Source organism: Patella vulgata, chromosome 3 (assembly GCF_932274485.2).
Source record: "Patella vulgata chromosome 3, xgPatVulg1.2, whole genome shotgun sequence".
Classification (NCBI taxonomy): domain Eukaryota; kingdom Metazoa; phylum Mollusca; class Gastropoda; family Patellidae; genus Patella; species Patella vulgata.
The window spans coordinates 56,524,293-56,578,084 of NC_065881.2; the positions used below are offsets into that span (position 1 = coordinate 56,524,293).

The following is a 53,792-nucleotide window of genomic DNA, read 5'->3' on the forward strand; positions in this document are numbered from 1 at the left end:
TCGATATAAGAGTAGGCCGTAGTGCCGCTGTCCGGGCAAAATTTCCCTCATAGCACACTGTATGGCGTATGCCCGTCTTCATTTGTCCAGGTTAGGAGCAGAACAGTAGGACGGTAAACTCCATTTAATTTCATTATTATATTGATAATGAAATCAACGTGAGTATGGAGTTGGTGGGAGTATAAACTTAATGAATGATTTTTAATTAAGGACATGAAAATAACGAATGATAATAATGAGAGCATGACATGAATGTGCCGATTCTGTATCATTTGCGTCATGAATAGGTGGGCGAATTATCTCTTAAAATTGGACGAATAGTCCCAGTTGTACGTGTTAGCTACGAAACGTCTCCACGCCATTCCGTGATCCACATTGATAACAATAACAGGAGTAGGACGAGAACGAATGAAACAGGACGGTGTCTTAATCTGTTGCCTCTTAGTTTTATTGTGTTATCAATTTTAGATTATTGTTGTGAGATAGCGGTTTTTATTGTGGATTTCAATATATTATCATTATGGAATTGAGAACAGTCTACAAACTGAATTGAAGGTTGGTAAATGATAATGATAATTAGAATATTTTATAGGTCAGATTATATTACGGAGAATTGACAATCACAATGGACATTTAAAGTAGCTAAGTCTCTAACTCAGTATCATCCAAATCTTCGACATTGAAAACACGAATTAGTTGTCAATTTAAACCAACATTGATGTTGTGATCTTACCGGGAAAAGGTGGCCTTCTCTGATATCCAATTTAAGTAGCTAAGTCTCTAACTCAATTATCATCCAAAACCTTCGACAATGAAAACACGAATTATTTGTCAATTTTAATCAACATTGGTGTTGTGATCTTACCGGAAAAAGATGGGCTTCTGATATCCAATATTTAAGACAAAATAAACATCTTACGATTGGTACACGAATCGTGTACCATAATGCATTTCAGCACAAATTGTAACAAGCGACTCGAAGAATGAGGTTAGACATATATTAATATTCCACACGTCTTGTCAAATGGTGACCCCATATTCTTATCTGGAGAGCATGCGCAATAAATACTATCGGTGTAGACTGGAATAACCAGACGTTAGAGATTGCCACTGGATTGAGACTTCTGGCGTATTTCGCCAAACATAACTTCTTTGAAATTAGAGTAAAAACAGAAACGATTGAATGTAAATCAATTTATTTACATTCATATTACATTATACGTTGCTACCCATTTGTGTCAATTTGTAAGTCCCAAATATTAGCGATTTAGCTCCTTTAAGACCAAATAAACATTTTACAATTGGTACACGAATCGTGTACCATAATGCGTTTCAGCGTTATTTTTAATAAGGGACTCGAAAAACGAGGCTAGGCATATTCCACAAGTCATGTCAAACGGTGACGCTATATTCTTATCTGGAGAGCATGCCCAATAAATACTATCGGCGTAGACTGGAATAACCAGACGCTAGAGATTGAAATTCAATTGAGAATACTGGCGTATTTCGCCGAATCTAACTGATTAGAAATTACAGTAAAAACAGAAATGATTGAATGTAAATGAATTTATATACATTCATATTACATTATTGTATGCGTTGCGACCCATTTGTGTCAATTTCTAGGTCCCAAATATTAGCGACTTAGCTCCTTTAAGATAAGTCTAAGACTAAGAGTAAGAAATAGGTCTCTACTCGGCTCTGGACTATGTATCTACTTAGTAGTAGTAGACACAAATTAAATGTGGATAATATTTGCTTCTTCATCTGCAGCATGTGCACTTTCTACACTGACGTATGTAACTGGATCAGTTGTCAACATCTGCGATGCTGAAACCAATCCAATGCCACTGCTCTGTCAAAAAAAACGTTATGTTCTCTATTAATTCAATTTCCAAAACACCCAGACACATTTAAAGACATAACCGGTACCTACATATTACTTCAAACTTCAACTTGGAAAATTAATAAAGGCTATTTTTATGTAGCCATTTTCATAGTCATGTTGAAAGTTGAATATCTTAATCTATAGGCTAAGAGTAATAGGCAACATCCGCAAAGTCTGGGCTAAAGCATTTGTTGAGTTTATAATCAGCCATTCAATCTAAATGTGGGTCCAGCCAATTTGTTAGCGTGCGCATTACATACACGTACAAGGTCTGTCATTTAGTCAAGCGGTATTGTTTTTATTCCTCCATTGTATGTGACAAGGAGTAGGGTTGCATGTCCAACCTGCAGTTTCATCCCACTGCTAAAGACCTCTACCACAAGTGAATTATTGAAATAAAATTGAACAATATTAGTCCCAAGATGGCCTGGTTTGTGTCAAGTTGACGTTAAACCCCATTTCTCTCTCTTCCTCAACAATCTAACCAATGTAACGGATAGTATTAGTAGTCAATGTATGTTGTGCAATTGTTTAGCTGTTATATGTACATAGTGCATAATACAATCATATTATTATTGAGACGCTAATGTTAGTACATTGTAAGTTTTAATTTAAGCAGATTTTTGTGGGTTATCCTCAAGGGGCTGATCATTCATGAAATCTTTCTCTTATCAAAACTTTCATGGTTCATCAGGATGTTCCGATATGGTTTCCCCTTGTCAGTGGTGCAGGATGGAGGGCCTGACAAGGCCAGCTGTCTAGTCGTTCGGATGTGACGAGAAACCCAGGTCCCGTGTATACATGTACATTGGCGTGCACGTAAAAAATTTCTTGGCAGTTAGAACTCAATATAAGAGTAGGCGATAATGCTGCTGCCCAGGCAAAATTACCCTCATAGCACACTGCATGGCATATGCCCATCTTCTTTAGCCCAGTATAGGAGCAAAACAGTAGGACATTAAATTCCATTTCATTTCTATTATCATGTAACTTTAATATAATTATCCTATTAAGTATTATCATGTGTGATATGCCTCTTGGAAAAATAAATAGATAAAATGGGTTTGCAAAGTTGATTACAGCTATATGGTAAAAACATAAAGAAACTCTTTGTTTATACATGTACAGTAGTAACACCCTTGCGTCTATTTTACTCTACAAGATACAAAATGTACTAGATCGTCCGAGTTATAATTATTCTGTTAATACTGGTAAAAATTAATCTAACCTTCTTTCTATCAGTATCACCAAAGAGTTTTGAAGATGTAATGAATTAAAATGAAGAAAGAGTACCCTATCAATTACATGAATCAACAGGTTGCTTCAAGTCTAAGCTTATTTATCTGATTTACACATACATACACAGTTGATAAACAAAAGATCATTACTTAGGATACCGGTACCCAAAATATGGTCTACGTCAAAAAGTCTTTAAGGAGCTATTTTTAAACCTCTAACTCAATATTTTTCATATACATGTATAATAATACCGGTATATATATTCAAAATTGAAAACACTACTGGTATTTAGAATTCAATGTTGGTCCATTTCACTCAAGATTGATCTTGTCAAGAAACCCGATCCTAATATTCAATATTTTTTTTAAGACACAATTAAACAAGCATTATGTACGAGCTAAATCTGCCTATTGCAGGTCTTTCTTTGGGCCTTAAATGTTCTGTAAAGTATTAATTAGACACAATTAACATGACAAGACCATAATCAACTCTTGATACCATCGAATGGGTCTGATTTTAGATAGATTAGAACAAATCGGAAATTTATTGATTTAATTTAAAATGGAGAAGCGAGACTAAAGACTTGAATGACCCGTATTACATATTGATATAGCTCAAAATAAAGTAATTTGAATGAAATTTTCAGTATCAAAATCTTACATACTCTACATGTAAATTGTAATGCCCTTTTATTTTAACATTTCAAAACCAATATATGAGTCGTATATTCTATGGTTCTGGGCACCTTTATTATAAACAAAGTAAAACATATTCTACGTACAAGACCATGTAGAAGTAAAATTTAGTAATGGCTGATTCTGTGTAGAATGGACTAGGTAGGCGTAAATGACTGTCGTTTAATTTGGACAGTTCATGTATTTCACCGAACAAAATCGATTAGAAATTACAATTATTCTTTTAAAATTGATTATAAATCACTTTATACATTCATAATACTTATGGGATTTTAGACACATTTTCGTCTATTTTAAGTTGTAATAATAATACTAAAAATAGTAAATTTTCTACATTCTACAAAATCGATTAGAAATTACAATTATTCTTTTAAAATTGATTATAAATCACTTTATACATTCATAATACTTATGGGATTTTAGACACATTTTCGTCTATTTTAAGTTGTAATTCTCTTCACATAATAATACTAAAAATAGTAAATTTTCTACATTCTGCATGCACCGGTTTGGACCTTATAATGTACTGGTACATGTGTACATTTAGACAAAGACCTTATTAATTATTAAGTAATTAAGAAAATTATTTTAACCATACTACATGTATGTACAGTCTAAAATATACCATTTTTATACGCCGACATTTTCATGTGGACGTATTATGCCATCGCCCCTGTCCTTCCGGACGTCCGTCCATCCACAATTTGTTTGTGGACACGCTAGAGGTCACAATTCTTATTTGATTTTGACGAAACTTGAAATATAGCTTTATCTCCAAAAGATCTCGGCTGCTTTCGATATTTTCGCGCATATCGGACCATAGCTTCCTGAATTATGGCCCCTGATTGTACGAAAAATCGCGTTTTAAGCTTGTGGACCCTATAGAAGTCTTAATTTGTATCCGATTTAAAAACCCCTATTATTATATCACCGTTACACCCTAAGGACGACTGAGTTCGAATTTTGTCAAAATTGGCCCAAAATTGACAGACAAAATGGCCGCCGTTCGTTCTCAAATAGTGTAAGAATATGGTATATCAAGGTTGTGGACCCTATAGACGTCACAATTTTTATCCGATTTTGTTGAAACTTGAAATGTAAGTTTATAACCCAAAGATCTCGGTTTCTTTTGATATTTGCGCATATCGGACCCTAACTTCCTGAATTATGGCCCCTGATTGTACAAAAAATCACGTTTTTAGCTTGTGGACCCTATAGAGGTCATAATTTTTATCCGATTTAAAAAACTGTATTATTATATCACTGTTACACCCTAAGGACGACTGAATTCGAATTTCATGAAAATAAACCCAAAATTGACAAACAAAATGGCCACCGTTCTTTCTCAAACAGCATAAAAAAATAGGGTAAATCAGGATTGTGGACCCTATAGAGGTCACAATTTTTATCCGATTTTGTTGAAACTTGAAATGTAAGTTTATAACACAAAGATCTCAGTTCCTTTCGATATTCGCGCATATGGAATTGTAATTTCCTGAATTATGGCCCTTAATAGTAGGAAAAATCTCTTTTTTATTAGCTTGTTCTCTATCCATCACTCGAAAATGTGGGCGTATCCTGCCTCAGGCTGCCTGGCAGCCGCTGGTTCAAATTTGTTGTGACTAGTATTGAAAATGGTACAGAACATAACCATTGATGTTTTATTGAGATATTAATTTGTTGAATTATTATATGAGGAATCATTTGGGATAGACAGAGCTACATGTAATATTGTTTAAGTCAATTGTCATACACTAAATGTAAGCTTACAGATTTTTCTTTTGTCAATTCAAAGGGGGGTTGGATGGCCGAATGGTTAGCATGTGCGCACTGTATCACGAGGCCTTTCATTGAGTCAACTGGCGTGGTTTTGAATCCCCGGTGTACGTGACAAGGAGTAGGGTTGCCTGTCCAACCTCATGGGTTTTCTCCGGGTCCCACGGTTTCCTCCCACTGCTAAAGACCCAATCGCGCAAGCGAATTATTGAAATAAAATTAAACCATAATAGTCCCGAAATGACCTAGTCTGTATCAAGTAGGTGTTAAACCCCATTTCTCTCTCTCTCTCTCTTGTCAATTCAAATCCATAAAGTCAGCGAGTTAAATCACAAATCTTGTTATGTCTTCAAGTTTACATTTGTTTACATGTACCTCAGCACATGTACACCCTAATGTTACTGTACTGATATTGATACAAACTATAATTATAAGTTATTACAAATTTTTTCAGTCAATTTGTTAAGAATCCATATTTGAAACAACCACATATTGTCTGTATTAACTATTATCTTACAATTTCAAATGTTAAGCATGATAGAAAGAGTTTAAACTGAGAATCAAATTAAATATTTATATTTTTCTTCACATTGTTGTGAGAGTTCATTATCCAATTCCTTGACCTGTCTGCTCTATGTTAGAAATATACGGAATGACCTGAGCAATTTTATTCTCGTTCTCAACATCTTTCAAATGAATATAAGATTAATTTTTTTGTGTCTACGATAATTTGACAAAATTAATATCTCAAGTTTAGGTACAATATGTGTGTTAAGGGCTCCTTAACATATTTAAAGAGGCAAATACATGTAGCGCTTCCAAACTGGGTGCGAAACAAAAAAGGTTGAGAAACACTAGTCTACAAATGTGGGTATACCGGTAATTAAAATATAAAAGTGAATTAGATAAATTTGTTTGTATTAAGTACATGTATTATTGTTGATACTTGGTAAATTTCTCTCCCAAATATAATCATAAGCAAGGCGTTATTTAGGTTACATATGTATTTGTTCATGTCATTTCACTGAAATTAATTCTGAATTCCAGTGCTGACCTCTTGCAGAACAGAAACTAAATACATGTAGGTCATATTCAAACCTCTAGTTTATTGAACTTTAGTGTATAGCAGTGTCTGTTAAATTAAAGTTGAATTCCAAATTAGATCAAATATTCTGTTTGAAACAGTGAGCATAAGATACATGTACAGATGTAGATACATTACATGTACCATTTACAATAATGTGCTGGAATTAAATTAACCAAGAATGGCTTCCATGCTAATTTGAAGACAGCAAGAGTAACTTAGCTCAAAAACATTATCAATTTGGAGTAAAATTATGAAGGTTTCTGCTCACGGATTCAAGCAGTATGAGACCTTAATTTGAATAATTGTTTAGAAGGTAGGAAGAATTGATGCGAAGTCGTAATTGGCTTTAGCAGACACTTTTATCACACACTGGGTGACTTGAATACATAAAACTCATGGCCACTACAGCCTTACATAAAGCGTTATTTTTGTAAAGTGCTACATTATTGGTTACATTAGAGATATTTCTGTTACTAAGGTGATTTAATCATTGATTGCGCTTATTTTGGTAGACATGATGTACCCAACATACATGTATCCTAATTTAGTAAATTATCTAGTATTTAATAGATATTAACTTTCTTTTCATCTACAATTGCTTTCAACGTTTAAAGAGCCATGGAAGTATCATACATGTAGATGATACACTGACTGAATAAGCTTAGATCAAAAAATATTCTTATTTCAATTTGTGTCATTAGATCCGAAAAGGTCATATCCAAGGTCAAAGTTCGGACACCGTCTTGGCAAGGCATGCAGATCCAAATGTCTGCCAGTGGGACTCTTTTTATAAAAGACTTGCAGGGTATCCCTTTCTAAATATGCAGTTTTATCGATAATAATGAATTGATCTGGCTCAAATAAATTTTAGAATACATTAGATAGGTTAGTACAATCCAAAGACTAAAAAAATGGAAATCAGCAGTATCGGGTTCATATTGCTGAAGAGATGAGTTTTCATGGTCAAAAATTAGCTATCTTTATACACAACTTGGAATCACTGGTTTATTATAAATATAGCGCAACATTTCAATAAGTACATGTACATAGGCGTATAGGGAAATTTTTGACTAGGGGGGCGGTGGTGGTTGGTGCCCAAAAAATGTAGGTACTTTCTTAGTATGTTACATAATAATAATAAATTCGCTGTTAAATTGGACACATTCAAGAACGCAATATTATTTTAACAACTTTTACAAAGTACAATTGTGTGCCCAAATTTTCCCAGCCCCCCAGCTCGTACGCCTATGTACATGTATCATGTATTCTCTTATCATTTACAAGCACAAATGATATGTACATAGTAGTTAACAATTTTGTGAAAATAAGCTTGAATAATTTTTACATCTTTCCATTCCATAGAAAGAATCCTATGTATTAAATCAGGTGATTGGGTATTTTTTCTACAAAAAGGGATAGGCTTGCTTGGTGTTCAAAATTTTATAAAATTTTGTGCCTAGTTAACTCTTTTGAAAACTTATTTCTTGAAACAGTTTCACTACACACTGTCTGCCGACACTGGGCCATATAGTTGTACATGTACTATTTGCCTAAGTTGATTTCCAGAAACAATTTGCACACACTATATTCTAGGCAATCATTATATCTTATATGTCAGCAAGACAATTTTTATTATCCTTAGTCCGATAGACCTATTACATACATGTATACATGTACATGTACCCCAAATACAATATTTTGTTAAAAATCTAAAACCTGTTATTTCATGATAAAACTAAATATTCATTTAATTATTGCATATCGAAACATGCTGCTTATTCTCGTATTATCCTTGTCTTCTCTGAAGTAATTTTTTTTCTATGAGAATCTTTACTTTTCAAAGCCTTTCAGTAGTAACAGAATATTTGTTTTGGCTGTTTGTGCAGCCATCATAAAACTGTAGCACATTTGTGTGACAAACAGAAAGTTACCCCTGATTCCATTATTATTATTGATTAGTAAGGAAGCAACTGACTACCAGTACATGTATATAACTCTACCTGGTAGTCATATTATAACCAAAGTCATTTCCCAGAACAGTGTATGGTCTGGAGGAAAAAGTGCTAGGTTTGTTTTAACTGAGCATAGTTGATATCAGTTGTTTATTTAGCTGATTTATTCGTAGTTTGTTTTCATTGCTAAATTATATTATGACCCAAATGTAGATGGAAACTATTGTAGGAATTGGTAGCTGATAAACATACTAGTAATCCAAAAATATTATGTAGTCCTATACTCTACTAATATTAATATTGTGAATGAATAGTACAAAAAAAACTTGCCAATACTTTATTTTGCTTTTTTATAAGCTCTGTGAAAATAAATTTAAATAAAAACACAATAATTTGGAGTATCATTAAGTCTGACACCCTTTAGTCAACCACTTGATAGAATACATGTAGTTCAAGACATTATAATATTTATAGGCTCTTATTGTTTGAATGATTTTATAGTTTGATGCTCATCATTGTGTATGTCAATATTCAATATGTTAATATTAATGGCAATGATAATATTGATGATGGTGAACCTATAATGATAAACATTTTACTGTTATATAGACTAGATGTGGTTGATTGTTTTAATGGCATTTGTAATTGAACTGGAATATACAAGTCACAATTCTATGGAATACAATTACTGCTTATTACTAAGTGCTTGTTAATGACTAGAGAAGCCTTTTCGAAACGTCGCTCAGTAATAAGCAGTAATTGTACTGCATAGAATTGTGACCTGTATAGATTTGGTTGGTGTAAAATCATGATAAACAGATGCAGTTGGTTGAAAATCATCATATGAAATAGATGTATTTGGTGGAAAATGATGATAAACAGATGTAGTTGGTGGAAAATGATGATAAACAGATGTTGTTGGTTTAAAATCATGATTATTTATATAAATACATGTATAACAGTGACATAACAGATGTGGTTGGTGGAAAATCATGATATAAAACAGATGTGGTTAGTGTAATGTCCTAATTAAAACTAAGACAGATGTGGTTGGTGGAAAATTATGATATAAAACTGATGTACATGTAATAAGCAGTATGTAATTGTATGGTGTCATATGAAACATATGTATTTGCTGGAAAATCATGATAAACAGATGTGGTTGGCTTAAAATCATGATTATACATGTAAAACAGATATGGTTGGTGGAAAATCATGATATAAAAATATAAAATAGATGTGGTTAGTAAAAACACAACACATTTTTTATGGAAATACAATCACTGGTTTATAAGTATAGCACGACGTTTCGACAAGTATTCTCTTATCGTTATCAAGCACAAGAGAATACTTGTCGAAACGTCGTGCTATACTTATAAACCAGTGATTGTATTTCCATATAAACTGTGTTGTGTTTTTAATGTGTTCAATCGCTAAATGCCACTCAAGGATTAGATGTGGTTAGTGTAAAGTCCAATTTATAACTAAGACAGATGTAGTTGTAAAATCACGATGTAATTATAAAATCGTGATGTAAAACAAATGTGGTTGGTTTAAAATCATGATTATAAAACAGATCTGGTTGGTGTAAAATCAAGATTATAAACAGATGTGTATGCAATTTCATTGGTCCACAGTTAATTGTAGTGGGAACTACAAAAACATATTGATATGTTTAAATAATGGATTATGTAACGACTATAACAACCATCAAAACAATGTAAATCATTTTGAAATTTCTTTCCCAAAATTTCATTTGATTTACCCTTAAAGGAAGAACAAACCACAGGACATATAATGTTGTCATTCATTGTATTGTACATGTACGTCTTGTAAAGACACTGCAAATCAGGGTATCTATTTATTAGTTTACAACTAACTAAACTGATTATTGATATGACCCAGATGACAAATCTGCAGGTAGGCATATATGTTTCGTTACGCAGGAGCTGGTTTAGTAGAGGTACATGCACACTTTCTAAAGACCACGCATGTAAATAGTTGGTTGACTCGTACATTGTTACGAAAGGACAAAACAACCAAATTGTTGCTTTTTTCCATTATGATCCAGATTATAAAATTGTCTGTGGTTTTCTGACAAACCATGTTTGACTATCAAGAAATCTGCTATGCCACTATCTGTAGTAATGATCAAATAAGAATCTGTCTAATGATCCAGATGATAAAATTATTTGTGGTTTTCTGACAAACCACGTTTGACTATCAAGAAATCTGCTGTGACTGCCACTATCTGTACTAAAAGTAATGATCAAATAAGAATCAGTCTAATGAAACTGCTATAAATAGATTTACTGTTTTTGCAGGCACTGACAAGGGAAGAGTTGAATTTCTTTTAATTCCATTGAATTCTCATTTCAGATAAGAATCACAGTGTCTGCATTTTTATATCTCCTGTGACACACTTTGAAAGTGACAAAAGTTAATTAATTTTTTTAATGAACAGGATCTATTTAATACAAGCTAATAAATGTCTTGGTAGGAATTCTAAATAGGCAAGGCGTGCTTGCACAGGCAATGAATAAATCTGCTGCAAACAAAAGACTTTAAAACATTCTGAACCGTTCTCTAGATCATCCACAAAAATGCATATTATGGATCATACATATTATTGATGGCAACTACAGACTATTAAACATCATGATCTATAGAAATAATTAAAAAAGAGTGATGCGACCTGAATATTAGGAAGAAAAAAATATACCGGTACTTGATATGTCATGTCTAAATGTAGTCCAAGCTTTCCAGTGACTTCACAGTCAGAGAACTGTAACTGAGAAATCTATAACAACTCTTTCAACACTGTTGGACTGGTTGTAAAATTATCGCTCTAAGTCAAATATCGTCTTTTTAGTGCCATAATATAAGATATTTGGATAAAATTGTTGAACTACTTGTCGAAGCTGCAGTAGTTCTAAAGTTTGATTTCCAATAGATTAATTTATAGACTTGAATATTCAGTCTTGGAGATCCACTGTGGCACTGTGTGTTAGGTGGTAGCTCACTAAAAGAAGGTCTCAGTTTCGATGACAGTGTTGTCCAAGGAGGTTCCTCAGGATTTATCAGCATGGTTTCCCCTTGTCAATGGTACAAGTCAAAGGGCTTGGCAAGGAACATTGTCTGGTCGTTCAGATTGGACAAAAAACTGAGGTCCTGTGTACATTTTGGTTTGCACATAAAAGAACCCTCGGTAGCTGGAGTTTGATGAAGAGTTGGCTGAAACACTGCTATGTTTGCAAAATTTTAATAATAAAACCCATTTCATTTCATAAAGTCTTGGCAGAGGGGTAGGAGGCCCCATCTCATAGTATTTATAACACCACACACGTGTAAAACTGACACAAAGGTTTTTGCTAACATACATGTACATGTACTTTCACATAAATTATTAAAATCTGATTTGAATTTAATTTTCACAATCAGTTTTATTAAATTTGTGCCAGATTTATAGTATTATATATAATCCATTCTAAAGTATAATATGGAAAGAAAGATTATGCATTTTTACATGATAAGCTCATTGTAGATGTTGTTGATATATGTACAGGAAGGATTTTGAGGTTTTTGACAGTGAAATGAGTTGTTAGATGATAGGATAGGAAATATGCTCTTTAACATTGTTGTAACAGTATACATGTAACTATTACTTTATGCTTGATATTTCAACTATAGCAATCAGTTGTTACTGTGTACATAAATCTGATATTCAATGTCTGTGAGTAAGCTTTTTAAATTAATTTACATATAACAGTATTCATATCTGTACCGTATGTATATTTTATACCAGTAAGTGCTATTCATCTGTTGTATTGTCCTCACCTTGATTCCCTGTCCCTGTTCAAAACCACTTGTGGGAAAGTGGGACTTGAAAGTTAATATATGGACACGTACATGTAAGCACACATTTAAATGCAGTTTGTCAGTCAGCCATCCACAATATTAATTTTTAAAGCCCTAGATTGACTTTAAGTTTATATTCATGTGATGAAGAAGTCTATTGATTTTTCTATAAATCATATATCATCTAAATGAATTGACATTATCCACAGTGTTATCTTCATGATTAAAAAACCCCCAAAACCAGCTATTTATTCTGTGAGGTGTGTGTTTTGTTGCCTGGCAAACTATCCTAATTGAATGTTTTAGATATTTCAAATAAAAATGTACTGCAGGCACATTGTTGAATGTTAAAAAAACTAACTTGCCACATTACTTTTTTAGTATTGAAAAAAGTCTATACTGTATAATGTCTGAACTGTACAGTATGTAATTTTAGATCCAGATTTATTTACCATGTCTCTGAAACCCTATGCTAAACGTTAATTAGATTTAAAAAAATAAAGACTCCATGCAAGCCTATGCTTAAAACAGTTTGTTAATGATGACTTTTAAAAAAAAATTATGTCTCCGACAATTGTTGGGTGCCATTGTTACTATTGATTGGTTACTTGTTAGTAATGTTTATTTAATGTTCAATCAATATGATAACATAATACATCCATTATATACATATAACATTGATTTTCATTTTATTTTTCTTTACAAAATATAGGCCTACTGAACAAAAGAAATGCAAAAGGCCTACTTTAATAAAGGAAAGTAGAAATTTAGGTAATTTGCTGTGTGATCTCTCTTTGACACTCAGACGATAAATTTGAATTTGTTTTTAAAAAAAAAGTGACAATTACTCATGGATTATTAATGTGGTTCCCAAGGAATGTTCTTCATGTGCACTGAAAGGTGCAAGAAATTAATTAAGTTAAGGTATTAAATTAGGTAGAGGGTTGAAAATTACTAATAGTATTTCATAAGGATTGGAAAGAACCAAATTGGTCAGTTAAAAATGCATTATGTAACATTTAAATTATTTTATTCTAAGTGAAGTTATGACTGTTTGAAAATATACTAAACAGCAAAAAAACGTCAGTACAATTTCAAAATCAAATCATACTAGAAAACGATTTACTAAATGGATCAAAGCAAGTTTTTGTGAACAGTATTTGACACATTAGTGATTAATTCATCACAATTCCAAGACATTACGAGAAGGTTTAGAGTCTGTACACAGTCTATACATCAGTATCTGGTGTGTCCACCACAAGTGTCAATAACAGCAGTGCAACATCTGTACATGGAGTGGACTAGATGATTGATGAACGCCATTGGCACCTGGAACCACACTGTCAGAAAAGCCTGGCGCAATCCATCGGCTGTGTTTGGTCTTGGTACAAGGTTATTAAGTCTCCTCTGAATTTCACCCCAAAGACGATCAATCAGGTTTAAGTCCAGACAAAGCGCTGGCCAGTGCATAACGTTGACACCATTCTGCTGTAGTAAGTCCTGAGTAACTCTGGCGGTGTGGGCACGGGCGTTGTCATGCTGGAAAACATTGTTTCGATGAAGTGTGAAGGGATGTTCGGGGGCGATTATCCGTGGTGTTGGTTGCCTGAAAGCATTGCTGAAGCCTATAGATGGTCCGAATATTGACCTGGAATTGATTGGCAACGACTTGGGCAGTGTGGCCAGCGTCGAGTCTTCCAAGCACTTGGTTCCTCGGAGCTGTCGTGAGTCGTGGCATGCTGCTGACGTTGTAGTGTGAATGATTCAACCAAGGTATGGGGGGGGGGGGGTGCATTTTATAGAGCTGGTCCTGGTGAACAGAACGTGCAGCATGAGTTACATGAAAATCATGGAGAACACATTACCATATCAGAAGTCAGGTTGCGTTTTTGAGAACATTTCCTGGGTTCAATTCTGTGTTTGGGAAGGCGCCTTATTGCTCAGGTAAAGTTGGAGATGTGGTCACAAATATACAATAGAAACATTTGGCAAGTTTTATGCAATGCGTCAATTCAGAGTAACATACCAACAAGACGTTTCTTTTGCTGCTTAGTATATACCATAGATCATTCATTATCGTAGCAATGGTACTTGACAACCAAGACTTAACCTTCAGATGTTCTACAGTCACAGAGTTGATTATAGGCTTGTCGTACCAAAAAGTTCAGATTTTGTCATTGATACCGACATTTTCATGTGGATGTATATTGTCGTCGCCCCTGTCCGTCCGTCCACAATTGTTTGTGAACACTCTACAGGTCACAATTTTTATCCGTTTTCAATGAAACTTGAAATATAGGTTTATCACCCTAAGATCTTGGATACTTTCTATATTGGCATGTATCGGACTGTAACTTCATGGATTATGGCCCCTGATTATACGAAACATCACATTTTTAGCTTGTGAACACTGGAGAGGTCACAATTTTTATCCGATTTGGTTTAAACTTGAAATGTATGTTTATAACCCAAAGATCTCGGTTCCTTTCGAGATTCACGCATATCGGACTATAACTTCCTGAATTATGGCCCCTGATTGGATGAAAAATCATGTTTAAATCATGTTTTTAGCTTGTGGACCCACAGAGGTCACAATTTTTATCCGATTTAAAAAACCTATGAATATTTCATCGTTACACCCTAATGATGGTTGAGTTCGAATTTCGTAAAAATCAGACCGAAACTGACGGACAAAATGGTCGCCCCTCGTTCGCAACTAGTGTCAAAATATTGTGTATCGGGGTTGTGGACCCCCTAGAGGTCACAATTTTCATCTGATTTTGATGAAACATGAAATGCATGTTTATAACCCAAATATCTTTTCGTACATATCGAATTCTAACTTCCTGAATTATGGCCCCTGATTGTACGAAAAATCGCGTTTTTAGCTTGTGGTCCCTCTAGAGGTCACAATAACACCAGCCAGAACTACATAATACCATCCTAAAATGTTTCGTTAACTGGCAACCTATCTTTGATAACTTGTACAGCTAAATCCATGTTATTAAATGTTTTGAATACTAAACTTTAACATGGGCCAAACAAATTCTGTTAATTAATGATAATTATTTAAAGATACGTATGGGAGATTAGATAACGAGCTGGCAGTTCTTACTATGTAAATGTTTGTTAAAAACTAGATAATGTAAAGGGAATTTGCTGAAAATTTCAGTCAAGTTGATCCACTCTGAACCAAGAATTTAGTGATTGAATTTTCGGCCTAGCCTCAATCATCCTTACTAAAGTTGGTACGATAAAAAACATATTCTCAATTATTCATTTCATGATTAAATCATGAATGAAAGTTGAGCAGCAAATCGGATTCTAATCCAGTAAATATCGCAGGCTAGCGATCACATCAAGAGTTGATTATGCTCTGGATAAGTAAATTATGTCTCATTAATAATTTAGATAACATTTCAGGCCCAAAGAAAGACCTGCAATAGGCAGATTTAGCTCTTGTATAAATTATAATGTATGTTTAATGTGTTGTTACTCTTAATCAGATTTTAGTGTACTATAAGTGTTTCATTACCGACAAAAGTAAAAATATGCGACAACTTTTATAGACCACCCGAACGATTAAGTTGCTGTGGGCGCATGTTTTGTTGCCTGGCAACTATCTTTTTTTTCTTTTTGCCATGTATTGCGGGGGGGAGGGGGCCTAAACCACAGCTCCCTGGGCCCATTTGTCCCATGCCTAAGCTGGACTTTGTACATGTACATGTACATGTACATAATGCTTCTTTAAATAGATTTCTTTGTTCAACAGGTTTACAGAAACATGTTGTGTCACTCTACTGCATTCCTTTATACAATTAGATTGCATTATCTTTTGTTGTGTGTTATTAATTATTCAATAAATGATCCAGTTACAAATTGTAATCTGCATGTACACTGTAGCATTGTATTATGTGCCATTGTTCCCTCATACTGGAAGATTATCTTTTATGATCTTGAGGTATAAAAGGTTTGAATTATTATCATTTGTGTATATTTTTATACGCCAACATTTAAAACAAAATCATCTTTTATAGCCTCTAACGTTTCGTAAGTGTAAAAACTTACTTCCTCGGGGAATACTACTACACAAATGACATTTCAAGTACAATTAAGGTTAGTCATAGTAACCAGTGATATCATAATGTTACCCTTAATATATATCATCACTTATTACTACTCCTACTTTTACCCTATCAAGTATATTATGACTTGGATCCCATCCCATTCAGACGAAACTTGAAATATCGCCAATAGGTTTATCGCATCAAGATATTGGTTCCTTTCGATATTGGCATATATCAGACCGCAATTTGATGTATTTTATGGATCCTGATTGTACAAAAAAATCACATTTTAACTTGTGGACACTCTGATTTTCATGAAACTTAAAATGTATGTTTACAACTAGTAATACAACCCAAAGATCTCAGTTCCTTTCGATATTCACACACATCGGACCGTAACTATCTGGATTATGGCCCCTGATTTTACAAAAAATTGCTTTTTTAGCCACAGTTTTTATATATCCGCATTTTCATATATTGTCGTCACCCCTGTCCGACCGTCCGCAATTTGTTTGTGGACATTCTACAGGTCAACTTTTTTATCTGATTTTGACGAAACTTGAAATATAGGTTTATCTCTCAAAGATCTCGCCTGCTGTCGATATTGGCATGTATCAGACCATAACTTCATGGATTATGGCCCCTGATTGTACGAAAAATCACATTTTTAGCTTGTGGACACTCTAGAGGTCACAATTTTCATCTGATGTTGATGAAACGTGAAATGCATGTTTATAACCCAAAGATCTTGGTTCCTTTTAATATTTGCGCATATCGGACTGTAACTTCCTGAATTATGGCCCCTGATTGTATGTAAAATCACGTTTTTAGCTTTAAGTCCCTCTAGGGGTCACAATTATTATCTAATTTAAAAAAATGTTTGAATATACCACCAATACACCGAAATGTTACTTGAGATCGAATTTCGTGAAAATCAAACCGAAATTGTATGACAAAATGGCCGTTCCTTGTACGCAAATTGTGTACAGGTATGTAATACGAAAGTTGTGGACACTCTAGAGGTCACAATTTTTGTCTGATTGTGATGAAACTTAAAATATATCTTTATATCCCAAAGATCTCAGTTCTTTCGATATTTGTCCATTTCAGACCATAATTTCTTGGATTATGGCCCATGATTGTACAAAAAAATCATGTTTATTGTTTTTAGCTTGTTCTCTATCCATCTCTTGCAAAATGTGGGCGTATCTTTCCTGGCAGCCCCTGGTTTATTTATTGATGTTTGAGATATTTGATTAAAATTTGGTACACCGTTGTATAGTTAGAGATCAAGTTCCTATTTCAGGGGATCTGATTATTTTATTTATTTATTTTTTTTCACTGAATTATGGCCCTTCCAACCCAAAGGTGTATTGTTGCCTAGTTAAACTTACTTCTTCCTATCCGGATCACGATAATTTTTGCCACAAGCTATTTATAGCTTTGAACGTTACATTTAAATTGTAGAATACAGCAAAGATGATGGTCTCGGTTAAACCTGTCTATAATGTTAAAAATATTGATTCAACTCAGTGCTCTAATTTTAATAGCCGGAGGACTTCATTGCTGTATAATGCTTTGTTGATTTATAGATAAAAGAATACCCTAGTCGAATGAAGAAAATTATTATCCTATTGCCGTCATGACATTTGATTCGCAACTAAAACCTTTTACAATATCTAATTATTTTTTCTTCTATCTAGGTTGTGTTTTGCAATTTATGAGTTTTTATCACTGATATTTAACTGATGGTCTGGGGTATTCTTGAAAATGACAATCTTCTTGCAAAACAGTGTTAAATTAATCTCTAGAATTCACTAACATTTGAAAAAAATAATTGTATCCAAAAACTCATTTTTACAAAATCTAGGGTTGCCTGCCTAACGTGGGTTTGCTCAAGTTATTCTGATGTCTCTCCTTATGTTAAAGACACCTGTGTCTAACTAAGTTAATAATTGAAGTAGAAATATACTATGTTAGTCCCAAAATAACCTGGATGTTATATACATTTCTCTATGTCTTGATATTAAATAGTATAGTTATTGACCAGTTATCCACAATATAATGTTTTGATACAGTTAGCTAGTGTAGTGGTAAGTGTAATAAATAAGTTATTATGTCTGCAGGGCATATCATAAAAAAAAACAATACCTATACCTTCTCGACTTGATAGAAAAAAATAAAAACAATACATTACAATTGATGACCTAGCTGGTTTGATATATCTAACATCTATATAGGTCAATCTCCTGACATTTGACACTTCTAGAAATGTTCCCTTAATTAAAGCTTTTTGGGGAGTTGGTATGTTCCAATTAAAGAGATATAGGAATGTGATAGGTGAGGAATTAATTACACTATAGACAAATTTATCTACCATTACATACTACATATTGGCTTGTATATCACATGATGTATATACTATCTACATCCTATGTATACTTTACATGTTAAGCTATAGATGTTCCAAATACGAATGTAGGTATTGTTTTATTTACTTTCCAGACACATCAAAATCTTTTCTTTTTTTTTGCAAATTAAGTTTATCTGTTTTCAATCAAGTTTGTTTTATTTGTGTAATGTGGTATAAAGTTGGCATATACTGTATGATTCAGTCTCTAAATCTTAACACGATTTTAAAGAATATATTATATGTATCTATTTTGTAGACCCAATTTAGTGAGTTTAATTGGAATTGGTTAAACTATATCCACAGTTCCACACAAGGATGAAAGGGCATTTTCGCAGAAATATAACATTTCTTTGAATAATAAATGAAACGTAATGGGGGTTTAACATCCTACCTTTTTTGCTCCATCCAGACAAAGGAAGTCAAGCATATGCCATGCAGTGTGCTATGATTGAAATTATGCCTGGATAGCCTTCAAATCTATTATTTTGAATTTCAACTGTCAAGAGTTCTTTTGCACGCATAGCAATGACTACACGGGACCTCGATTTTTTGTACCACCCGAATGACTAGATTGTGTTCGTTGCTAGACCCTCTGCTCTGCATGACTGACGAGGCGAAGAGTGTCTTGTTCATAGTAGTGAGATGAACAAACGTACATGTATCGAATTGCTGTTTTATCGAATAATCTTGTATTCTTCATTTATTCAATATTTAATAATTACTTCTAAAGTACCAGTAATTCAACATGCTGCCCCCACCAAAAGGTTGTGTACAGAGGATATAAACATAAGTATTAGTAAAAGGTTACTTTTTAGAAACATTTTATATATCAGTGTAAGCCGACTTTAGCAAATTTACTCTCACCAATCAGAGAAAATAACAGTATTGACCCTGGAGGTCAGGTGTCTTATTGGATTTCCTACATGTAGCTTGTAACTTGAAGATACAATCTTCTATTGCCTTTTAAAATATTTGTGACTTTTTTTTTTACTCTTTTCCAGAGAAATGAATTTGTTTAGATTCACAGATTGAGAAATGTGATAGCAACGGCAACCAAACACCAGAAACCAATTTGACACACAGACAACTGCTTGTATATTGTTCAAAATGTCGGATGGAATACCCCAGTGGAATTTGTTCCAGTTTATGTTCATAAGTGTGTTTACTTGTTATGTGTCGTTTATGCGTCTGCCTACTGGTAAGTTAAACTAAATAATTTTGCAGTGTTCTGTGTGAAATTATTATTTTCTCTGTTGGTATAATTACACTATTCACCATCATAGGATTCTTCTTACTAGGTAAATGGATATTGTCATGCAAGCTGTCAATTATTGTTCACTCAAGATATAATTTGCTTATTTAATTGCAACCTGTTGACTGTGCATATTACATACAATGTATATGTAAATCTATAGTACAACCACATTGTAGTATGCTACAAGTTCTGCACATAGTTGATGGAACGAAAAAGTTTGAACAGCAAATGCTGTGAAATTGGAAAAATGCCACTTGATGATCAAGATTTGTTGATTTCCCGCTTGTTTTATATTCCAGTTTTATTTCACAACAATATAAAACATTGCAAAGAAAAACTGCGATGATGAATTGAGAAACTTGTGTCTACACACGAAAGTCATCATCTGTTGTGCACATACATCTTAGCATAGTGGAATCATGGCCAACCCTAACTCGAACCCTTTTTGGGAATCTTCATACTGACAACAACACCATGGGCACCAGAGTCCAGACACTTCCAAACATTGAACATACATATATTTTTAAATAGATTATAAACACATCACGCATATGATAAATAGATGATGACTTGTTTGCGTAGTCGCATCTATATGAGAAGGCGTCTATTTTACACATCATTTAAACAGCCCACATGTCGTGTATTCGCTTATTTATTTTATTCATTAAAGATTCGCCTTTCTTTCTGGTTTTGTAATTTTACATAACATAACAGTTTTAAGAATTTAAACAACCAGAAATAACACCAAGTTTACTTGTGGGTTTTTCAGAGTTGTTTATTGCTCAATAGCTGATAAATTGAAATCTCCCAATTTAAAAAGTCTTAACTTCACATTTTTTTAGGACATCAAATTTTGTCTAATGGTTTGGATTGTTCGTACTTGGTTTTATTTTATTTCAGGCTCATAGAAATATTTTATAAATGTATGTTTTGAGATTGCAATGAATGACCAAATTAACATTGGGGGAACATACTATCAAGTTGAAAATTATAGAATTTTTCATAATAAAGAATTGGTATAAACCCCAAATCCTCAGCCCAATATACATGTAAATAGAAGATTTAGATTTAAAAAGTATAGGGCATTGTAATATAGTGTCCAGATGATCAGAACTACATTGTCCACATGATCACGTTTGCTCATCAAGTGATTCTAGAGTCTGGCTAATCTGGATGGTATATAGATATACACGACACCTGAGGTTGCACAGGTGGATGCACTTGTGAGAATAAAATCTTCAACGCACATGGTTGGTCATTTTTAGAATGATAAATACATAGATAGTAGTACATGGTGTCAGAAGTGGTGCTAGAAGTTTAATGATGGATCAGCTGAAGGCTCCGGGTTCTCTCAATTTAGACAGCAATTTATTGGAAAATTGGAGACGTTAGAAATAGCGATTTGAAATTTACCTTGATGCAAGCTGTATCGTAGACCAAATAGATAAAAACCTCAACATTATTTCATACTATAGGTGAAGAGACCTTAGAAATCTATAACAGTTTTGTATTTGAAACTCCTGAAAATAGACTAAGATTAATACTCGTACTTGACAAATTTGAAGAATATTGTTCACCGAAACGAAATGTGACGTTTGAGAGACATATTTTCAACATTTGCTCCCAAAAAGTAGGTGAATCATTCGATCAGTATCTTTCTGATTTACGTAAAAAAGCCAAAAACTGTGAGTTTGGGGAAGTTCGTGATAGCCTTATAAGAGATACACAAGTAGGATTGTTTGTGGCATTCTTAGTGATCAGTTAAGAACTAGATTATTACGAGAATCTGATCTCACCCTTGAAAGGGCTGTTGATATCTGTAGGGCTAATGAACTTAGTTTAAATCAAGCCAAATCATTGGGAAGTGAACATGGTACAGACGAACATGAATTTTCTAGATGGGTAAATAAATCAAGGCCGTATCACCAATCAAAATCGACATAGAATGAACGGTTCCAGTACAAGTCTCGACCTGAATGGAATTGTGATACCAAAGAGAAATATAACACTTACAAATCACAGATTTCAAATACAGCACGTGATTATCAGCAATATTACAGATGTTATCGTTGTGGTGGAAATCATTCCATACAGAACTAATGTCCAGCATTTGGATCAACATGTTCGTTTTGTGGTTAAGCTAATCATTGAGCTAAAGTTTGTTGAAAAAAGAATTAAAACCGACATCAGGAACGACAGGTTCATTCGTATGGTAAAGATGATGGTGATAGACCGGGAGCCCAGGGGGTCAACCTAGCTGAAAAGTGTACCAATTTTCTCCTATATGGTATCAATGTATGTATATCTGGTATCATCAGAATGTAAGTCTGCTGGGTTTCTGGTGGTGGGTGTGGTATTCCACGCCCTAAATGCCATGATCCCCAACTAGGCTAGATTAGCTCAAAAGTGTACCACACGAAAATGTTACTGCAGTGTACCGTACATCTTCAGGTATTACAAAAACACTCTGACAGACATTTCTAATGGTGGGGTACCCCTGACAGAGCTATGTAATTGCCAGACATTTGTAGTGGTGGAGTATCCCTGACAAGAGTTATCTAATATTTAGACTAAAGCTAGGCTAGATTAGTTGAAATCTGTACCACCTAAAACAGCTTTGGAGTTGTTCAGTACCACCACAGGAGTCATGAATGGTCACTGCCAGACAGTTTGTGCGGTGGGTTACCCCTAACAGATACGCCCCAAAATGCCACGCCTCCAACTAGGCTAGCTTCGCAGGCACTGTTCCCGTGTTCTAAAAAATAAGATTTTTAGCCAGGATGCGTAGGATACTAATACCTAGCACGTATCGAAGAGGCAATAAACTGCGATTGCAAGAAATTGATTTTTGGGCAAAAAACATTTGGGTAAATAGCTTAATGACGGTTGTTAAGTCAAATAATATACTTCGTTTATGTATTGATCCTAAAGATCTAAACAAAGCCATTAAGCGTGAACATTTTCCTATGAGAACAACTGAAGAAATAGTTTTCGAATGCCCCACGCTGCTGTTTTTTGGAAGTTAGATGCGACTCATGGTTACTGGCAAATTCTATTAGCGAAACCTCTAAGAAATGTACGTTCAACACACCCTTTGGATGGTACCACTTCAATCGTCTACCATTTGGTATAGTTTCGGCATCCAAAGTTTTCCAATGTACTGTGTCTGGAATATTTGAAGACATAGATGGAGTTGAAGTCAAAGTTGATGATATTTTAGTTTGGGGTGAAACTAATGAGGAACATAATTCTAGACTTAAACAGGTTTTACAAAGAGCTTGTAATGTGTGCCTTAAATAAAAACAAATATAAATTTGAACAAGGTGAAATTTCATATATTGGACATTTGTTAACTATTTTGGTCTAAAACCAGATAGTAAGAACATAGACACGATTAACTCTCCTTCTGATTAAGCTAGAATGTTCAAACTTGGTGTAGGTGTTTATTAGGTCAAAGATGAGCTTTTTCTGCTTAGGGAAGGCAGAGATAAGGAATTTGATTGGTTGATGCTTTGAGACACGATAACTTTAGTTCTACTAATAAGTGAAAGTGAGGACACTTGGTGTATAGTTTTATCACATCAGTACCTTAACTAAGTTCAATAATGAACATTTTCTGCTGAGGGTAAGCAGAGCGATAAGTAATTTGATTGGTTGAGACTTTGGGACACAATAACTCTCCTTCTATTAAGGTAGAATTTTCAAACTTGATGTAGGCATTCATTAGGTGAATGCCTCGATCTGATGGAGTTCGATGATGAACATTGTCTGCTTACGATAAGCAGAGATAAGCAATCTGATTGGTTGATGCTTTTGGTCATGATAACTTTGGTTAAATAATTGAGAAGGATGAAACTAGATTCATTATATCATTACCTTGACTAAGTTCGATGATGTGAATTTTATGCTTAGGCTAAGAAACGATAAACAATTTATATTGGTCAAAACTTTGGAACATAACAACTCTGCTTTTAATTGAGGTAGAATGTTTAAACTCGATACAAGTAATACTCCATTGTAAATCACAGTTTGCTCGTCATGTGTTGTATTCAGATAACCGACCAAAAATACAAGTTTTGCTGTTTAAAGACTTTTCACAGAAATACGATTTCAAACACGTGACAACTAGTCCTCTATATTTCCAGTCAAATGGTTTGGCGGAGAAAAGTGTCCAAACTGTGAAATATACTTTTTCAAATGGGACAAGATCCATATTTAGCTTTGTTATTGCTACGTAATACACCATGTGACAATGAATTAGGTTCTGCTGTACAAAGACTTATGGGAAGAAGAACTAAAACGTTGATACCCACTAGTGAATCGTTGTTAATGCCAAATTTAATCAAACCTGATATAGTTTGTGTTAGACTTAGCGATTTGAAAAATAAACGAAAAGTTCATTATGATAGACAATCAAGGATATTACCTCAAATAAAACTTTCTGATAATGTTGGGTTAAGATCTAAATTTGGTTGGGAATCAGCAACTGTGGTTAAAGAATCACCAAAACCGTGTTCATTTATAGTTAAAAATGATGATGGTCAGATATATCGTAGAGCTCAACAACATATTCTGAAAACTAAGGGTTCAGTTTCATCTGTTAATACTGGTTCAAATGAAGTTAAAACTAAACTGTTATTAGCAAACCCATTATCAGTTGTATCACCAGTAACAGATAAACAAACTATAATTGGAGAACAAGGTGTACAAACTTCTAGTGGTAGATTAGTTGTTAAACCCAGACAATATACAGACACTAAATATTAATATATTGTATATCAATTTATGAAATGTGATCTATTGTAATTTATGTGTATTTCATCTTGTGAAAAAAAAAAAAGATGTAATATAGTGTCCAGATGATCAAGACTACATTGTCCAAATGATTAGGTTTGCTCTTCAAGTGATTCTAGTGTATGGGTAATCTGGATGGTATATAGATATACACGACATGTGAGGTTGCTTGGATGGATGCACCTGGGAGAATAAAATCTTCAGCGCACATGGTTGTTGGTTGGTCATTTTTAGAATGATAGATACATATTACAGGTGTAGACTTATGCTTAAGTTTGTCAATGAGGTCAAATGCTTCACATTTTCAAGTGGTACTATATAGTATAACAGAACAGGAAAGCGCATGTGTTTTTCAGAACCTACTTAAATGAAAGTAAATGTTCATGCATTTTTCAGAAAATATAAAATTTCTCACTGCTTTTTTATTATTTATCATTTAATTATGAAAACAAAACCAAAATCAAGATAACTCCTAGCTTGAATTCAACTGGATTAAAAGGTCGCCCATCAATTAGATTTCACGAAACATAAAGATATCAGTGTACCATTTACATAGGAAGCAGCATAGATCGATGAAATTTCAGTTCATCATATGATTGTAAATACTGAATGAAATTGAAACATTTTAAACTGATATTCATATTAGACTAATTAGAAATTCAACATTTTACCATTGATTCCTCAAATCACGCTCAAGGATTTAGCTTTAAGAATTTATTAGAAATTGATTACAATAAATACAAATTGTCATCATTTATGGTTTCTATGAAAAGGTCATTAAACCCCTCTCTTTATTCAAATTAGTGAAATATCAACATTTCCCTTCTTTTTATTTTTGTTACTTTAGGAGGTCTTGAAGTCATCTCTCAGTTTCTTCTACTCATCTTTGTCTGTGTGCCAGCTTTATTTATACAGTTGAAATTAGGAGGCTATCTGCAGAAAGGCATTGTGGGAGTCTTTGGTCTATACTTCCCAATATGGAAAGGTAAGTGATGCGTGTTATTGAAGGGCTTTTGATAGGATCAAACTGTTAGTTGAATGATTGATCTCATATCATAAAAATATCATTCTATCAGGCTGAAGAAATAGCATAGGGGTAGACAGCTTTTTTTATATAGGGAGAAAGAATTTCAGAATTAATTCCTTTTCTTATAAATTTGATATTTCCTTTCCTTTTGTGGAAAGCAACAGAATAGATTGGTATTGATGTATTCTACTTATGTGACGAACAAATCCTTCACATGAATTCCTCAATAATCCTTCATTAGATTTGTTCCCCAAGTTTACTTTAATGTTGCCATACTATATGCATGAATAACACAAATAGATGGACTTGTAGATTATACCACATTCAAAATAGGTCAGGTATGAAACGGTGCACATCGTAATTGCTTACAATATATATGATTAAATGCTATTAAATGAAAGTATTAGGCATGTTGTAATGGGTAGATTATTCTTATGATGTCTGCAAAGCCTTTCACAATGAATGGTTACATTTTTATTGGCACTCTAGGGGCTTAAGTTGTTATTTGATTGACTTCAAATATATTTAGTGTTTATGTTCATGCGACAAAAGAAGCAACTACAGTTATCGTAATTTTAATGATTTGCAATAAATATTGTAAGAGTTATTGCCCTTTATCACTTGGAAAATATTTTGGAAGCTCTAGATAGAGGCTGACATTATCATATCAATTGACTTGGAATTAATGCATTTATGGTCATGAGATGAAGAAGTCTGTTACTGTCAAGAGTTATTGCCCTTCATATATATTTTTAAAATTTTATGGACACTCTAGAGGCAATAGTATCATCCAGGGTGTACACTGTGTTTCTGTTCATGAGACCAAAAAGCCAATTAATATTCAACGGTTTCCAATAACTAGAACAGCTTGAGATTACCTGTTCATGTTTTGTTTATTATATCGAGGAAGAACTAGAAGCCTAACAAATTTGAATTATTATTTACAGGAGTTGGGCTAGCAGCATTGATTGAACTGTTAATTCGTATATCACATTTTGCTCCTATAGTAGCACAGTTTGGAACCTATGCTTTTATATCCATATCAGAATCACCATATGTATGGGGTAGTTGTGCTAATCTACGTAATAATCGTCATTGTGTTGATGATAAAACGGCAAATCAGTAAGTATGATTGAGTTTATCTTCGGTTCTCTTCAAAGTCAGAGTACAGTATTTTTATATGCCCACATTTTCATGTGGATGTATTATGCCGTCTCACCTGTTTGTTTGTCTGTCCCTCCGTCCACAATTTGTTTGTGGACACTCTACAGGTCATAATTTTTATCCGATTTTGACGAAACTTGAAATATAGGTCTATCTTCCAAAGATCTCGGTTTCTTTTGATATTGGCATGTATCGGAGCATAACTTCATGAATTATGGCTCCTGATTGTTCGAAAAAAATCATGTTTTTAGCTTGTGGACACTCTAGAGATCACAATTTTCATCTGATTTTCACGCATATCAGACCTTATCTTTCTGGATTATGGCCCCTGATTGAAGTGATTGTACAAAAAATCACATTATTTTTTTTAGCTCTTTCTCTGTCCATCTCTTGCAAATGTGGGTTTAGCTTGCATGGCAACCACTTGTATTAATGCATGTACCAATGGGTGAGGTTTCAGCTGGCTTAAAATAAGAATGTGTCTCTGTTATTTGGAATAATTTATCATTAAGTCTTTTATTATACTAAATGTTGAATATGCATATCAATTTAGAAATTTTAACTGTTTAAGCTCTGGTACTTGCAATATTCTCAAATATAATTCCAAGACTGCAACGGATTAACTTCTTACTAAATTAGTAGTAATGAGTGGAAGAATCCCTGAAACATTACAAATATCTTGATATGGTTGCTAACTGTTGTAGATGGTCATGTTTTAACTCCATGCAAGACTGGAAGTGGGTTGTTTTTATAATTTAATAATACTATTGCTACTTTAATAAATATAGAAAAGGTTTAACATTTACCGTTACCATTTACTTAGTATTAGTGAAACTATTTGTCTAGAATAGACACTTTCTACTGACAATAAGTGACAGCTTGGGTTTGAGGTTGTGTGTGTCATAAAAATTACCAGGTTTTTAAATACATGGTTTAGCAAACAGAATATTAGTAAAGTTTGTATAAGCTTGCTCTTAACTGGCAGTCAACCTGTTAAGCCCACGTCCCAGATGCAATCTTTAGTAAGAGGTTTGACAAAAGAAAGTGTAATTATTTGGCTGAAACAAAAAATGAGGTCCTGTGTTCATTAAAGATCCCTAGTAGAATGTGATATATTTAGGATACCAATAATAAAGTAGCCGTGAAGTGCTACTGATGATTTTATTTAGGTGCAATGAAATATGGATATAATCTAGTTATAAAGCAACTTTTAGTATTTACACATGCAATTTCTAAAATCATTCATGAAAACTACAAGTTTTCCGTCGTAATACATTATTGGCAGTAATATCCGATTGCGCTATATGCCAATATTATATGACCTTATATATTGTGTACATCTGGTATATAATTATCTCTTTAATTTGACTGATGTGTGTGATGAATAACATCCAATTTCTCCTCTAACTCTACAATAATTGAATATAATTATATAATCACTTCAAATTACAGTTGAAATAAGTTAATGTGGTTTCATAGTGTAAATGCTAGTTCCATTATCAATATTATGCATCTCTCAATCATCACTGTATTATCGTGTGACTACTTGAGAATGTTTCAGATGCAGTTTTTTTCTACAGGTTTTCAGGTCAGAAGACTATGTCTTACAGAAAACACATTAAAGAGACAATTCTGCTACCACTAAATTAATAGTAGATCCATGAATCAAATCTATGCTAAACTGTGTCAGTCCATGCTGTACTGATGTGTTTATGCCTAAATAATAGAACCTTTTTCCTGTCCTTTTACATTAGATTGCACTTAATAATACCCATGAGGTTAAATGTTTGTGCTTTATATCATAGGGCCTGTCATATAGTCAAGTAGAGGTATCGATCCAAAGCTTGCGTGTGACATGGAGTAACGTCGACTGCACAACCTTGTGGGAATGGCACTGCCCCTCTTAAAATTATCCACAGCATTGCAGAATAAAACCATAGTTTATAGTTTAAAATAATGGGGCCTGGTTTGACTAAACATTCAGCTCTGTTCATTTCTTATATTTTTCAGTGCATTTTATGCATGTGTAGTAAATGTTAAAATAGTTTTTCATCTAACTTATTATTTTGTTTGTTATAGATATAACCAAATGACATTTGAATCTTCTCGTCCAGAAGAATTGTTTTACAAGTAAGTACACATGCATCAATTACTAGAAGAATTTTGTACCTGATGGGTTAATACATGGAGGAACATGATCAATTAATCTACATTTGTACACTACATAAGATCTAACATATATAATCAGAACGACTCACGTTTACATAATTGATCGTCTTGGCATGGTTGGAATAGCTGTATTTTTATTGGCTGTTTACAGTACACAAGTAAGAACACGATTCACGATAAAGCTTGTGAAATATAGTCCAGTAAAAGGTTAAATACAGAAAAAAAAAACCCCAAAATCTGATTTCAATCAGATTAGAATGTAACAGGTTCTCATATTTAGTGATGACTAAGAATTATAATTTCATTTAACATTTTTTTATGCAATTGTCCATGTGTTACCATCCAACTCACATATTTTGTATGAGATGGATGGATCAAACTGTTAGGTAGGACCCTAGACTTTCTCATACCATTCTAAGGTTTTGAGTCTGAGTGCGAGTTGAGAAGAACCGTAATGATTTTTCATAATTGGTTTTCATTTGTCCGAAGTAGTGTCTGATGGACTGAGTGAAAGTCTAGCCTTGTAACAATGTCAACCGATATAGAAGACCGAGATCCACTAGTTGATGTGCATGTAAAAGAACTCACAATAGTTGAAATTTAATGAAGAGCAGGCAAAAATGCTGGTGATTGGGCAATAGTCTCCTAGTTAGGACTGCATGAGTGATGATAAGAAAAGATAATCAAATGTTAGTCTAATAATGATTTAGATATGGTATTGAGATCATGAGAAAGTAAATTCCACTCCCTGTATGATATTTAAGCTTATACATCATGAGGGGAAATGAAATCACAAAACCTAGAGAAGTTAAACGGAAATTATTTGACATACTGTATGTTTGATTATGACTATTATACATGTAGCTTGAAGTGTTATTTAGTTGATATCACTTATGTATAATGTATTTGACCTGTGTGACCTGACAGTTATGTATCATAGTCTACTTGTTATTTACATAAAATTGTCAGACAGGAACAACAAAAAACATTGGAGTTTTTGTTTTTCATGCAAAACCCAATGTCATTTAAACTCCACATTTTTAGATTAATATATAGTCTACATGTTAATTAATATTTAGAATTTCAATAAATCAATAATAATTAATGTCTTTTAAGACCACATTCTGAATTTGTGATTCTATTTAAAAAGAAAACTTAAACATACATTATGCAAGAGTTAAATCTGTCTATTGCAGGTAATTCTTTAGGCCTGAAATGTTATATAAACTATTAATTAGACATTAATTAACCTATCCAGACCATAATCAACTCTAGATGGCATCGCTAGCCTGTGATTTTTAGTAGATTATAATCAGATTTACTGTCTAACTTTGCTTCACGATTTAACGATTAAATGGATAATCGAGACTATGCTGTTTATCGTACTGACTTTAGTAATGATGATCGAGGCTAGGCTGAAATTTCAATCGCTTAGTTTTCAGTTCATAGTGGATGAATTTGAATGAAATTTTCAGCAAATTGCCTTTACATTATCTAGTTTTTAACTATAATAGTGAGAACTGCCAACTCGTTATCGAATCTCCCATAATGTATCTTTAACTCCATCTGAAAAAAAACCAGTCAGAATGTATTCCTGTACTTTGTTATTTTGCTTAGTTGTATAAGGATGTAGACAATTTTTCTCGTTTAGATGTACATGTATGTAGAAACTTTTTTATGGATTTAATATTCCACAGAGGATTGACAAATCATGCAAAGAACATTAGGCATATAGAATGTGCGTAAATGAAAAAGTGAAATAGAAGGTTTCAGACACTTTCTGCATTGGTTAATTCAACAGATTTAGTCAGTGAGGTATCAGCAGTTGAATGAAAATGAAAGCAAATATGTGAAAAAAAACCTCCTGTTTTGAAAGATCTTAATTAGTAAAATATAACAAGGTTGTCCTAGATTAAAGGAGCAGTCCATGATTTCAAAGGATTTAAAAGTGGGTTGAAGACACCAAATGCTAGAATGTTATAAATATGGTCAAATTACCTTGTCTGAAAGTTTCAGCTTAAAATAATGGAAAAGTTTGGAAACAATTGCTAGATTTGCTTTACAAGGTTACATCTCGGGGAAATTCCATTGCTCAGTAACAATCTCTTACCACTACAACCTAGGCAGGTATAGACAAAAAATAGACATTGTTATCCAGGTACTCGGGGAATAGCATGGAATTGATTCAAATTTGCAGACTGATTATCAACCATTTATGGAAATTGCACGTTTCTATGCCAGTGAATAATGCACACATCTTGTCAAAACTACAACCATTTATAATTTCGCTGAAAATAAAGTAATTTGAATGAAATTTTCAATATGTTCATTTTGCATTATCTATTTATGAAATATTATGTCGAGGACAACCAGCTCTTTATCTAAATCTTACATAATCCCCTTTTAATTTAAAAAGGTAAATGTTTTATTTAGCATTATTTATTTTCTTTTTAGGCATGAATTTTTACAAATGTCTAGTGGTATTGAGGATATGAATGGATTCCCACAATGGGAATTTACTGAGATTGCTAGGAAAGCTGAGGTATCCCTGATGCCAGTAACCTTGGCAATTGTTTGGGTATTAGTGTTCTTATTGGTTGGTTTTGGTGGACGTGTCTGTGGCTGGGTAAGTTGGTTGCAGATCATTTATTATTATAATCTGTCAGACAGTAGGGTGAAATGATAAGGAGGAAGTCCAATGTATTTTATCGTCCTTAGAATTATGCATAAGCTATTTAAATTGAGTTAGTATTTTATCTGTCTCATAAATTGGATATGAAATGTGTCCCGTAAGTCACAAGAGTTTATAATGCTGCTTTACTCTACTTTTTTTTTTAACTTCAAATAATTTCAAGAAGCTTGTAAAAACATTGCTGAATTTTGATAGATCAGTTGTCATTAATATCTTTTTATCATTTTTTGGAAACCTCAGTCAAGGCCGCTCCAATTTGAAATTTTTGAATTTTTAATAAAATGTTGATTCAAATGGGGTATCTGAATCTCCCATATCCAAATATACCAAATTTAAATTATTTATATTTGTTCAGGGCATATGAAAGATTACCTCAATATTATGTATATTTTAATTGTTATTAATATTATAAATTAATCTGTTTTTTTATACGCCCACATTTTTATGTGCACATATATTGTCGTCGCCTCTGGGCGTCCAGACATCCGTCCATAATTTGTTTGTGGACACTACAGGTCACATTTCTTATCCGATTTTGACGAAACTTGAAATATAGATTTATCCCCAAAAGAGGTCACAATTATTATCAGATTTCAAAACCGCTCGAATATATCACATGACACCATAATGACGGTTGAGTTTGAATTTCGTGAAAATCGAACCAAAACTGACAGACAAATTGGCCGCCCCTCGTAAGCAAATAGTGTAAAAATATGGTATATCAAGGTTGTGGACTCTCTAGAGGTCACAAATTTGATGCGATTTTGATTAAACTTGAAATACATGTTTACAACTCAAAGATCTTGGTTTCTTTCAATATTCGTGCATATGGGATCGTAACACCGAATTTTTACCCCAGATTGTACGAAAAGTCGCGTTTTTAGCTTGAGGTCGTTCTAGAGGTCACAATTATTATCCGATTTAAAAAACCATATGATATCACAATTACACCATAATGATGGCTAAGTTCAAATTTCATGAAAATCGGACCAAAACTGGCGGACAAAATGGCCGCCCCTCGTACGCAAATAGTGTAAGAGTATACAATACCAAGGTGGTGGACTCTCTAGAAATCACAATTTTCATCGGTTTTGATGAAACTTAAGATATATCTTTATATCCCAAATATCTCGGTCCATTTCGATTTTGATGAAACTTAAGATATATCTTTATATCCCAAAAAAATCGCTTTTTTTTTTTTACCTTGTTCTCTATCCATCTCTTGCAAAATGTCAGCGTATCTTGCCTGGCAACCGCTGGTTAACTATTATAATGAGAACAGTCAACTCTTTATCTATCCCCATAATTCCCCTTTAAGGCTTGTTATATATATGAATATTGTGGTATAATTGGAGATATAATTGGAGATATTTATTTATGGTGGCGCATAGTTTTAGTTTTTTCCAAATTTCTGTGAATTGTTCTAGGTAAACTGAGGAACCATCTAAAATTCAGATTTATTTTAAATGTCACCGAAACAGATCAAAGTTTTTCAGATTTTTTTTTTTTTAAAAAGAATCACAAAGGGTCGGCATCACCCTTCAATGTCATGCTTAATTATTGCCTCTGGACCCTAGAAGTTAACAGCCACTCTTTAAAATGCTGCTGGTTTGCATACACGTTGCCTGACAATGCAATGTTTTTTTAGTCTAGGACATTGTGGTTTGCACTGACCAATTCAAATAAAACAAATTTTATTTGTCTTGGGGATGGAGGGCCGATTGGTTAGCATTTGCGCTCTGTATCATAAGGTCTGTCATTGAGTCAACTGGCGTGGTTCCGATTCCCCGGTTATACGTGACAAGGAGTAGGGTCACCTCTCCAACCTTGTGGGTTTTCTCTTGGTCCTCCGATTTCATCCCACTGCTAAAGACCCACTACGTTAATGTTAACCATATGTTAATCCTGAAATGACCTAGTTTGTGTTGAGTGGGCGTTAAACCCCATCTCTCTCTCTCTCTCTGTCTCTCTCTCTCTCTCTCTCTCTTATTTCCCTGATTTTAGGGTGTCATATTTTATTAAAGTTATAATATTAAATTTATTATAGATACTATTTTTACTGGGACCTGCTGCTCTATCCTGCCTATTAGCTGTATTGGGATATGGCTATGCTCACTTAAAGATAGAACCTGCAGTGAGTTTTCTGAAACAACGATATCTATTTAATGATGACAGTGGATTATTGCAGGTAAGAATTTTTATTTAGCCTAATTAGTTTGTTCCCTCACTTTGGTCCTTTGGTCCATTGGTCCATTTCCCTAAACAATTTATTTCAATGTTGTTTACATTAGTGATCTGCTTGATGCTTTGTTTAGATCAGTGAAATAAAGAAAGTCTGTTGAATCTCAACAATTTTCAATAATTAATTCTAGTTGAAAGTTAATCTTAATAATATTATATCATGGATGTTGTTTGTGTAAGTGCTTAATGATATCCATTAAATAAAGCCTGAATCCACTAGTTTAGACACTTAAATCAAATCAATGTTTAAAATGATTTAATCTTTGATCAATGGTCTATTCCAAATAACATACTGTATACATGCATATAATGGTAAATATGGTTAAACAATAGGAAATATCCATTATACTTTATATCAATTACTTTATCTTTAATATTTCCTTTACATGCCATGTGTTCATATTACAAGAAGAATGATCATAATTATACGTGTGAAGCAGATATGACAGCTTTGATATTTACTGTCTCTTCCATCCATGTAGTTTGATATGACATTTTAAAAGTTTCAAAATTTAATTAAATCTATTTACTAAGATAAGAGTCTGTATTTAGTTATTGCCGTTATGCAAGTTCATGATATAAAAGGTTTTGGTCAAATTCGAAAACAGTTCTATCCAATACTACTACTAGCCCACTGTAAAATATGTTCTGAGAACTAAGCATGACTGGAAAATCAAAAAAATAATAATATTCCAAAGAAAAAAACAATAGACTTTCATATAAAATATGATGAAAGATTAAATTGACTAACCTATTTGTTGTGGGTAAAAATAAATTTGATGACTTGGTTTGTTTTTAGGTATCTGTACACATATATAGTGCCAATTTTGAGATATTACTGATTTTATGTCCAACAGTTGACTGTTTAAGTTTAAACCAAAATTGAAACTAGAATTAGAAAACAAACTGACATCTGTTTAATATTCAAAACAAAAACTTGACTGTATTTATATACTGATCTGCTTAATCGCTAAACAAAATAAGATAGCAGATAAACTTATTTTTGGCCCAAATCAAAGCATTTTTTCTCCTTTAACTATGTTTCAAACTTAAATTATTTAAAAAAAACATATCTTTATAATGCGGAGTAAGTGAATTTCTAGTGGTCCTCAATTAAATCTCAAAGTTTCTGACTTGTATCAGGCATGAAGCTAAGATTATCTTTGTAAGAATTAAATACCACCTTTTTAAGATAAAGAGAATCGAAAACTTAGGATTATAAATATTGTTTATTTTTATATTTCAGAGTTTTATGAATGGTTTCCAGACATTGATGTGTGCTATGCCTATATGGACAGCTATTGCTACCACCATGGGTAAATTATGTGGTCGTGGACGTACTACACGTAACATGTAAGATGTTTTTATTTTCAAGTAGAGTGATAAGCAGTTTGACTTTGGGAGATAATGATGTACATGTAATTGATTGAGAGTAGCCAGTGTTGAAACTTGGTGTATAGTTTCTTTACATCAATATCTTGACTATGTTATTTTTATATAATGAGCATTTTGTGCTTAGACTAAGTAGTGTTAATTAGTTTAATTTGTCAAGTCTTTTGAACACTTTTTATTGAGTTAGAATGTTTTAACCTGGTGTAGATGTTTATAAAAAGTGGACTGGGTTCGATGATTTGCATTTTTCGCTAAGGCCAAGCAGAGACAGCAAATTGATTAGTCAATGCTTTGGGACACAATCAATTTGATTCTAATTGAGGGAGAGTGATGAATCAGCTTGAATTATATAATGTTTATAGGTAAATAAGCTATTTTCTTGTTCCTAAAAGAGACAAGAGTTCAATTATAGTTCAACAGATTGTGCCTTAAGATAATCTGATAATTTTTCTCGAAATACAATCTGTAATTACTCAAACTAGTATCAATCGTTCAGTGAATTTTTATGGACAAATAAAGTTTACTTGAAGAATATGAAATTCATCACATTTTAGTTATGATTGTTATAAATATATTGTATTTTACAGTTCATGGTTAGTAGTTGTAGCAGTGTTTGTTGTAGTATCACAGATACCACCTATAGCTATGGCACCATATCTAGGTAATATGATATTTGATAAACAAGCTCCAGGTTTCGGAGGTAAGTTCAACTTTAACATTTCTCTTTACAGATCAAAACAAAAATAAATCTATCCTTCATAAAACTAGCCATGAGATTGTCCTAAAATAAACCTGTTTTTTTACATCTGACCTTCATTAAAATTTCTATTAATGCAGATGTTTGAAATCATCTAGTGTTTATTAAAGGCACAATATTCTCCACTGAAAGGAAAATATAGTAGAATCTGTATTCAGCGACCACTCAAGTGAATTGTCATGACTGACCTCTTGATAGGAGTGACATATTAATAAAATCTCAGTGTTTGTTAATGCTGATATCAAGTAAAATTCATTGACCCAAATCTCCGATATAAAATTCTGTAGACGTGTCATTCAGTAACCACTTTGATACTACTATGGCTACCTTTGTTATGAATTTGATATTTACCCCTTTTTGTGAAGAAAATTGATGAATTATTTTTATTTTATCGAAAAATACCATGTCAAAAAACTTAGATCGAACTTAGAATAAATCAATCCTAATTTATGGCCATTCGATTCTATTGATTTTATGACGTTAGTCTGCTACGAAAGAATAACTTCTTTCTATCAAGATGGCATCTAACTTAGGATTTTTGTTTTACTCATTTAAATTACTATCTAAAGAAGCCATATACCAGCCCTTAATTTATGTTAAATTTTATTAAGTAAAATATCTTTTCCCTTTCTGTTCTACTATGGCTTGAAACTTGTTGGGTTTTGTTTTAGAAGCAGGAGGACCTAGTATAATCTTATGGCAGATGCCAGCAGCTTTTACAGCTCTTAATATTCCACAGCCATATTCATTCCTGTTTTTACTATCAGCCTTCCTCTTCGGTCTTATGTTCTTGGTAAGTAATTTATTTAAAGTATAAAATGTGTCACATCTAGTGGAGAAGATATATAGATGTTCAATAATAAGTTTTGACCAATGTTGGATTGGTAGCGAAGGAAATTTCTATGTGAGTAGCACAGATTAAATACTGTTTAAAAAGTGTTAATATTTTGAATTTGTTAGAATTTTGACATTGTCATTCCAACTGCCATAATTGATAAATTAAAAACAAAAAGATTTGTACTTTGGGCTGAGAATGATAAAGGATAATGACAAAAATATAAGGAACTGCAACAGGTGAAGTTTCTGTAGATTATTGTCAATTTCATATCACTATTTGCAAATAAATCTGTAATTATTATTTGTAACGACTATAGAAGAGTTATATTGTTGTATTTCAGTGTATAGGATGTCTAACGATAGTTGATAATATAATGGATAGCTTAGAAGAATGGGTCAGTAGAAAATCATGTAGTAAAATAGCTGTACATTTACTCATGTCATTTGTTGTCATGTGTATAGCCAAAGGACTTGGTATTCTACAAACCACTCGGGTGAGTTACCTTAAATTATACTTCTATCAGGACAAATACCTTACCATACTAACTATGTTACTAGTATTTGTAATATAACCTTGCCAGATTACAGATTAAAATTGTTTCCTCGTTTAAATTGGAGACAGATCGCAGATTGATCAGTTCTCATTAATGGTCTAATCAGAGGTTGCAGTGGATCAATTTCGAGTTGCGTAAAAATATGCAGACATTCAAAAATTTTGCGTTTTTGCTCTCTACATCTGCGTGATTTAGAGTCTTTCAAAATATTCAATAGAAGCAAGTAAAATCGTTACGTGAACAACCCTATTTTAAGTGTCATTATTTCATTGATATTGTATTTAGTTTAATGACGACATATCTATGGTTGACGGCACAGTCATTTCAATCTTTCACTTCGACAGGAAGTAAAGAGCAAACTATCTCTATGAAAGCCAATATTTGATTGGCTGAATGCGGTGTGTAAATGCCGCATGAAGCACGGAAATTGATGACAGTGTACAAACTATGAAATAGAATAATCCAATTATTCTCATGTCGGGGAAATTTTTCTGCGTGTAAATTACTCAGCATCCTTCAATATTTGTGTTTATTTTGAAAAAAATGCGTGAAAAACGCAGATTTTTGCGTGACTGCGACCTCTGGGTCTAATAATAGTTGAGGGTTTTCCAGATGAATATGTCAATTTAAGATTTGAAAATAACCATGATAGGACCAACATTTTCATTGGGTAATGTTTAAAGGGACAGAAGCTCGAAGAGCTTATTGGTAGGACTAAAAATAGTAAAATATAGGACTGTTTTACCATGACTTCATGAAAATGACAAACACCAAGAAAAGGTACCTAACCAATTTTCAAAAGGCATGAAATATATGTCAGTTATCACTGACGTAAGTATGAGTGTACCTAAGCACCGATACTTGCCTAGCATGGGATAGAATTATACAAGTTAACTGGCAACCCATACTATTACGCAAACCAGTTATGTATATGCTTTTCACAAATATAATGGCACAATAAATACAGGAGTAATGCTGGAATTTGAGTAAAGATATATCAAATAAGATTTACTAGTAGAAAAGAACATGTTTGGGACTGTCTTATATAGAATGTTTACAAGTACATTGTATATTGATTTTTGTCGATAATGATTAAGACAGTAATTTACACTTAGCTATAGATTTAATTAAATCCAACAACCACATGTAATGAAGAGGATTTCTTGGCTCTCATTCAATATAACATATAACACTTGACAACTCCTTGTCATTTCTCAACATTGCCAACATTTTCTCTTATATAAATGATAAAACCAGATCTATATTTGTTGATGAACTCACAAATTGACACAAAATTCCGTAACTCATAACATTTTTTATATGCATAAGGTTGGGATCAATATTTTTGTCAGTTTTATACCGTAAATCAAATTTTGATTTACGTTTTAGGTCCTCTCTCACCAATAAAACCTGCTTTATGTGTGAATGTTAATGTCACCATGTTCTTTGACAAAATGCTAAAAGGAATGAAAAAGATTGATTACATTAATGAAAATATTCCATTTTAGATATAACCATGATGAATATTGAACTTAAATCATGCATGTTCCATCTTAATTTATGAACTATTATCCATATTCCATTTTAATTATGAATTATTATCCATATTTCATTTAAATTATAAACTATTCCATTTTAGTTATGAACTATTATTCATATTTCATTTAAATTATTAACTATTCCATTTTAATTATGGATCAGTATGCATACTAAAATTTAATTTTTCAACACCCAATATTAACATTATGAGATCACGTGAGATTGCATCTTGCCCGCGAAAATCAGTGCGTGCTTGCCCAGTCACAAGCGAAGGACTTGTTTCGAAGCTCTTTGCTTATTTGTCATTGTGTCTTTTTTAAAAAAGTTTTTTTTTAATATTTGAACATTTCTGTTACGTAGTAACAACGAAGATTGTATTGACGTAGTCAATAATTTGCTAAAGCAGTTTACTTTTTAGTTAACTTAAAAGCAGTTTGTTTTTTGGTGTTCATAAAGCACATGGCTGAAAAAATGGCGAAACATGCTCCTGCTACTAAGCAGATTCTAAAGGAAGATTTACAGGAAACCACGACTGGTGGTAAAAGAAAAATCCAAAATCCATTAAAAGAATCTGGGAACGTAGTTCCCTCTAAAAAACAATGTAATGAAAAAACTAAAAATATTTCAAGGTCAAACGAAGGCCTTGCCTCATCTTCGTCCAGTAAATCCAAAACGACGAACAAACAATCTGACTCCGTAGAATCTAGTTCATTTCCACCCAGCGAATTATTGAAATAAAATTAAACCATTTGTTAGTCCCGAAATGACCTAGTTTGTGTCGAGTGGACGTTAAACCCCATTTCTCTCTCTCTCTCCATTTATATTGTGAATTATCGTGCATATTTAATTTTAATTATGAACCATTATGCATATTCAGTTTTAAATATGAACCGTTATTCTAGATATTCTATGAATGCAAGGAGTATGATCTTTCCCTTACATTAATCATCCAACCAGCAGAATAAGCCCATTTCAAGTAAAAAGATTGAACAAGTTAAAATGCTTTGTAATGTACTTGAATGTCCTAAAATAGAATTGCAGACTAAAGTATTATGTCAATGTCAGTTCCAGATTAATGTGCATGTAAAACTTTATTTTACAGGCTGGTTTGTACTATTTTGGGCTGATTGACCAATCAATAACAAGATTACAGTTTATATTGATTGATTTGTTGGCGTTTGGTCTAGTAGTTGTTTATCGTAAGTTCAAGCTGTTAAATGTCAAAAAACATTGCAAAGTTTGTCTGGAACTTTTACAATATAATTGATTTCATATTATTTTTCCCGTAAACTTCCATTAGAGATTTATTATTTTAATCAGAAATGACTTACATTTGCCGATTGTCACTTCCATATCATTGAGTGAACAGGGAAAGCTATTTGAGATGTCAGGAACCCACATTTTTGTAGGTTTTTATATGCCCACATTGAAATGTGGTCGTATATTGTCGTCGCCCCTGTCCGTCCGTCCGGCAATTGTGGACGCTCTAGAGGTTAAAATTAATGTCTTAAATTTATACACAGTGTTTAAGGTCATGAGACAAAGAAGCCTATTGATTTCCGATAATTACTGCCAGAGTTATGGCCCTTGATCACTTTGAAAAATCTGGTGGATGCTTTAGAGATCATATATAGTTATCATCTGATTGATTTTATATTTATACACCATGTTTATGCCTATATATATCGTTTCGATTGACTTTAGGTTGATACAAAGAGTTTAAGGTCTTAAGACGAACAAGTACTTGTGTATTGATTTTCAATGATTTTTGGTAACTTGAACAGCTAAATCCATGGTATTAAATGTTTTATATAGTTAGCATGGGTCAAACAAATTCTAATGATTTTCTGATAATTAGTTGTAATTCTTAATCAGATTTTAGTGTATTAAATTGTATTATAAATGTTTTATTACTGACAAAAGTAAAAATATACGACAACTCTTGTTGACTGCCCGGACAATTTAGCTGCTGTTGGCGTATGCTTCATTGCCTGGCAACCTATCTTTTTATCTTTCAGTAAGACAGAATTTTGCCCTTGCTGAAAGAATCATTATGGCTTTATGGGTATTTTTCGCAGCAACAACATCTTCTGTAAGTTTTCTCATTCTAATTTAGTATATTGATCCCCCGCCACTCCTTTAAGAATTCAAGAGCCCTAATTATTTACACAACAGTTACTAAATATCTGCCAATTAGGTAAGACCTATCCAGTGAATTTTTGATAGTCAAAGAAATTATTTGGCCTCTGTGTGTCCCCTCTCCCTTTCCCCTAGTCCCAAAACCCTTGATCCATGCTTGCATACAGAATAGTGTAAATTAATGTTAAAAGACTCTTTAGGTTTAGCCATAAATTGAATGATTCGGGTAAGTGGTCTGAAGTGTGAAACTGTAAATCTATGCAAATCTATGATCATGCATGGAGTGTAGATGTTAAACCCAGTCCCCGCTTTTCAATGGAACAGAAATTAATTGAAAAAATATAAAAATGTAATATATTTTGATTGATGCTATATTTAGAATTATATTTTACAGGGCGTATGGTTTTATGTTTTCCATAAAACTAAAGATGCACCGATGAAGTTAATGGGAGAAAGTTATATCTATAATGATTCATGGAAAATTGTTAGTTGGGTTATAGCTGCCTTTCCTTATATAGGTGTTATCATTGGAGTTATCCATGCTGTAGTTGTAGCTAGAGGGGTAAGACATTCTTATCTATGATATTCTGAATAAAATTTGGTCTCATATTGATCAGAAACAAAAATAAACAAGTTACTAAAATATGATGTTAAATATATTGTCAATGGTTGGTTGCTCTCATTATGCAAATTAACACTTTCAACACAAAAATCAACCTATATTTAACATACTATACAACATACTTTATGGTGACCTTACAAGGTAGCTGACATAGTATTTTCTTAATACACTTGATCTATATTTAGTAACCCCCTTCATATTCATAGTCTATTATAGGTACATATCAGATTGATTATACTGTACAAGCATAATAAAGCATATATATCAACTAATTATACTTAAATGGAATCATACTAAAGTGATATTGCCAAATATTACACTTGTGTTTAACAATGCAATTTGTCGCAACTACTTATCAAAACATCACTATTTTATCCTTATTCTGATCAAAGCTAAATACTAAGTTGTATGTTCGAGATTGGTCATTATGAGGTGTGTAAAGATAGAGCTGATTATCCAGATACTATATTTTAAACAAGGCTACCATAATTAATGTAAAGTTTAGAATAATTTATTCTATTGGTAACAAATTTTGATTCAGAGACGATTTTGAATCCAGATTTACAATGGGAGACAAGATATACTTATTACCAATATTATTACCATGGGCCCTGCTTGATTTGTCAATACCGGCGCATACCGGCTGACCACAGTTCGGCAGTTTTTGTGCTAGGTCACTTGATTTCACAGAAAGTTGACAAAAGTTTGACTGCGGCGTACGCCGAATGCGCCGCTTTAGCGGCAGCGGCGAACACCGGCGCAAGATGGTGAACATGTCAACGAGATAAAATTCACGTTATTTAGGAATGCCATAAAACACTAATTTTAAAGCGTTAGAATTAAACCAAATGTTTTGAAGTTGAATTTGAGCTTCGTAAAACCAGAAGTTCATATGTCATTTATTTTTTCTCAGTAATATTACTAATAATAATTTTCTGCTTATTTTGCGGGCACTTTCACGTCATACTTTCAAGAATACTGTTTTTGATTAAAACATGTCATGTAACCGGTTTAATATTATAACATTATCCGACACCATATTGTTTATCAGCCGGGTCACTTGATTTGCTTCGATACGGTAACCTGACCGGAGTACGCCATAGTAGAAACGGGCTCACCTATCCGCGGACAAATCAAGCAGGCCCATGGTACACTAAGTCATTAATGAAATTTCTCATCGTCACCAAATTTTGTATTTCACTTTAGAATATCTCTGAAATATTTGTAAAATGCCCACTAAAAGTATTCTACCTTCCAGTAATAAATTACTTGATGATCCTGGTTCTAACTTTCAGAAACTTCATTCCTCTACCTGCAGGCTTTACTCTATAGTCAAGATTATCATGTCTCTTTACACACTTGCTTATTTAAAATAACTTATATATATTTTTCAGAAAATCACCAGCTGTTTTTGTGGTATTACTGAACGAGTACGTGAACAAGAACATGATGCAAATGGCTACCATCATCCCCCACCACCCCTACCTGAACCAACTGCTCCCCCATACACCTACATGGAACAGACATATCCCATGGATGATATGATGTATAAAATGGACTATGATCCACCGGAGTCCGAACCACTCACAAGTCATGGAACACGCATTTAAATGGATTTTTTATATACTTGTGTACAGAACCTGACATGTAAAAAATAACTGCAGCATGGAGAATTTTTTTTTTTGTATTTAAAGAGATTAAGATATGGCTGCCTTACTCACAGAGAGAACATTATACCGGAAATAACTTATTTAAGAGTTATTATATATTCAAATATTCCATTCCATTGAAAACAAATTACCCAAAAATGTGGAATTTTACAACTATTGTTTTGTCTTTTATTGTGAAAAATAACAAAAATCGTTGTGAATAGTTTGTGAAATCGGTTTTGTTTATAAAACTATGTTTAATGTGTTTTTTTGTCGGTGAATAGTTTTAGAGTTAGTGTAGAGAAAAGAAAATACACATATATACAACAACTGAGGTGTACCAATCAATAGAAGTAGGAAATGAGAGAATTTAACAGTATATTTTTTATTGTGTAATTATTTCGACAGTGTTGTTATATATAATATATTGATAATAGGATGTGGTATAACAAAACAGTAGGACATTAAACCCCATTTCATTTATATAACAAACATTGATTAATGATGGGATGGCCGAATGGTTAGTGCGTGCGCGCTGTATCATAAGGTCTGTCATTGAGTCAACTGGAGGGTTTTCGATTCCCCGGCTGTACGTGACAAGGAGTAGGGTCGCCTGTCCAACCTCATTTTTTTTCTCCAGGTCCTCCAGTTTTCTCTTACTGCTAAAGACCCCTACGCGCAAGCAAATAATGGAAATAAAATTAAATCATGTTAGTCCCGCAATGGCCTCGTTTGTGTCAAGTGGACGTTAAACTCCATTCTGTCTCTCTCTGATTAATGATTTTAATGCTGTGTATAGAATTTTCTACATAGAATAAAGGGGATGGGTTTGGGTATACTTCACTGTATAATATTATTATTCAGAGTACACTTTAAATAGTCTAGGTAATATTTAAATATCTTTAATATATTATGTTATATGCTTTGTTTGCAGTATTATGAGCCTTTACATAATAAATGTATATGTCTGTAGATTTCCTTTATGGAATGGCACCACTACATGTAGTTTAGGAACTATTTATACCAGAGTAAAAATGATGGGAATAAAAGTTAGTCCATATGATAATCCTTCTTTATTTCTCACTGGTATTTAATTTATAATACTACAATGATATATTTGTATTTTTAGACTGAGATTATTATCATATAGTGTACACTCTGATTTACTGTATGTATACCCATATATTTTTCTAATTTTAGTTTTTTGTGTTTTGAGTTTATAAAGACTTTGTAAACATTTTTAAAACATTCCCATTTTTTGATCAAGATCACATTTTCAATTTGATGCATGAAATATTTTACAATTTATATCAATAACGAATATTTATACAATACATATGGGTTTGATTTCACTTCTAACTGTACAAAATATAATTATTAACTTGTACCATTTAAAACAAGCCTCTGAAACAGAACTGAGAAATACAGATGGAAAACATCATGGGTATCCACTTCCTTTTTGTTTCAGCACTGACCCATCTTATGATGGTCATTTTTATGGAAGTAAATCTAGCATTTAGCTGTAGTTAAGCATATTATTTTAACATTTGCTCTTTTTCTCATCATAATGATAGGCAATCTGAACGACAGACTCACCCTACCTGCAGAGAAGTGACTCTGACACAGTGAATAGCCATGATATCCATATGACGTTATCTAAACGTCACAGGTCATGAGGTCACATCACCAAACAAATGTTAACACCATCATTATGATCATTATCAACCTTACAAGACACAATGTTACATTGTAAACAATAGCCTTCTTGCAGCCTTCTTGCAGCCTTTAGGACTGTATAATCCGTACAGAACGTCTTATCGCTTCTTCCAATGATTTTTCAGAAAAATAACATCATCTACAACTCTAGATTTGACATCGGCATATTGGCACTATTTTGTGCTTCGGTCGTGTCTATTTCAGATATACACAATCAATTCTGTTAATGTTTTTAGCGTGGGGATTGACTAAAAGTTAATTTATTTCAGTTCTAAACAAAAATTTAAAACTTTAACGCAATTTTAAAAAAATAGCCAAATTCTGGCTGGGATTACTGAGCAAAATGGCCATTCACTGTATACGTGCGAAAAAAAAGCCAGCTACCGTTTAATTTCCGTACGTTAGTTACGTAGGAATGATAGGGTCACATTCTATATTAGTTTTAATATATACAATAGTTAGATATATTACTGTTAACTTTTATATGCTCAAATTCTTATTATATTATACATTGTCATATAGTTTGAATTATTACTCAGTTTTATCTACTTTAATTCATATATTTACATTATACATGGTTTACATTTTAAAGGTACACTATGCCATAAAATCCAAGATCATCATGATACTCTGTTTGGTGTGTTTAAAGATATAATTTTAATTAAATTCAAGTTTTTATGAGTCTAATTTTCTAAAGTACTTAAGGACTAGTAGCAGAATTTTAATCTGATTGATACATGTGTAAATGTGACAGGTGCACATCATGTTTTTGTTAACAAACCTGTTTGGTAATGATTTGAACACTGTTATATGTATGTTATTGAGGACCTATCAAATAGGTCTTTTTATTCAATGATTATAATTACGCTTATGGTGTTTTGTTGGGTTTTTTTTTAAATTTTAGTACCATCATTCACTATTATTTTAGAATAAAAAAAAAACAGTTTATCAGTTATGTTACATTGTTCAAGATTTGGTGACTTATACCTAAGGCAGACAAGCATATTTTTTTGCCCTGTCGCACCGATTTTAAAATTGCCTGTGTGTCTGTTCACAACAACGACGATTCTGCACGCGAACCATTTGCCCATTCAATCGCCCATATCTAGCATATTTGATATTTTCGGCTCATCTGTCCGTATCCAGCATATATTGTCGAGTGAACCATTTTTATAAGCCAGTCGGAGACATCATTGATTTCACATGATCTCAAAATGGCTACCTCAACTGCCAAAGCGTTGAGTCTGAGGAAAGAAAAAGAATTGATGATTCTTTGATCAGAAAGGCGTTGCCTGTTTGACATCACGATTTCAGAGTTTTAGGAGCAAATGAATAGCAGCTACCACAGCAATCTTACGTTTTCAGCGAATCGCCAGTCACAGGATCAATGTAATTTACTCGCAGAGTGGTGTATACTTTCGAGAAGATCACTGTGTGCCCGTTCATGAATGGCCGTAAAAAAATCAATGGCAAATTTCAATTGCCACGATCAGGTGAAAAAATATGCTTGTTTGCAGTACTCATAGCCTAAGGTTAATAAAAAATTTGTACAAGTTGCACATTTTGAAAATAATTTTAAGAATTAAATTTTAATAAGATATGGGTGTGTTTTGTTTTTTAATACTTTTTGTAGACATAAGCACAGTCAAATGTGCTAGTTAGTAATTGTCATTATGCCAATTGTAATTAAAATATTAGGTGAGAATAGGTGATACCAAACCTTATTCAACATTATCTGTTGGCTAGCACAGATGTTATTAATGTTAAATTTGGCTTTAAAACAGGTACTTTAAAGGAGCTAAACGTCTTTGATAGAGGTCATAATAGAAAGGTCTGTAGAATAAAAATTTTGTTTTGAAATATAAAGCGAAAGTCAATTTGTTTACTAATTTTAGTTTAAGTTCTGTTTTAAATTGTAGACAATTAAACATAAAATCAGTCAGATCTCAAAACTGACAATATCTGTAGACCTAATTAGACAGATACCCACCTCATAAAACAAACTGACTGATCAAATCTTATTAATTGACAATTTTATTCAAATCAAAGAAGGATAGTCATTTTAAACATTGGGTGGATTATTTTTTTTTTTTAAAAATTGGAATTTAGCTCATTACTTTAACATATGCTATTATATGATTACTAGATATACATGTTAGTGTATAAATAGGTTTTATAATATTTGTACTATATATTGTACTATTATTGCTATAGTTTTAGTGTTATTGTTGAACTGGTGTATATTAACACATATTTATATCATTTTACATACAATCATTATTAAGTAATTGAAGACTTTACTTCCTAAATGAGATATCTCCATTTTAACAACTTGTGAATCAAATTATCTGTTCCACTTTCTCGAAAATAGAATAGTTTTCCCAAAAATTTGTGTTGATTCCATTAGGGAACTGACCTCTTCAATTATTCTTAAAATCATTTGTTTAAAGATTTTCATCTTGTTTTAATCTTGTAAATATTTGTGTTTGTTAGTGTAATAACATTACTTATATTATTCTACTCAGTATATATATACTGGATATTGCATAATATAAATGTACTTGATATATGTAGATATAACTATTCAAATCACACTAAATAAACACTGTATATTGAATTAAATTCTTCTCCAATACTGAATAGACTTCATTTACATATATTCACAGTTTAGAGGAAATTTTCATATTGTGTTTTTCCTGTCATAGTTTGTAGATGATAACTCTGTATTATTTTCCTTATGAAGTTCTTCCAATGCGATTCTTTTTAGAAGAAAACTTTTTAACATCTGAATGAGAACATTGAGGGTAATCAAACTGAATATTAAATACTCCTTGTAAAATGAACCAATGTTCAAACTATTGCAATGAAATTTAAAAAAAATATCTCCATGTATTATTTAAATAATTGACAGAGTACATACACCCACATTTGTGTATAATTAGATGGCATGGTTGAGGATATTCATAGTCAGGCTTTTAAAAATTGCAAAGCAACTAAAAATATTTATTAAATGTGGTTGGTTTGAAGGTGCGCCTACTATTTAAAGAGTCTATGTTAGATGTAAGACATCATAAGTGTTCTGTGTCCAAGAAAGTTTGTTGAAAGTGTGACAATTTGAGACAGTTTAAATGACAATTGAAAGAAAGTTAGAACTGAGGGAATCAAAAATACAAATATTTTGTATAAAAATTCTTTATCTTTTTATGATTGCCTTTATATAATTGTGATTTCATTTTTACCACAAAATAGTATGTGTAGAAGTACAGTTTCGATTAGATTAAACATTTTTGCAATTTAATAAATTTTACCTTTTCTGCTTATATAGCCCACCAATTTTGATATGCCGTGTTCTCAATTCATATGGTTAGTTTGTTTATTATTTAAAACAAAAAGCACCCAAATAAGATGGTTGGAAAGTATTTTACTTAAATTTCTATTTATTTATTATTTTGTCTAGTCAAAAGAATTTTATTCATGCAAGAATAGTAATTAATTATTTCATAACTCTTATTTTATTTAGAAAATTCTACTGAAATATTCATCAACTGGATGTATTATGGCGGTATATTAGATTCAAAATTCTAACATGCTATCATCTAATTTCTAACTTCTGTTAATGTCATTTTTAAATTAAGACAATGTATAATCCAACTTCTTTACTTGTTCAGTGTAAATTTTAATTCTGTTTCATCTTATTTCTATTAAGACGAAAAACATCTTCATCATTGATGCTAAACACGTGAAGCATGAACATCAACGAATTTAGAATTTTTACTCTTCTGCCTAGCAACTATCATTATGAAGTCGTTTGGTGTTGACACTGCTGCTCATTTGATGATTGCGCACCTGGTCGGGACCATTATGTGTGGTTGATGGTTGGACGGAGGGCTGAAATATAGAGAGATAAATGTCGTTTAACGACCACTCGACACAAGACCCCTACGCACAAGAGAATTATTGAAATATGTTAGTCCCGAAATGACCTAGTTTGTGTCGAGTATACGTTAAACCCTATTTCTCTCTCTAGCTCTCTTACTTTTGCCAGTGTGTATACTAGCTGACAATGTTATATAATCCATAGATATATTTCCCTATGATATAACCGATATCTTCCGGTGTGGTTCTCCATCTCTTGTTATTGACACAGGATGGGGGTCTGGCACGGACAGTGGCTAGTCGTTTGGATGGTATAAAGAGACATTTTTTAGAAGAGTAAAAGAATATAGACCAAAAGTATATTAATATTAATTGGTTTAACTGTAAAAAAAAAATCAAATAAAAGTCTCCAAATCCTGCACTTGTCTTTAAAAAGAAAATGAACAAATGCTGTTTAGCTTATATTTGAAATAGTATTTGCAAACCATATCATGTTCGATGTTTTCAATTTTAACACTCCGTTATACCATTCAACCTGACGAAGAGCGAGTCGTTTGTATCAACATAATGGTCCCAATCAGGTGCTCAGTCGCCAATTTGAGCACACGGTGGCGACACCAAATGACGTCATAATGATGGTTGCTAGGTAGAAGTTTCAAATTTCTAAATTTGTTTGACGTTCATGCTTAACATGTAAAGCGACAACAAAGTAGACATTTTTCGTCTTAATAATATCAATAAGATGAAACAGAATTAAAATTTACACTGAACAAATAAAGAAGTTGGATTATACATACATTGTCTTAATTTAGAAATTAGATGATAGCGTGTTAGAATTTTAAATCTAATATACCACCATAATATATTTGTATGGAAAAAAAAAAATTGCAGTTTGTAGATCTGAATGAGTACCAGCAATAAGAAACCACACATTAACTATTTTTAAAATTCAATAACATTAAATCACATTTCCATTGCTAAAACATGTTTTTGCTCATTTGCTCATAGTGTTGCAGAATTTCAGCATATTTATTTTAATTGCCATACTATTATGATTTAACTTTTTTTTTGTAACCATATATATGTCATGGTAGATTATTAGTTTTGTCAATAAATTATACAAGACTTTATTCTTTGTTGTTTAATGTGGACAAACTTTAAAATCAACTTTAACCTGCACTAGAATTTAACCACAGGAGATATCTCTGACTCCTGGCTTTTTAATTTTTTATTAACAATATTATACCTGGAAAAGGTTGTCTTAAATGAAACTCTGGGAGAAGGTTTCTGAATGAAAAAACTATTAAAATTCTACATTATTTGTTCCCTTTCAAAAAGTACATTTGAGTACATGTAGTTCATTGGGTATGTAGAAATAATGCAGGTAGTTAGTCTCAACATTTCCAGAAATATCAAGTGTGAGTGGTAGGGTTTTCATAAATCGTTATAAAGGGAGACAACACTGTTATAAAATAAAAATGAAAGATGTTTGTGTGGACTTGTAGGTATCCCTACTGCAGAATTTCTGAAGTAGGCCTAGATATGTAAGAAATGAAAAAGAAAAACAGATGAACAAACCAAGTCAATACATTTATCAATGTTCTTTGGAAGAGTGTTTTAATTTACATTTTCTGGCAGCAGTGTAAGGTTTTGGTGATGATTCATGATTTTAAGACGAAAGGACAGAAGGTAAAAAAGGCATGATCTTGGGAAATCTACTACCAAATGATGTCAGGGCCTATATTCCTTTAAAGGGACAATAACACTCTTGCTGGCTTGACAGCTACAGAAAATAAATAATAGCCTTATTCTAAGTACTAGATGTTTAAGTGTCCTACCTGTTGTGTAAATTATCCATTACATCCTATTTTACTTGTCCAGAGGGTTCGAAAATATTTTTAAATCCAAGTCACATTTAAAAAGGTTTACGTTAGACTTTTCAAATCATTTAGTTGAATTTTTCCAATTTTTTAAATTAGGTGTGTTAAGATGAAATTTGTATCACCAATTAATTGGAATATTGTAAAATAGTACAATTTGTTGACCAGAATAAAGATTGGGACATATTATTCAGTTACAAGAGTGGTATTAAGCCTTTAAGCAGGTGTTGAAAAAATCAAATCAGTCTACCGCCTGCCATATTTTTATCAGATGTATATGACATGTTGAATCTTTGTGATTAAAGAGATTAAGATCATCGGTATGTTCAAAAGATGTTGTTGGCCAAGAAATGTCATGAGTTTAACAAAAGTGAACGGGCAGATAATTAGTAGTCTGTATCCTCATTACGTCAAAAAGAGTAATCTCCCATACATAAGCTTAAAGTAGCTCAGTCTCTGACTCGGTATCAAAGGTCTTCGACATTGAAAACACAAATTATTTGTCAATTTAAATCAACATTGATGTTGTGATCTTACCGGAAAAAGATGGGCTTCTGATATCCATCCAATATTTAAGACAAAATAAACATATTCGTGTACCCCGGGACGTAACTAGCAGATTTGAAATTAGGGTAAAAACGGAAACGATTGAATGTAAATCAGTTTATATACACATATCACATTATTATATGCGTTGCGACCCATTCGAGTCAATTTCTAGGTCCCAAATATTAGCAATTTAGCTCCTTTAATAAACAGATACGGTAGTAGAAATTTTATGCCTGTGTAAATCCGATTTTTACACAATTTGTTAATTTATCGCAGCACTGTATGGGGCGCCGTTTGTAAATTAATTATTTAGCTTTTTATATAGCAAAAAACACTAGATTTAATTTAAATTTATATATATAGTTAAATCTCGACTTTTGTGCAAATTTTTCACTTTTAATATTTAAACTAAAAATACAACAAAAACTCAATATTTAACATAATATATATAAATATTTCTCGAGTTGTCTCTATTTTCATATTTAACATTTAGCATTGAATATTAAGACCAAAACAAGAGATTTGATGATATATAAATATTTAGCTAAATATTTAGTTAAATGTTTAAACATTTAGCTAAATATATATTTAGTTAAATGTTAAAATATTTAGTTAAACATTTATATATTTAGTTAAACATTTATATATTTAGCTAAATAATATATATTTAGCTAAATATTTATATATTTAAATAAATAATTATATATTTAAATAAATAATTATATATTTAGCTAAATATATAGTTAAATTTACAAAGCGCAACCGTACCACGCCGTTTGTAAAAAAATTATTGTTGTAAGCGACTTCACACTAAACGATGACGTAGTGTACAACTTTCCATTGACTGCACAACACAGTACTATCTGGTACCTGAACGCCCAGCTTTGTTCTTACACCCGTGATTCGGGTTACAAGTTCGTGGTCAGCTTCCATTTCTAATTGCTAGTAGGCCTAGTGCCAAGGCTCACGTGTCGGGTACACGTCATCATTTTATGCGCAGTTTTTTTGTGTCGCTTACGATAATAGAAATATTGGCGGGACCACAAATATATATTTAGTTAAATATTTATATATTTAGCTAAACATATATATTTAGCATGATATTTATATATTTAGTTAACTGTTTATATATTTAGTTAAATGTTTATATTTAGTTAAATGTTTATATATTTAGTTAAATGTTTATATATTTAACTAAATATATATATTTAGCTAAATGTTTATATTAAATAGCTAAATATTTATATATTTAGCTAAATGTTTATATATTTAGCTAAATGTTTATATATTTAGCTAAATGTTTATATATTTAGCTAAATGTTTAACTTTAGATTTTTCAGTGATTTAATATTTAGCATTTACACCCACGAAAAACAGCACATTTAGCTTTATATTTAACTAAGCGATGTGAAATCAAGATATAACATTTAAAGTTTTTCATAGACCAAAAACTCGACTTTTAGCTACAATGTTTTTTGATATTTACATATATGCCATTTTTGTTCTAATATTTATCTAAATATATATATTCGGAGTTAAATCTAATGTTTTTTGCTATAAAAAAAAATTAAATAATTATTTTACAAACGGCGCCCCATAGCACTGGTCTCAAAACGGCACGAAATGTAGAATCAATTAATCGAAGGGGAAATTTGGGCTGATTTATGTGAACACTTCGGCCTACTGTTACATAAAATATGTTTCGGGTTAAAAGTCGTGTCAATAGAAGTTTGGTTTGACAAGGTCAGTAATGCCATTACATCCTGTTTCTGTGGCATTTAATAATTCTACTAGATACATAATACCCACGAGACACAATTCTTTGGAATACCATGTTTATTACAGGGTGACATTTGGAAAGGATTCTCTTTAAGAGTCTTGATCAAATTTAGAAAAACTATTGCTGCTTGTCACTAACTAGTCTTTTCTTCTTTCTCAGTAGTGTCAGTAGCAATTTCCCCCCAC

At 32.5% G+C, this 53,792-nt stretch overlaps 1 protein-coding gene across 2 annotated transcripts; it reads left to right on the forward strand.

Moving 5' to 3' along the window:
- The first annotated feature begins 377 nt into the window (after positions 1-377).
- Positions 378-50,528, forward strand: LOC126814622 (sodium- and chloride-dependent betaine transporter). 2 transcript variants are annotated; one of them, XM_050539895.1, is made up of 15 exons: positions 378-555; positions 19,977-20,173; positions 25,872-26,009; positions 26,999-27,173; positions 29,295-29,345; positions 31,839-32,010; positions 34,124-34,264; positions 35,564-35,670; positions 36,297-36,409; positions 37,138-37,259; positions 37,645-37,797; positions 40,499-40,595; positions 41,415-41,488; positions 41,930-42,097; positions 43,552-50,528. In XM_050539895.1, exons 2-15 carry the CDS (start codon positions 20,083-20,085, stop codon positions 43,765-43,767), a joined length of 1,818 nt encoding a protein of 605 aa, XP_050395852.1. In that variant the 5' UTR covers positions 378-555; positions 19,977-20,082; the 3' UTR covers positions 43,768-50,528. The 2 variants fall into 2 exon arrangements, with proteins under 2 accessions (XP_050395852.1, XP_050395853.1); XM_050539896.1 differs by having other exon boundaries at positions 37,141-37,259.
- The last annotated feature ends 3,264 nt before the right edge of the window (positions 50,529-53,792 follow it).

Coding starts and splice junctions, on each gene's coding strand:
- LOC126814622 (XM_050539895.1), top strand. CDS start 20,083: ATGTCGGATGGAATACCCCAGTGGAATTTGTTCCAGTTTATGTTCATA. Junction 27,174..29,294: donor GATGATAAAACGGCAAATCA/GTAAGTATGATT, acceptor TGTTTGTTATAG/ATATAACCAAATGACATTTG. Junction 36,410..37,137: donor ACAAGCTCCAGGTTTCGGAG/GTAAGTTCAACT, acceptor GTTTTGTTTTAG/AAGCAGGAGGACCTAGTATA.